This window comes from Scyliorhinus torazame, unplaced genomic scaffold, assembly GCF_047496885.1.
Source record: "Scyliorhinus torazame isolate Kashiwa2021f unplaced genomic scaffold, sScyTor2.1 scaffold_514, whole genome shotgun sequence".
Taxonomy (NCBI): Eukaryota; Metazoa; Chordata; class Chondrichthyes; order Carcharhiniformes; family Scyliorhinidae; genus Scyliorhinus; species Scyliorhinus torazame.
In genome coordinates, this window is record NW_027308241.1 from 3,921 (window position 1) to 76,009 (window position 72,089).

Genomic DNA, 72,089 nt, shown 5'->3' on the forward strand with positions numbered 1-72,089 from the left:
AGCAGCTGGTTAGTCAGTTTCAGCGGGAGCATTGCGGAAGGAGGGTGCTGGGAGGTAAGTCAACCTTTAAAAGCACTTCTCTTTGCAGGGGCAGGCCAGTCGATTTCGGCGGCGTGAGAGCAGCTGGTTAGTCAGTTTCAGCGGGAGCATTGCGGAAGGAGGGTGCTGGGAGGTAAGTCAACCTTTAAAAGCACTTCTCTTTGCAGGGGCAGGCCAGTCGATTTCGGCGGCGTGAGAGCAGCTGGTTAGTCAGTTTCAGCGGGAGGGTGCTGGGAGGTAAGTCAACCTTTAAAAGCACTTCTCTTTGCAGGGGCAGGCCAGTCGATTTCGGCGGCGTGAGAGCAGCTGGTTAGTCAGTTTCAGCGGGAGCATTGCGGAAGGAGGGTGCTGGGAGGTAAGTCAACCTTTAAAAGCACTTCTCTTTGCAGGGGCAGGCCAGTTGATTTCGGCGGCGTGAGAGCAGCTGGTTAGTCAGTTTCAGCGGGAGCATTGCGGAAGGAGGGTGCTGGGAGGTAAGTCAACCTTTAAAAGCACTTCTCTTTGCAGGGGCAGGCCAGTCGATTTCGGCGGCGTGAGAGCAGCTGGTTAGTCAGTTTCAGCGGGAGCATTGCGGAAGGAGTGTGCTGGGAGGTAAGTCAACCTTTAAAAGCACTTCTCTTTGCAGGGGCAGGCCAGTCGATTTCGGCGGCGTGAGAGCAGCTGGTTAGTCAGTTTCAGCGGGAGGGTGCTGGGAGGTAAGTCAACCTTTAAAAGCACTTCTCTTTGCAGGGGCAGGCCAGTCGATTTCGGCGGCGTGAGAGCAGCTGGTTAGTCAGTTTCAGCGGGAGCATTGCGGAAGGAGGGTGCTGGGAGGTAAGTCAACCTTTAAAAGCACTTCTCTTTGCAGGGGCAGGCCAGTCGATTTCGGCGGCGTGAGAGCAGCTGGTTAGTCAGTTTCAGCGGGAGGGTGCTGGGAGGTAAGTCAACCTTTAAAAGCACTTCTCTTTGCAGGGGCAGGCCAGTCGATTTCGGCGGCGTGAGAGCAGCTGGTTAGTCAGTTTCAGCGGGAGCATTGCGGAAGGAGGGTGCTGGGAGGTAAGTCAACCTTTAAAAGCACTTCTCTTTGCAGGGGCAGGCCAGTCGATTTCGGCGGCGCGAGAGCAGCTGGTTAGTCAGTTTCAGCGGGAGCATTGCGGAAGGAGGGTGCTGGGAGGTAAGTCAACCTTTAAAAGCACTTCTCTTTGCAGGGGCAGGCCAGTCGATTTCGGCGGCGTGAGAGCAGCTGGTTAGTCAGTTTCAGCGGGAGGGTGCTGGGAGGTAAGTCAACCTTTAAAAGCACTTCTCTTTGCAGGGGCAGGCCAGTCGATTTCGGCGGCGTGAGAGCAGCTGGTTAGTCAGTTTCAGCGGGAGTATTGCGGAAGGAGGGTGCTGGGAGGTAAGTCAACCTTTAAAAGCACTTCTCTTTGCAGGGGCAGGCCAGTCGATTTCGGCGGCGTGAGAGCAGCTGGTTAGTCAGTTTCAGCGGGAGGGTGCTGGGAGGTAAGTCAACCTTTAAAAGCACTTCTCTTTGCAGGGGCAGGCCAGTCGATTTCGGCGGCGTGAGAGCAGCTGGTTAGTCAGTTTCAGCGGGAGGGTGCTGGGAGGTAAGTCAACCTTTAAAAGCACTTCTCTTTGCAGGGGCAGGCCAGTCGATTTCGGCGGCGTGAGAGCAGCTGGTTAGTCAGTTTCAGCGGGAGCATTGCGGAAGGAGGGTGCTGGGAGGTAAGTCAACCTTTAAAAGCACTTCTCTTTGCAGGGGCAGGCCAGTCGATTTCGGCGGCGTGAGAGCAGCTGGTTAGTCAGTTTCAGCGGGAGCATTGCGGAAGGAGGGTGCTGGGAGGTAAGTCAACCTTTAAAAGCACTTCTCTTTGCAGGGGCAGGCCAGTCGATTTCGGCGGCGCGAGAGCAGCTGGTTAGTCAGTTTCAGCGGGAGGGTGCTGGGAGGTAAGTCAACCTTTAAAAGCACTTCTCTTTGCAGGGGCAGGCCAGTCGATTTCGGCGGCGTGAGAGCAGCTGGTTAGTCAGTTTCAGCGGGAGCATTGCGGAAGGAGGGTGCTGGGAGGTAAGTCAACCTTTAAAAGCACTTCTCTTTGCAGGGGCAGGCCAGTCGATTTCGGCGGCGTGAGAGCAGCTGGTTAGTCAGTTTCAGCGGGAGGGTGCTGGGAGGTAAGTCAACCTTTAAAAGCACTTCTCTTTGCAGGGGCAGGCCAGTCGATTTCGGTGGCGTGAGAGCAGCTGGTTAGTCAGTTTCAGCGGGAGGGTGCTGGGAGGTAAGTCAACCTTTAAAAGCACTTCTCTTTGCAGGGGCAGGCCAGTCGATTTCGGCGGCATGAGAGCAGCTGGTTAGTCAGTTTCAGCGGGAGCATTGCGGAAGGAGGGTGCTGGGAGGTAAGTCAACCTTTAAAAGCACTTCTCTTTGCAGGGGCAGGCCAGTCGATTTCGGTGGCGTGAGAGCAGCTGGTTAGTCAGTTTCAGCGGGAGGGTGCTGGGAGGTAAGTCAACCTTTAAAAGCACTTCTCTTTGCAGGGGCAGGCCAGTCGATTTCGGCGGCATGAGAGCAGCTGGTTAGTCAGTTTCAGCGGGAGCATTGCGGAAGGAGGGTGCTGGGAGGTAAGTCAACCTTTAAAAGCACTTCTCTTTGCAGGGGCAGGCCAGTCGATTTCGGCGGCGTGAGAGCAGCTGGTTAGTCAGTTTCAGCGGGAGCATTGCGGAAGGAGGGTGCTGGGAGGTAAGTCAACCTTTAAAAGCACTTCTCTTTGCAGGGGCAGGCCAGTCGATTTTGGCGGCATGAGAGCAGCTGGTTAGTCAGTTTCAGCGGGAGCATTGCGGAAGGAGGGTGCTGGGAGGTAAGTCAACCTTTAAAAGCACTTCTCTTTGCAGGGGCAGGCCAGTCGATTTCGGCGGCGTGAGAGCAGCTGGTTAGTCAGTTTCAGCGGGAGCATTGCGGAAGGAGGGTGCTGGGAGGTAAGTCAACCTTTAAAAGCACTTCTCTTTGCAGGGGCAGGCCAGTCGATTTCGGCGGCGTGAGAGCAGCTGGTTAGTCAGTTTCAGCGGGAGGGTGCTGGGAGGTAAGTCAACCTTTAAAAGCACTTCTCTTTGCAGGGGCAGGCCAGTCGATTTCGGCGGCGTGAGAGCAGCTGGTTAGTCAGTTTCAGCGGGAGCATTGCGGAAGGAGGGTGCTGGGAGGTAAGTCAACCTTTAAAAGCACTTCTCTTTGCAGGGGCAGGCCAGTCGATTTCGGCGGCGTGAGAGCAGCTGGTTAGTCAGTTTCAGCGGGAGCATTGCGGAAGGAGGGTGCTGGGAGGTAAGTCAACCTTTAAAAGCACTTCTCTTTGCAGGGGCAGGCCAGTCGATTTCGGCGGCGTGAGAGCAGCTGGTTAGTCAGTTTCAGCGGGAGGGTGCTGGGAGGTAAGTCAACCTTTAAAAGCACTTCTCTTTGCAGGGGCAGGCCAGTCGATTTCGGCGGCGTGAGAGCAGCTGGTTAGTCAGTTTCAGCGGGAGCATTGCGGAAGGAGGGTGCTGGGAGGTAAGTCAACCTTTAAAAGCACTTCTCTTTGCAGGGGCAGGCCAGTTGATTTCGGCGGCGTGAGAGCAGCTGGTTAGTCAGTTTCAGCGGGAGCATTGCGGAAGGAGGGTGCTGGGAGGTAAGTCAACCTTTAAAAGCACTTCTCTTTGCAGGGGCAGGCCAGTCGATTTCGGCGGCGTGAGAGCAGCTGGTTAGTCAGTTTCAGCGGGAGGGTGCTGGGAGGTAAGTCAACCTTTAAAAGCACTTCTCTTTGCAGGGGCAGGCCAGTCGATTTCGGCGGCGTGAGAGCAGCTGGTTAGTCAGTTTCAGCGGGAGCATTGCGGAAGGAGGGTGCTGGGAGGTAAGTCAACCTTTAAAAGCACTTCTCTTTGCAGGGGCAGGCCAGTCGATTTCGGCGGCGTGAGAGCAGCTGGTTAGTCAGTTTCAGCGGGAGGGTGCTGGGAGGTAAGTCAACCTTTAAAAGCACTTCTCTTTGCAGGGGCAGGCCAGTCGATTTCGGCGGCGTGAGAGCAGCTGGTTAGTCAGTTTCAGCGGGAGCATTGCGGAAGGAGGGTGCTGGGAGGTAAGTCAACCTTTAAAAGCACTTCTCTTTGCAGGGGCAGGCCAGTCGATTTCGGCGGCGTGAGAGCAGCTGGTGAGTGGTGAGTCAGTTTCAGCAGGAGCTGAGACTTTTTCTCTTTTCTTTAAATTAGTTTTTTAGGCGGGATCAGGAAGTCGACCCGCGGACGTCTGGGAAGACCCTCACCAATAAATTCTGGTGGAGAGGAAACCCGAGACACTACACGTGTAGTGTCTCCCACCCGCCCTCCTCCTCTAACCTAATAATAAAACCCATTGGTCTGAGGTAAGTACCATATTTTTATTATATTATTATTATTTTTTATAAAAATTTAATTTAGTTGTTAGCTAGATCTTGGTAGAAAGTTAGAGGAATGGCAGGGAAGGGAGTACAATGTTCCTCCTGCAGGATGTTTGAGGTGAGGGATGCAGTTAGTGTCCCTGCTGATTTTACCTGCACGAAGTGCTGCCATCTCCAGCTCCTCCAAGACCGAGTTAGGGAACTGGAGCTGGAGTTGGAAGAACTTCGGATCATTCGGGAGGCAGAAGGGGTCATAGATAGCAGCTTCAGGGAATTAGTTACACCAAAGATTGGAGATAGGTGGGTAACTGTAAGAGGGACTGGGAAAAAACAGTCAGTGCAGGGATCCCCTGCGGTCGTTCCCCTGAGAAACAAGTATACCGCTTTGGATACTTGTGGGGGGGGGGACTTACCAGGGGTAAGCCATGGGGTACGGGCCTCTGGCACGGAGTCTGTCCCTGTTGCTCAGAAGCGAAGGGGGGAGAGGAGCAGAGCATTAGTAATTGGGGACTCTATAGTCAGGGGCACAGATAGGAGATTTTGTGGGAGCGTGAGAGACTCACGTTTGGTATGTTGCCTCCCAGGTGCAAGGGTACGTGATGTCTCGGATCGTGTTTTCCGGGTCCTTAGGGGGGAGGGGGAGCAGCCCCAAGTCGTGGTCCACATTGGCACCAACGACATAGGTAGGAAAGGGGACAAGGTTGTCAGGCAGGCTTTCAGGGAGCTAGGATGGAAGCTCAGAACTAGAACAAACAGAGTTGTTATCTCTGGGTTGTTGCCCGTGCCACGTGATAGTGAGATGAGGAATAGGGAGAGAGAGCATTTAAACACGTGGCTACAGGGATGGTGCAGGCGGGAGGGTTTCAGATTTTTGTATAACTGGGGCTCTTTCTGGGGAAGGTGGGACCTCTACAGACAGGATGGTCTACATCTGAACCTGAGGGGCACAAATATCCTGGGGGGGAGATTTGTTAGTGCTCTTTGGGGGGGTTTAAACTAATGCAGCAGGGGCATGGGAACCTGGATTGTAGTTTTAGGGTAAGGGAGAATGAGAGTATAGAGGTCAGGAGCACAGATTTGACGTCGCAGGAGGGGGCCAGCGTTCAGGTAGGTGGTTTGAAGTGTGTCTACTTCAATGCCAGGAGTATACGAAACAAGGTAGGGGAACTGGCAGCGTGGGTTGGTACCTGGGACTTCGATGTTGTGGCCATTTCGGAGACATGGATAGAGCAGGGACAGGAATGGATGTTGCAGGTTCCGGGGTTTAGGTGTTTTAGTAAGCTCAGAGAAGGAGGCAAAAGAGGGGGAGGTGTGGCGCTGCTAGTCAAGAGCAGTATTACGGTGGCGGAGAGGATGCTAGATGGGGACTCTTCTTCCGAGGTAGTATTGGCTGAAGTTAGAAACAGGAAAGGAGAGGTCACCCTGTTGGGAGTTTTTTATAGGCCTCCTAATAGTTCTAGGGATGTAGAGGAAAGGATGGCGAAGATGATTCTGGATATGAGCGAAAGTAACAGGGTAGTTATTATGGGAGACTTTAGCTTTCCAAATATTGACTGGAAAAGATATAGTTCGAGTACAATAGATGGGTCGTTTTTTATACAGTGTGTGCAGGAGGGTTTCCTGAAACAATATGTTGACAGGCCAACAAGAGGCGAGGCCACGTTGGATTTGGTTTTGGGTAATGAACCAGGCCAGGTGTTGGATTTGGAGGTAGGAGAGCACTTTGGGGACAGTGACCACAATTCGGTGACGTTTACGTTAATGATGGAAAGGGATAAGTATACACCGCAGGGCAAGAGTTATAGCTGGGGGAAGGGCAATTATGATGCCATTAGACGTGACTTGGGGGGGATAAGGTGGAGAAGTAGGCTGCAAGTGTTGGGCACACTGGATAAGTGGGGCTTGTTCAAGGATCAGCTACTGCGTGTTCTTGATAAGTATGTACCGGTCAGACAGGGAGGAAGGCGTCGAGCGAGGGAACCGTGGTTTACCAGGGAAGTGGAATCTCTTGTTAAGAGGAAGAAGGAGGCCTATGTGAAGATGAAGTGTGAAGTTTCGGTTGGGGCGATGGATAGTTACAAGGTAGCGAGGAAGGATCTAAAGAGAGAGCTAAGACGAGCAAGGAGGGGACATGAGAAGTATTTGGCAGGAAGGATCAAGGAAAACCCAAAAGCTTTCGATAGGTATGTCAGGAATAAGCGAATGACTAGGGAAAGAGTAGGACCAGTCAAGGACAGGGATGGGAAATTGTGTGTGGAGTCTGAAGAGATAGGCGAGATACTAAATGAATATTTTTCGTCAGTATTCACTCAGGAAAAAGATAATGTTGTGGAGGAGAATGCTGAGCCCCAGGCTAAGAGAATAGATGGCATTGAGGTACGTAGGGAAGAGGTGTTGGCAATTCTGGACAGGCTGAAAATAGATAAGTCCCCGGGACCTGATGGGATTTATCCTAGGATTCTATGGGAGGCCAGGGAAGAGATTGCTGGACCTTTGGCTTTGATTTTTATGTCATCATTGGCTACAGGAATAGTGCCAGAGGACTGGAGGACAGCAAATGTGGTCCCTTTGTTCAAAAAGGGGAGCAGAGACAACCCCGGCAACTATAGACCGGTGAGCCTCACGTCTGTAGTGGGTAAAGTCTTGGAGGGGATTATAAGGGACAAGATTTATAATCATCTAGATAGGAATGATATGATCAGGGATAGTCAGCATGGCTTTGTGAAGGGTAGGTCATGCCTCACAAACCTTATTGAGTTCTTTGAGAAGGTGACTGAACAGGTAGACGAGGGTAGAGCAGTTGATGTGGTGTATATGGATTTCAGCAAAGCGTTTGATAAGGTTCCCCACGGTAGGCTATTGCAAAAAATACGGAGGCTGGGGATTAAGGGTGATTTAGAGATGTGGATCAGAAATTGGCTAGCTGAAAGAAGACAGAGGGTGGTGGTTGATGGGAAATGTTCAGAATGGAGTACAGTCACAAGTGGAGTACCACAAGGATCTGTTCTGGGGCCGTTGCTGTTTGTCATTTTTATCAATGACCTAGAGGAAGGCACAGAAGGGTGGATGAGTAAATTTGCAGATGATACTAAAGTCGGTGGTGTTGTCGATAGTGTGGAAGGATGTAGCAGGTTACAGAGGGATATAGATAAGCTGCAGAGCTGGGCTGAGAGGTGGCAAATGGAGTTTAATGTAGAGAAGTGTGAGGTGATTCACTTTCGAAGGAATAACAGGAATGCGGAATATTTGGCTAATGGTAAAGTTCTTGAAAGTGTGGCTGAGCAGAGGGATCTAGGTGTCCATGTACATAGATCCCTGAAAGTTGCCACCCAGGTTGATAGGGTTGTGAAGAAGGCCTATGGAGTGTTGGCCTTTATTGGTAGAGGGATTGAGTTCCGGAGTCGGGAGGTCATGTTGCAGCTGTACAGAACTCTGGTGCGGCCGCATTTGGAGTATTGCGTACAGTTCTGGTCACCGCATTATAGGAAGGACGTGGAGGCTTTGGAGCGGGTGCAGAGGAGATTTTCCAGGATGTTGCCTGGTATGGAGGGAAAATCTTATGAGGAAAGGCTGACGGACTTGAGGTTGTTTTCGTTGGAGAGAAGAAGGTTAAGAGGAGACTTAATAGAGGCATACAAAATGATCAGGGGGTTGGATAGGGTGGACAGTGAGAGCCTTCTCCCGCGGATGGATATGGCTGGCACGAGGGGACATAACTTTAAACTGAGGGGTAATAGATATAGGACAGAGGTCAGAGGTAGGTTCTTTACGCAAAGAGTAGTGAGGCCGTGGAATGCCCTACCTGCTACAGTAGTGAACTCGCCAACATTGAGGGCATTTAAAAGTTTATTGGATAAACATATGGATGATAATGGCATAGTGTAAGTTAGATGGCATTTGTTTCGGTGCAACATCGTGGGCCGAAGGGCCTGTACTGCGCTGTATTGTTCTATGTTCTATTCACTCCCCAATGAGAAACATTCTCTCCTCTGTGAGAAACATTCACTCCCCAATGATAAACATTCACTACCCAGTGAGAAACATTCACTCCAAAGTGACAATCATTCACTCCAAAGTGAGAATCATTCACTCCCCAATGAGAAACATTCACTCCCCAATGAGAAACTTTGACTCCCCAATGAGAAACATTCACTCCCCAATGAGAAACATTCACTCCCCAGTGGGAAACATTCAATCTCCAATGAGAAACTTTCCCTCCCCAGTAAGAAACATTCTCTCCACAATGAGATACATTCACTCCCCAGCGAGAAACATTCACTCCCCAGTGCGAAACATTCCCTCCCCAGCGAGAAACATTCACTCCTCTGTGAGAAACATTCACTCCTCTGTGAGAAACATTCACTCCTCTGTGAGAAACATTCACTCCTCTGTGAGAAACATTCACTCCTCTGTGAGAAACATTCACTCCTCTGTGAGAAACATTCACTCCCGATTGAGAACTATTCAGTCCCCAGCGTTTAACATTCACTCCCCAGCGAGAAACATTCACTCCCCAGCGAGAAACATTCACTCCTCTGTGAGAAATATTCACTCCCCAATGAGAACCATTCACTCCCCAATGAGAAACAATCACTCCCCAATGAGAAACATTCACTCCCCAGTGGGAAACATTCAATCTCCAATGAGAAACTTTCCCTCCCCAGTAAGAAACATTCCCTCCACAATGAGATACATTCACTCCCCAGTGAGAAACATTCACTCCCCAATGAGAATCATTCACTCCCCAATGAGAAACATTCACTGCCCAATGAGAAACATTCACTCCCCAATGAGAAACATTCACTCCCAAATGAGAAACTTTGACTCCCCAATGATAAACATTCACTCCCCAATGAGAAACATTCACTCCCCAGTGGGAAACATTCAATCTCCAATGAGAAAATTTCCCTCCCCAGTAAGAAACAATCCCTCCACAATGAGATACCTTCACTCCCCAGTGAGAAACTTTCACCCCCCAATGAGAAATATCCACTCCCCAATGAGAAACATGCACTCACCAATGAGAAACGTGCACTCACCAATGAGAAACATTCACTCCCCAGTGAGAAACAGTCAGTCCCCAGTGAGAAATATTCACTCCCCAGTGTGAAACATTCAGTCCCCAGTGAGAAACATTAACTCCCCCGTGAGAAATATTGACCCCCCCAGTGAGAAACATTCACTCCCCAGCGAGAAACATTCACTCCTCTGTGAGAAACATTCACTCCTCTGTGAGAAACATTCACTCCTCTGTGAGAAACATTCACTCCCGATTGAGAACCATTCAGTCCCCAGCGTTTAACATTCACTCCCCAGCGAGAAACATTCACTCCCCAGCGAGAAACATTCAGTCCCAGGTGAGAAACATTCACTCCCCAGTGAGAAACATTCAGTCCCAGGTGAGAAACATTGACTCCCCAGTGAGAAACATTGACTCCCCAGTGAGTAATATTCAGTCCCAGGTGAGAAGCATTCACTCCTCAGTGAGAAACATTCAGTCCCAGGTGAGAAACATTCACTCCCCAGTGAGAAACATTCAGTCCCCAGTGAGAAACATTCATTCCCCAGTGAGAAACATTCACTCCAAAGTGAGAATCATTCACTCCAAAGTGAGAATCATTCACTCCCCAATGAGAAACATTCACTCCCCAATGAGAAACTTTGACTCCCCAATGAGAAACATTCACTCCCCAATGAGAAACATTCACTCCCCAGTGGGAAACATTCAATCTCCAATGAGAAACCTTCCCTCCCCAGTAAGAAACATTCCCTCCACAATGAGATACATTCACTCCCCAATGAGAAACATTCACTCCCCAATGAGAAACATTCACTCCCCAATGAGAATCATTCACTCCCCAATGAGAAACATTCACTGCCCAATGAGAAACATTCACTCCCCAATGAGAAACATTCACTCCCAAATGAGAAACTTTGACTCCCCAATGATAAACATTCACTCCCCAATGATAAACATTCACTCCCCAATGAGAAACATTCGCTCCCCAGTGGGAAACATTCAATCTCCAATGAGAAAATGCCCTCCCCAGTAAGAAACAATCCCTCCACAATGAGATACCTTCACTCCCCAGTGAGAAACTTTCACCCCCCAATGAGAAATATCCACTCCTCTGTGAGAAACATTCACTCCCCAGTGAGAAATATTCACTCCCCAGTGAGAAACATTCAGTCCCCAGTGAGAAACATTCACTCCCCCGTGAGAAATATTGAGCCCCCCAATGAGAAACATTCACTCCCCAGCGAGAAACATTCACTCCCCAGTGCGAAACATTCCCTCCCCAGCGAGAAACATTCACTCCTCTGTGAGAAACATTCACTCCTCTGTGAGAAACATTCACTCCTCAGCGTTTAACATTCACTCCCCAGCGAGAAACATTCACTCCCCAGTGCGAAACATTCCCTCCCCAGCGAGAAACATTCACTCCTCTGTGAGAAACATTCACTCCTCTGTGAGAAACATTCAATCCCCAATGAGAAACATTCACTCCCGAGTGAGAAACATTCACTCCCGAATGAGAAACATTCACTCCCGAGTGAGAAACATTCACTCCCCAGTGAGAAACATTCACTCCCAGTGAGAAACATTCACTACTTAATGAGAAATATTCACTCCCCAATGAGAAACATTCCCTCCCCAATGAGAAACTTTCCCTCCCCAATGAGAAACATTCACTCCCCAGTGAGAAACATTCCCTCCACAATGAGAAACATTCACACCCCAATAAGAAACATGCACTCCCCAGGGAGAAACATTCACTCCTCTGTGAGAAACATTCACTCCTCTGTGAGAATCATTCACTCCCCAATGAGAAACATTCATTCCCCAATGAGAAACATTCACTCCTCTGTGAGAAACATTCACTCCCCAGTGTGAAACATTCACACCCCAACGAGAAACATTCACTCCCCAATGAGAAACATTCTCTCCTCTGTGAGAAACATTCACTCCCCAATGATAAACATTCACTCCCCAGTGAGAAACATTCACTCCAAAGTGAGAATCATTCACTCCAAAGTGAGAATCATTCACTCCCCAATGAGAAACATTCACTCCCCAATGAGAAACTTTGACTCCCCAATGCGAAACATTCTCTCCACAATGAGATACATTCACTCCCCAGTGAGAAACATTCACCCCCCAATGAGAAACATCCACTCCCCAATGAGAAACATTCACTCCCCAATGAGAAACATTCACTGCCCAATGAGAAACTTTCACTCTCCAGTGAGAAACATTCAGTCCCAGGTGAGAAACATTGACTCCCCAGTGAGAAACATTGACTCCCCAGTGAGAAACATTGACTCCCCAGTGAGAAACATTGACTCCCCAGTGAGAAACATTCAGTCCCAGGTGAGAAACATTCACTCCCCAGTGAGAAACATTCAGTCCCAGGTGAGAAACATTCACTCCCCAGTGAGAAACATTCACTCCCCAGTGAGAAACATTCAGTCCCCAGTGAGAAACATTCACTCCTCTGTGAGAAACATTCGCTCCTCTGTGAGAAACATTCAGTCCCCAGTGAGAAACATTCACTCCGCAGTGAGAAACATTCAGTCGCCAGTTAGAAACATTCACTCCCCCGTGAGAAATATTGACCCCCCCAGTCAGAAACATTCACTCCCCAGTGAGAAACATTCCCTCCCCAGCGAGAAACATTCACTCTGTGAGAAACATTCACTCCTCTGTGAGAAACATTCACTCCTCTGTGAGAAACATTCACTCCACTGAGAAACATTCACTACTGTGAGAAACATTCACTCCCGATTGAGAACTATTCAGTCCCCAGCGTTAAACATTCACTCCCCAGCGAGAAACATTCACTCCCCAGCGAGAAACATTCACTCCTCTGTGAGAAACATTCACTCCCCAATGAGAACCATTCACTCCCCAATGAGAAACATTCACTCCCCAATGAGAAACATTCACTCCCCAGTGGGAAACATTCAATCTCCAATGAGAAACTTTCCCTCCCCAGTAAGAAACATTCCCTCCACAGTGAGATACATTCACTCCCCAGTGAGAAACATTCACTCCCCAATGAGAAACATTCACTCCCCAATGAGAATCATTCACTCCCCAATGAGAAACATTCACTCCCCAATGAGAAACATTCACTCCCCAATGAGAAACATTCACTCCCCAATGAGAAACTTTGACTCCCCAATGAGAAACATTCACTCCCCAATGAGAAACATTCACTCCCCAGTGGGAAACATTCAATCTCCAATGAGAAAATTTACCTCCCAGTAAGAAACATTCCCTCCACAATGAGATATCTTCACTCCCCAGTGAGAAACCTTCACCCCCAATGAGAAATATCCACTCCCCAATGAGAAACATGCACTCACCAATGAGAAACATGCACTCACCAATGAGAAACATTCACTCCCCAGTGAGCAACATTCAGTCCTCAGTGAGAAACATTCACTCCCCAGTGAGAAACATTCACTCCCCAGTGAGAAACAGTCAGTCCCCAGTGAGAAACATTCACTCATCTGTGAGAAACATTCACTCCTCTGTGAGAAACATTCACTCCTCTGTGAGAAACATTCACTCCCCAGTGAGAAACATTCAGTCCCCAGTGAGAAACATTCACTCCCCAGCGAGAAACATTCACTCCCCAGTGAGAAACATTCACTCCTCTGTGAGAAACATTCACTCCTCTGTGAGAAACATTCACTCCTCTGTGAGAAACATTCACTCCCCAATGAGAAACATTCACTCCCGAGTGAGAAACATTCACTCCCGAATGAGAAACATTCACTCCCGAGTGAGAAACATTCACTCCCCAGTGAGAAACATTCACTCCCAGTGAGAAACATTCACTCCTCTGTGAGAATCATTCACTCCGCAATGAGAAACATTCATTCCCCAATGAGAAATATCCACTCCCCAATGAGAAACATGCACTCACCAATGAGAAACATTCACTCCCCAGTGAGAAACATTCAGTCCTCAATGAGAAACATTCACTCCCCAATGAGAAACATTCACTCCCCAGTGAGAAACAGTCAGTCCCCAGTGAGAAACAGTCAGTCCCCAGTGAAAAACATTCACTCCTCTGTGAGAAACATTCACTCCCCAGTGAGAAATATTCACTCCCCAGTGAGAAATATTCACTCCCCAGTGAGAAACATTCAGTCCCCAGTGAGAAATATTGAGCCCCCCAATGAGAAACATTCACTCCCCAGCGAGAAACATTCACTCCCCAGTGCGAAACATTCCCTCCCCAGCGAGAAACATTCACTCCTCTGTGAGAAACATTCACCCCTCTGTGAGAAACATTCACTCCTCAGCGTTTAACATTCACTCCCCAGCGAGAAACATTCACTCCCCAGCGAGAAACATTCACTCCTCTGTGAGAAACATTCACTCCTCTGTGAGAAACATTCAATCCCCAATGAGAAACATTCACTCCCGAGTGAGAAACATTCACTCCCGAATGAGAAACATTCACTCCCGAGTGAGAAACATTCACTCCCCAGTGAGAAACATTCACTCCCAGTGAGAAACATTCACTACTTAATGAGAAACATTCACTCCCCAATGAGAAACATTCCCTCCCCAATGAGAAACTTTCCCTCCCCAATGAGAAACATTCACTCCCCAATGAGAAACATTCACTCCCCAATGAGAAAGATTCACTCCCCAATGAGACACATTCACTCCCCAGTGAGAAACATTCCCTCCACAATGAGAAACATTCACACCCCAATAAGAAACATGCACTCCCCAGGGAGAAACATTCACTCCTCTGTGAGAAACATTCACTCCTCTGTGAGAATCATTCACTCCCCAATGAGAAACATTCATTCCCCAATGAGAAACATTCACTCCTCTGTGAGAAACATTCACTCCCCAGTGTGAAACATTCACACCCCAACGAGAAACATTCACTCCCCAATGAGAAACATTCTCTCCTCTGTGAGAAACATTCACTCCCCAATGATAAACATTCACTCCCCAATGAGAAACATTCTCTCCACAATGAGATACATTCACTCCCCAGTGAGAAACATTCACCCCCCAATGAGAAACATCCACTCCCCAATGAGAAACATTCACTCCCCAATGAGAAACATTCACTGCCCAATGAGAAACTTTCACTCTCCAGTGAGAAACATTCAGTCCCAGGTGAGAAACATTGACTCCCCAGTGAGAAACATTCAGTCCCAGGTGAGAAACATTGACTCCCCAGTGAGAAACATTGACTCCCCAGTGAGAAACATTCAGTCCCAGGTGAGAAACATTCACTCCCCAGTGAGAAACATTCAGTCCCAGGTGAGAAACATTCACTCCCCAGTGAGAAACATTCACTCCCCAGTGAGAAACATTCAGTCCCCAGTGAGAAACATTCACTCCTCTGTGAGAAACATTCGCTCCTCTGTGAGAAACATTCGCTCCTCTGTGAGAAACATTCACTCCGCAGTGAGAAACATTCAGTCGCCAGTTAGAAACATTCACTCCCCCGTGAGAAATATTGACCCCCCCAGTCAGAAACATTCACTCCCCAGCGAGAAACATTCCCTCCCCAGCGAGAAACATTCCCTCCCCAGCGAGAAACATTCACTCCTCTGTGAGAAACATTCACTCCTCTGTGAGAAACATTCACTCCTCTGTGAGAAACATTCACTCCTCTGTGAGAAACATTCACTACTGTGAGAAACATTCACTCCCGATTGAGAACTATTCAGTCCCCAGCGTTTAACATTCACTCCCCAGTGAGAAACATTCACTCCCCAGCGAGAAACATTCACTCCTCTGTGAGAAACATTCACTCCCCAATGAGAACCATTCACTCCCCAGTGGGAAACATTCAATCTCCAATGAGAAACTTTCCCTCCCCAGTAAGAAACATTCCCTCCACAGTGAGATACATTCACTCCCCAGTGAGAAACATTCACTCCCCAATGAGAAACATTCACTCCCCAATGAGAATCATTCACTCCCCAATGAGAAACATTCACTCCCCAATGAGAAACATTCACTCCCCAATGAGAAACATTCACTCCCAAATGAGAAACTTTGACTCCCCAATGAGAAACATTCACTCCCCAATGAGAAACATTCACTCCCCAGTGGGAAACATTCAATCTCCAATGAGAAAATTTACCTCCCAGTAAGAAACATTCCCTCCACAATGAGATATCTTCACTCCCCAGTGAGAAACCTTCACCCCCAATGAGAAATATCCACTCCCCAATGAGAAACATGCACTCACCAATGAGAAACATGCACTCACCAATGAGAAACATTCACTCCCCAGTGAGCAACATTCACTCCCCAGTGAGAAACATTCACTCCCCAGTGAGAAACATTCACTCCCCAGTGAGAAACAGTCAGTCCCCAGTGAGAAACATTCACTCATCTGTGAGAAACATTCACTCCTCTGTGAGAAACATTCACTCCTCTGTGAGAAACATTCACTCCCCAGTGAGAAACATTCAGTCCCCAGTGAGAAACATTCACTCCCCCGTGAGAAATATTGACCCCCCCCAGTGAGAAACATTCACTCCCCAGTGCGAAACAATCCCTCCCCAGTGCGAAACAATCCCTCCCCAGCGAGAAACATTCACTCCTCTGTGAGAAACATTCACTCCTCTGTGAGAAACATTCACTCCTCTGTGAGAAACATTCACTCCTCTGTGAGAAACATTCACTCCCAATTGAGAACCATTCAGTCCCCAGCGTTTAACATTCACTCCCCAGCGAGAAACATTCACTCCCCAGCGAGAAACATTCACTCCTCTGTGAGAAACATTCACTCCTCTGTGAGAAACATTCACTCCCCAATGAGAAACATTCACTCCCGAGTGAGAAACATTCACTCCCGAATGAGAAACATTCACTCCCGAGTGAGAAACATTCACTCCCCAGTGAGAAACATTCACTCCCAGTGAGAAACATTCACTCCCAGTGAGAAACATTCACTCCTCTGTGAGAAACATTCACTCCCCAGTGTGAAACATTCACACCCCAACGAGAAACATTCTCTCCCCAATGAGAAACATTCTCTCCTCTGTGAGAATCATTCACTCCCCAATGAGAAACATTCACTCCCCAATGAGAAACTTTGACTCCCCAATGAGAAACATTCTCTCCACAATGAGATACATTCACTCCCCAGTGAGAAACATCCACCCCCCAATGAGAAACATCCACTCCCCAATGAGAAACATTCACTCCCCAATGAGAAACATTCATTGCCCAATGAGAAACTTTCACTCTCCAGTGAGAAACATTCAGTCCCAGGTGAGAAACATTCACTCCCCAGTGAGAAACATTCAGTCCCAGGTGAGAAACATTGACTCCCCAGTGAGAAACATTGACTCCCCAGTGAGAAACATTCAGTCCCAGGTGAGAAACATTCACTCCCCAGTGAGAAACATTCAGTCCCAGGTGAGAAACATTCACTCCCCAGTGAGAAACATTCACTCCCCAGTGAGAAACATTCAGTCCCCAGTGAGAAACATTCACTCCTCTGTGAGAAACATTCAGTCCCCAGCGAGAAACATTCCCTCCCCAGCGAGAAACATTCACTCTGTGAGAAACATTCACTCCTCTGTGAGAAACATTCACTCCTCTGTGAGAAACATTCACTCCTCTGTGAGAAACATTCACTACTGTGAGAAACATTCACTCCCGATTCAGAACTATTCAGTCCCCAGCGTTTAACATTCACTCCCCAGCGAGAAACATTCACTCCCCAGCGAGAAACATTCACTCCTCTGTGAGAAACATTCACTCCCCAATGAGAACCATTCACTCCCCAATGAGAAACATTCACTCCCCAATGAGAAACATTCACTCCCCAGTGGGAAACATTCAATCTCCAATGAGAAACTTTCCCTCCCCAGTAAGAAACATTCCCTCCACAGTGAGATACATTCACTCCCCAGTGAGAAACATTCACTCCCCAATGAGAAACATTCACTCCCCAATGAGAATCATTCACTCCCCAATGAGAAACATTCACTGCCCAATGAGAAACATTCTCTCCCCAATGAGAAACATTCACTCCCAAATGAGAAACTTTGACTCCCCAATGATAAACATTCACTCCCCAATGAGAAACATTCACTCCCCAGTGGGAAACATTCAATCTCCAATGAGAAAATTTACCTCCCCAGTAAGAAACATTCCCTCCACAATGAGATATCTTCACTCCCCAGTGAGAAACCTTCACCCCCCAATGAGAAATATCCACTCCCCAATGAGAAACATGCACTCACCAATGAGAAACATGCACTCACCAATGAGAAACATTCACTCCCCAGTGAGCAACATTCAGTCCTCAGTGAGCAACATTCAGTCCTCAGTGAGAAACATTCACTCCCCAGTGAGAAACATTCACTCCCCAGTGAGAAACAGTCAGTCCCCAGTGAGAAACATTCACTCATCTGTGAGAAACATTCACTCCTCTGTGAGAAACATTCACTCCTCTGTGAGAAACATTCACTCCCCAGTGAGAAACATTCAGTCCCCAGTGAGAAACATTCACTCCCCCGTTAGAAATATTGACCCCCCCAGTGAGAAACATTCACTCCCCAGCGTTTAACATTCACTCCCCAGTGAGAAACATTCACTCCCCAGCGAGAAACATTCACTCCTCTGTGAGAAACATTCACTCCTCTGTGAGAAACATTCACTCCTCTGTGGGAAACATTCACTCCCCAATGAGAAACATTCACTCCCGAGTGAGAAACATTCACTCCCGAATGAGAAACATTCACTCCCCAGTGAGAAACATTCACTCCCCAGTGAGAAACATTCACTCCCCAGTGAGAAACATTCACTAATTTATGAGAAACATTCACTCCCCAATGAGAAACATTCCCTCCCCAATGAGAAACTTTCCCACCCTAATGAGAAAGATTCACTCCCAAATGAGAAACTTTGACTCCCCAATGAGAAACATTCTCTCCACAATGAGATACATTCACTCCCCAGTGCGAAACATTCACTCCCCAATGAGAAACTTTCACTCTCCAGTGAGAAACATTCAGTCCCAGGTGAGAAACATTCACTCCCCAGTGAGAAACATTCAGTCCCAGGTGAGAAACATTGACTCCCCAGTGAGAAACATTGACTCCCCAGTGAGAAACATTCAGTCCCAGGTGAGAAGCATTCACTCCCCAGTGAGAAACATTCAGTCCCAGGTGAGAAACATTCACTCCCCAGTGAGAAACATTCACTCCCCAGTGAGAAACATTCACTCCCCAGTGAGAAACATTCAGTCCCCAGTGAGAAACATTCACTCCTCTGTGAGAAACATTCACTCCTCTGTGAGAAACATTCAGTCCCCAGTGAGAAACATTCACTCCCCAGTGAGAAACATTCAGTCGCCAGTTAGAAACATTCACTCCCCCGTGAGAAATATTGACCCCCCCAGTCAGAAAAATTCACTCCCCAGTGCGAAACATTCCCTCCCCAGTGCGAAACATTCCCTCCCCAGCGAGAAACATTCACTCTGTGAGAAACATTCACTCCTCTGTGAGAAACATTCACTCCTCTGTGAGAAACATTCACTCCTCTGTGAGAAACATTCACTACTGTGAGAAACATTCACTCCCGATTGAGAACTATTCAGTCCCCAGCGTTTAACATTCACTCCCCAGCGAGAAACATTCACTCCTCTGTGAGAAACATTCACTCCCCAATGAGAAACATTCCCTCCCCAATGAGAAACTTTCCCACCCTAATGAGAAAGATTCACTCCCAAATGAGAAACTTTGACTCCCCAATGAGAAACATTCTCTCCACAATGAGATACATTCACCCCCCAATGAGAAACATCCACTCCCCAATGTGAAACATTCACTCCCCAATGAGAAACATTCACTCCCCAATGAGAAACTTTCACTCTCCAGTGAGAAACATTCAGTCCCAGGTGAGAAACATTCACTCCCCAGTGAGAAACATTCAGTCCCAGGTGAGAAACATTGACTCCCCAGTGAGAAACATTGACTCCCCAGTGAGAAACATTGACTCCCCAGTGAGAAACATTCAGTCCCAGGTGAGAAGCATTCACTCCCCAGTGAGAAACATTCAGTCCCAGGTGAGAAACATTCACTCCCCAGTGAGAAACGTTCACTCCCCAGTGAGAAACATTCACTCCCCAGTGAGAAACATTCACTCCCCAGTGAGAAACATTCACTCCCCAGTGAGAAACATTCAGTCCCCAGTGAGAAACATTCACTCCTCTGTGAGAAACATTCACTCCTCTGTGAGAAACATTCAGTCCCCAGTGAGAAACATTCACTCCCCAGTGAGAAACATTCAGTCGCCAGTTAGAAACATTCACTCCCCCGTGAGAAATATTGACCCCCCCAGTCAGAAAAATTCACTCCCCAGTGCGAAACATTCCCTCCCCAGCGAGAAACATTCACTCTGTGAGAAACATTCACTCCTCTGTGAGAAACATTCACTCCTCTGTGAGAAAAATTCACTACTGTGAGAAACATTCACTCCCGATTGAGAACTATTCAGTCCCCAGCGTTTAACATTCACTCCCCAGCGAGAAACATTCACTCCTCTGTGAGAAACATTCACTCCCCAATGAGAACCATTCACTCCCCAGTGGGAAACATTCAATCTCCAATGAGAAACTTTCCCTCCCCAGTAAGAAACATTCCCTCCACAATGAGATACATTCACTCCCCAGTGAGAAACATTCACTCCCCAATGAGAAACATTCACTCCCCAATGAGAAACATTCACTCCCCAATGAGAATCATTCACTGCCCAATGAGAAACATTCACTGCCCAATGAGAAACATTCACTCCCCAATGAGAAACATTCACTCGCAAAAGAGAAACTTTGATTCCCCAATGATAAACATTCACTCCCCAATGAGAAACATTCACTCCCCAGTGGGAAACATTCAATCTCCAATGAGAAAATTTCCCTCCCCAGTAAGAAACATTCCCTCCACAATGAGATATCTTCACTCCCCAGTGAGAAACTTTCACCCCCCAATGAGAAATATCCACTCCCCAAAGAGAAACATGCACTCACCAATGAGAAACATGCACTCACCAATGAGAAACATTCACTCCCCAGTGAGAAACATTCAGTCCTCAGTGAGAAACATTCACTCCCCAGTGAGAAACATTCACTCCACAGTGAGAAACAGTCAGTCCCCAGTGAGAAACATTCACTCATCTGTGAGAAACATTCCCTCCTCTGTGAGAAACATTCACTCCCCTGTGAGAAACATTCACTCCCCAGTGAGAAACATTCACTCCCCAGTGAGAAACATTCACTCCCCCGTGAGAAATATTGACCCCCCCAGTGAGAAACATTCACTCCCCAGCGAGAAACATTCCCTCCCCAGTGCGAAACATTCCCTCCCCAGCGAGAAACATTCACTCCTCTGTGAGAAACATTCACTCCTCTGTGAGAAACATTCACTCCTCTGTGAGAAACATTCACTCCTCTGTGAGAAACATTCACTCCCGATTGAGAACCATTCAGTCCCCAGCGTTTAACATTCACTCCCCAGTGAGAAACATTCACTCCCCAGTGAGAAACATTCACTCCCCAGCGAGAAACATTCACTCCTCTGTGAGAAACATTCAGTCCTCTGTGAGAAACATTCACTCCCCAATGAGAAACATTCACTCCCGAGTGAGAAACATTCACTCCCGAATGAGAAACATTCACTCCCGAGTGAGAAACATTCACTCCCCAGTGAGAAACATTCACTCCCAGTGAGAAACATTCACTCATTTATGAGAAACATTCACTCCCAATGAGAAACATTCCCTCCCCAATGAGAAACTTTCCCACCCTAATGAGAAAGATTCACTCCCAAATGAGAAAGATTCACTCCCCAATGAGACACATTCACTCCCCAGTGAGAAACATTCCCTCCACAATGAGAAACATTCACACCCCAATAAGAAACATGCACTCCCCAGGGAGAAACATTCGCTCCCCAGTGAGAAACATTCACTCCACTGTGAGAAACATTCACTCCTCTGTGAGAATCATTCACTCCCCAATGAGAAACATTCATTCCCCAATGAGAAACATTCACTCCTCTGTGAGAAACATTCATTTCCCAGTGTGAAACATTCACACCCCAACGAGAAACATTCACTCCCCAATGAGAAACATTCTATCCTCTGTGAGAAACATTCACTCCCCAGTGAGAAACATTCACTCCCCAGTGAGAAACATTCACTCCAAAGTGAGAATCATTCACTCCAAAGTGAGAATCATTCACTCCCCAATGAAAAACATTCACTCCCCAATGAGAAACCTTGACTCCCCAATGAGAAACATTCACTCCCAAATGAGAAACATTCACTCCCCAGTGGGAAACATTCAATCTCCAATGAGAAACTTTCCCTCCCCAGTAAGAAACATTCTCTCCACAATGAGATACATTCACTCCCCAGTGAGAAACATTCACTCCCCAATGAGAAACATCCACTCCCCAATGAGAAACATTCACTCCCCAATGAGAAACATTCACTCCCCAATGAGAAACATTCACTCCCCAATGAGAAACTTTCACTCTCCAGTGAGAAACATTCAGTCCCAGGTGAGAAACATTCACTCCCCAGTGAGAAACATTCAGTCCCAGGTGAGAAACATTGGCTCCCCAGTGAGAAACATTCAGTCCCCAATGAGAAACATTCACTCCCCAATGAGAAACATTCACTCCCCAATGAGAAACTTTCACTCTCCAGTGAGAAACATTCAGTCCCAGGTGAGAAACATTCACTCCCCAGTGAGAAACATTCAGTCCCAGGTGGGAAACATTCACTCCCCAGTGAGAAACATTCACTCCCCAGTGAGAAACATTCAGTCCTCAGTGAGAAACATTCACTCCTCTGTGAGAAACATTCACTCCTCTGTGAGAAACATTCAGTCCCCAGTGAGAAACATTCAGTCCCCAGTGAGAAACATTCACTCCCCAGTGAGAAACATTCACTCCCCAGTGAGAAACATTCAGTCGCCAGTTAGAAACATTCACTCCCCCGTGAGAAATATTGACCCCCCAGTCAGAAACATTCACTCCCCAGCGAGAAACATTCACTCCCCAGCGAGAAACATTCACTCTGTGAGAAACATTCACTCCTCTGTGAGAAACATTCACTCCTCTGTGAGAAACATTCACTACTGTGAGAAACATTCACTCCCGATTGAGAACTATTCAGTCCCCAGCGTTTAACATTCACTCCCCAGCGAGAAACATCCACTCCACAGCGAGAAACATTTACTCCTCTGTGAGAAACATTCACTCCCCAATGAGAACCATTCATTCCCCAATGAGAAACATTCCCTCCCCAATGAGAAACATTCCCTCCCCAATGAGAAAGATTCACTCCCCAATGAGAGACATTCACTCCCCAGAGAGAAACATTCCCTCCACAATGAGAAACATTCACACCCCAATGAGAAACATGCACTCCCCAGGGAGAAACATTCGCTCCCCAGGGAGAAACATTCGCTCCCCAGTAAGAAACATTCACTCCTCTGTGAGAAACATTCACTCCTCTGTGAGAATCATTCACTCCAAAGTGAGAATCATTCACACCAAAGTGAGAATCATTTACTCCAAAGTGAGAATCATTCACTCACCAGTGAGAAACATTCACTCCCCAGTGAGAAACATTCACTCTCCAGTGAGAAACATTCCCTCCCCAGTGAGAAACATTCCCTCCCCAGTGAGAAACATTCCCTCCCAAATGAGAAGCATTCACTCCCCAATGAGAAGCATTCACTCCCCAATGAGAAGCATTCACTCCGCAATGAGAATTATTCAATCCCCTGTGAGAAACATTCGCTACCCACTGAGAAACATTCGCTCCCCACTGAGAAACATTCGCTCCCCACTGAGAAACGTCGTTCCCCACTGAGAAACAATCACTCCCCAATGAGAAACATTCACTCCCGAATGAGAAACATTCTCTCCTGTGAGAAACATTCATTCCCCAGTGAGAAACATTTACTCCCCAGTTAGAAACATTCCATCCCCTGTGAAACATTCCCTCACCTGTGAGAAACATTCACTCCTCTCTGAGAAACATTCACTCCACTGTGATAAACATTCACTCCCCAGTGAGATACATTCACTCTTAGTGAGAAACATTCTCTCCTCTGAGAAACATTCACTCCCGAATGAGAAACATTCGCTCCCCAATGAAAAGACTCCCTCCAAGTGAGAAGCCTTCACTCCCCAGTGAGAAACATTCACTCCCCAGTGAGAAACATTCACTCCCCAGTGAGAAACATTCACTCCTTAATGAGAAACATTCCCTCCCCAATGAGAAACATTCCCTCCCCAATGAGAAACATTCCCTCCCCAATGAGAAAGATTCACTCCCCAATGAGACAAATTCACTCCCCAGTGAGAAACATTCCCTCCACAATGAGAAACATTCACACCCCAATGAGAAACATGCACTCCCCAGTAAGAAACATTCACTCCCCAATGAGAAACATTCACTCCCCAGTGTGAAACATTCACTCCCCAATGAGAAACATTCTCTCCTCTGTGAGAATCATTCACTCCCTGATGATAAACATTCACTCCCCAATGATAAACATTCACTCCCCAGTGAGAAACATTCACTCCCCAGTGAGAAACATTCACTCCCCAGTGAGAAACATTCACTCCCCAGTGAGAAACATTCACTCCCCAGTGAGAAACATTCACTCCCCAGTGAGAAACATTCACTCCCCAGTGAGAATCATTCACTCCCCAGTGAGAATCATTCACTCCCCAGTGAGAATCATTCACTCCAAAGTGAGAATCATTTACTCCAAAGTGAGAATCATTCACTCCCCAGTGAGAAACATTCACTCCCCAATGAGAAACGTTCACTCCCCAGTGAGAAGCATTCACTCCCCAGTGAGAAACATTCACTCCCCAGTGAGAAACATTCACTCCCCAGTGAGAAACATTCACTCCCCAGTGAGAAACATTCACTCCCCAGTGAGAAACATTCTATCCCCAATGAGAAACATTCCCTCCCCAATGAGAAACATTCCCTCCCAAATGAGAAGCATTCACTCCCCAATGAGAGGCATTCACTACGCCATGAGAATTATTCAATCCCCAGTGAGAAACATCCGCAATCCACTGAAAAGCATTCGCTCCCCACTGAGAAACATTCACTCCCCAGTGCGAAACAGTCACTCCCCAGTGAGAAACATTCACTCCACAGTGGGAAACATTCACTCCACAGTGAGAAACATTCACTCCACAGTGGGAAACATTCACTCCACAGTGAGAAACATTCCCTCCCGTGAGAAACATTCACTCCCCACTGAGAAACATTCGCTCCCCAGCGAGAAACATTCACTCCCCAGTGAGAAACATTCACTTCCCAGTGAGAAACATTCACTCCCCAGTGAGAAACATTCACTCCGCAGTGAGAAACCTTCACTCCCCAGTGAGAAACCTTCACTCCGCAGTGAGAAACCTTCACTCCCCAGTGAGAAACCTTCACTCCCCAGTGAGAAACCTTCACTCCCCAGTGAGAAACATTCACTCCCCAGTGAGAAACATTCCCTCCGCAGTGAGAAACAATCGCTTCCCACTGAGAAACATTCGCTCCCCACTGAGAAACATTCACTCCTCTGTTAGGAACATTCACTCCTCTGTGAGAAACATTCACTCCTTTGTGAGAAACATTCACTCCTCTGTGATAAACATTCACTCCTCTGTGAGTAACATTCACTCCTCTGTGAGAAACATTCACTCCTCTGTGAGAAACATTCACTCCTCTGTGAGAAACATTCACTCCTCTGTGAGAACCATTCACTCCCCAATGAGAAACATTCACTCCCCAATGAGAAACATTCACTCCCCAATGAGAAACATTCGATCCCAACTGAGAAACATCCACTCCTCTGAGAAACTTTCACTCCCCAGCGAGAAACTTTCACTCCCCAGCGAGAAACTTTCACTCCCGAGCGAGAAACATTCACTCCCGAGTGAGAAACATTCACTCCAGAGTGAGAAACATTCACTCCAGAGTGAGAAACAATCCCTCCCCAGTGAGAAACATTCCCTCCCAGTGAGAAACATTCACTCCCCAGTGAGAAACATTGACTCCCCAGTGAGAAACATTCACTCCTCTGTGAGAAACATTCACTCCTCTGTGAGAATCATTCACTCCCCAATGAGAAACATTCACTCCCCAGTGTGAAACATTCACACCCCAATGAGAAACATTCACTCCCCAATGAGAAACATTCTCTCCTCTGTGAGAATCATTCACTCCCTAATGATAAACATTCACTCCCCAATGATAAACATTCACTCCCCAGTGAGAAACATTCACTCCCCAGTGAGAAACATTCACTCCCCAGTGAGAAACATTCACTCCCCAGTGAGAAACATTCACTCCCCAGTGAGAATCATTCACACCAAAGTGAGAATCATTTACTCCAAAGTGAGAATCATTCACTCCCCAGTGAGAAACATTCACTCCCCAGTGAGAAACATTCACTCCCCAGTGAGAAACATTCCATCCCCAAAGAGAAACATTCCCTCCCTAGTGAGAAACATTCCCTCCCAAATGAGAAGCATTCACTCCCCAATGAGAAGCATTCACTCCCCAATGAGAAGCATTCACTCCCCAATGAGAAGCATTCACTCCGCAATGAGAATTATTCAATCCCCTGTGAGAAACATTCGCTACCCACTGAGAAACATTCGCTCCCCACTGAGAAACATTCGCTCCCCACTGAGAAACGTCGTTCCCCACTGAGAAACAATCACTCCCCAATGAGAAACATTCACTCCCGAATGAGAAACATTCTCTCCTGTGAGAAACATTCATTCCCCAGTGAGAAACATTTACTCCCCAGTGAGAAACATTCCATCCCCTGTGAAACATTCCCTCACCTGTGAGAAACATTCACTCCTCTCTGAGAAACATTCACTCCACTGTGATAAACATTCACTCCCCAGTGAGATACATTCACTCTTAGTGAGAAACATTCTCTCCTCTGAGAAACATTCACTCCCGAATGAGAAACATTCGCTCCCCAATGAAAAGACTCCCTCCAAGTGAGAAGCCTTCACTCCCCAGTGAGAAACATTCACTCCCCAGTGAGAAACATTCACTCCCAGTGAGAAACATTCACTCCTTAATGAGAAACATTCACTCCCCAATGAGAAACATTCCCTCCCCAATGAGAAACATTCCCTCCCCAATGAGAAACATTCACTCCCCAATGAGAAAGATTCACTCCCCAATGAGACACATTCACTCCCCCCAATGAGACACATTCACTCCCCAGTGAGAAACATTCCCTCCACAATCAGAAACATTCACACCCCAATGAGAAACATGCACTCCCCAGGGACAAACATTCGCTCCCCAGTAAGAAACATTCACTCCCCAATGAGAAACATTCACTCCCCAGTGTGAAACATTCACTCCCCAATGAGAAACATTCTCTCCTCTGTGAGAATCATTCACTCCCTGATGATAAACATTCACTCCCCAATGATAAACATTCACTCCCCAGTGAGAAACATTCACTCCCCAGTGAGAAACATTCACTCCCCAGTGAGAAACATTCACTCCCCAGTGAGAATCATTCACTCCCCAGTGAGAATCATTCACTCCAAAGTGAGAATCATTTACTCCAAAGTGAGAATCATTCACTCCCCAGTGAGAAACATTCACTCCCCAATGAGAAACGTTCACTCCCCAGTGAGAAGCATTCACTCCCCAGTGAGAAGCATTCACTCCCCAGTGAGAAACATTCACTCCCCAGTGAGAAACATTCACTCCCCAGTGAGAAACATTCACTTCCCCAGTGAGAAACATTCACTCCCCAAAGAGAAACATTCCCTCCCCAATGAGAAACATTCCCTCCCAAATGAGAAGCATTCACTCCCCAATGAGGAGCATTCACTCCCCAATGAGAAGCATTCACTCCGCAATGAGAATTATTCAATCCCCAGTGAGAAACATCCGCAATCCACTGAAAAGCATTCGCTCCCCACTGAGAAACAGTCACTCCCCAGTGAGAAACAGTCACTCCCCAGTGAGAAACATTCACTCCACAGTGGGAAACATTCACTCCACAGTGAGAAACATTCACTCCACAGTGGGAAACATTCACTCCACAGTGAGAAACATTCCCTCCCGTGAGAAACATTCACTCCCCACTGAGAAACATTCGCTCCCCAGCGAGAAACATTCACTGCCCAATGAGAAACATTCACTCCCCAGTGAGAAACATTCAGAACTCAATGAGAAACATTCACTCCCCAGTGAGAAACATTCACTCTCCAGTGAGAAATATTCACTTCCCAGTGAGAAACATTCACTCCCCAGTGAGAAACATTCACTCCGCAGTGAGAAACCTTCACTCCGCAGTGAGAAACCTTCACTCCGCAGTGAGAAACCTTCACTCCCCAGTGAGAAACCTTCACTCCCCAGTGAGAAACCTTCACTCCCCAGTGAGAAACCTTCACTCCCCAGTGAGAAACCTTCACTCCCCAGTGAGAAACATTCACTCCCCAGTGAGAAACATTCACTCCCCAGTGAGAAACATTCACTCCCCAGTGAGAAACATTCCCTCCGCAGTGAGAAACAATCGCTTCCCACTGAGAAACATTCGCTCCCCACTGAGAAACATTCACTCCTCTGTTAGGAACATTCACTCCCCAGCGAGAAACATTCACTCCTTTGTGAGAAACATTCACTCCTCTGTGAGAAACATTCACTCCCCAGTGAGAAACATTCAGTCGCCAGTTAGAAACATTCACTCCCCCGTGAGAAATATTGACCCCCCAGTCAGAAACATTCACTCCCCAGCGAGAAACATTCACTCCCCAGCGAGAAACATTCACTCCCCAGCGAGAAACATTCACTCTGTGAGAAACATTCACTCCTCTGTGAGAAACATTCACTCCTCTGTGAGAAACATTCACTACTGTGAGAAACATTCACTCCCGATTGAGAACTATTCAGTCCCCAGCGTTTAACATTCACTCCCCAGCGAGAAACATCCACTCCACAGCGAGAAACATTTACTCCTCTGTGAGAAACATTCACTCCCCAATGAGAACCATTCCCTCCCCAATGAGAAACATTCCCTCCCCAATGAGAAAGATTCACTCCCCAATGAGAGACATTCACTCCCCAGAGAGAAACATTCCCTCCACAATGAGAAACATTCACACCCCAATGAGAAACATGCACTCCCCAGGGAGAAACATTCGCTCCCCAGGGAGAAACATTCGCTCCCCAGTAAGAAACATTCACTCCTCTGTGAGAAACATTCACTCCTCTGTGAGAATCATTCACTCCAAAGTGAGAATCATTCACACCAAAGTGAGAATCATTTACTCCAAAGTGAGAATCATTCACTCACCAGTGAGAAACATTCACTCCCCAGTGAGAAACATTCACTCCCCAGTGAGAAACATTCCATCCCCAAAGAGAAACATTCCCTCCCCAGTGAGAAACATTCCCTCCCAAATGAGAAGCATTCACTCCCCAATGAGAAGCATTCACTCCCCAATGAGAAGCATTCACTCCGCAATGAGAATTATTCAATCCCCTGTGAGAAACATTCGCTACCCACTGAGAAACATTCGCTCCCCACTGAGAAACATTCGCTCCCCACTGAGAAACATTCGCTCCCCACTGAGAAACATTCACTCCCGAATGAGAAACATTCTCTCCTGTGAGAAACATTCATTCCCCAGTGAGAAACATTTACTCCCCAGTTAGAAACATTCCATCCCCTGTGAAACATTCCCTCACCTGTGAGAAACATTCACTCCTCTCTGAGAAACATTCACTCCACTGTGATAAACATTCACTCCCCAGTGAGATACATTCACTCTTAGTGAGAAACATTCTCTCCTCTGAGAAACATTCACTCCCGAATGAGAAACATTCGCTCCCCAATGAAAAGACTCCCTCCAAGTGAGAAGCCTTCACTCCCCAGTGAGAAACATTCACTCCCCAGTGAGAAACATTCACTCCCAGTGAGAAACATTCACTCCTTAATGAGAAACATTCACTCCCCAATGAGAAACATTCCCTCCCCAATGAGAAACATTCCCTCCCCAATGAGAAACATTCACTCCCCAATGAGAAAGATTCACTCCCCAATGAGACAAATTCACTCCCCAGTGAGAAACATTCCCTCCACAATGAGAAACATTCACACCCCAATGAGAAACATGCACTCCCCAGGGACAAACATTCGCTCCCCAGTAAGAAACATTCACTCCCCAATGAGAAACATTCACTCCCCAGTGTGAAACATTCACTCCCCAATGAGAAACATTCTCTCCTCTGTGAGAATCATTCACTCCCTGATGATAAACATTCACTCCCCAATGATAAACATTCACTCCCCAGTGAGAAACATTCACTCCCCAGTGAGAAACATTCACTCCCCAGTGAGAAACATTCACTCCCCAGTGAGAAACATTCACTCCCCAGTGAGAAACATTCACTCCCCAGTGAGAAACATTCACTCCCCAGTGAGAAACATTCACTCCCCAGTGAGAATCATTCACTCCCCAGTGAGAATCATTCACTCCAAAGTGAGAATCATTTACTCCAAAGTGAGAATCATTCACTCCCCAGTGAGAAACATTCACTCCCCAATGAGAAACGTTCACTCCCCAGTGAGAAGCATTCACTCCCCAGTGAGAAGCATTCACTCCCCAGTGAGAAACATTCACTCCCCAGTGAGAAACATTCACTCCCCAGTGAGAAACATTCACTCCCCAGTGAGAAACATTCCATCCCCAAAGAGAAACATTCCCTCCCCAATGAGAAACATTCCCTCCCAAATGAGAAGCATTCACTCCCCAATGAGGAGCATTCACTCCCCAATGAGAGGCATTCACTACGCCATGAGAATTATTCAATCCCCAGTGAGAAACATCCGCAATCCACTGAAAAGCATTCGCTCCCCACTGAGAAACATTCACTCCCCAGTGAGAAACAGTCACTCCCCAGTGAGAAACATTCACTCCACAGTGGGAAACATTCACTCCACAGTGAGAAACATTCACTCCACAGTGGGAAACATTCACTCCACAGTGAGAAACATTCCCTCCCGTGAGAAACATTCACTCCCCACTGAGAAACATTCGCTCCCCAGCGAGAAACATTCACTCCCCAGTGAGAAACATTCACTTCCCAGTGAGAAACATTCACTCCCCAGTGAGAAACATTCACTCCGCAGTGAGAAACCTTCACTCCCCAGTGAGAAACCTTCACTCCCCAGTGAGAAACCTTCACTCCGCAGTGAGAAACCTTCACTCCCCAGTGAGAAACCTTCACTCCCCAGTGAGAAACCTTCACTCCCCAGTGAGAAACATTCCCTCCGCAGTGAGAAACAATCGCTTCCCACTGAGAAACATTCGCTCCCCACTGAGAAACATTCACTCCTCTGTTAGGAACATTCACTCCTCTGTGAGAAACATTCACTCCTTTGTGAGAAACATTCACTCCTCTGTGATAAACATTCACTCCTCTGTGAGTAACATTCACTCCTCTGTGAGAAACATTCACTCCTCTGTGAGAAACATTCACTCCTCTGTGAGAAACATTCACTCCTCTGTGAGAACCATTCACTCCCCAATGAGAAACATTCACTCCCCAATGAGAAACATTCACTCCCCAATGAGAAACATTCGATCCCAACTGAGAAACATCCACTCCTCTGAGAAACTTTCACTCCCCAGCGAGAAACTTTCACTCCCGAGCGAGAAACATTCACTCCCGAGTGAGAAACATTCACTCCAGAGTGAGAAACATTCACTCCAGAGTGAGAAACAATCCCTCCCCAGTGAGAAACATTCCCTCCCAGTGAGAAACATTCACTCCCCAGTGAGAAACATTGACTCCCCAGTGAGAAACATTCACTCCTCTGTGAGAAACATTCACTCCTCTGTGAGAATCATTCACTCCCCAATGAGAAAGATTCACTCCCCAGTGTGAAACATTCACACCCCAATGAGAAACATTCACTCCCCAATGAGAAACATTCTCTCCTCTGTGAGAATCATTCACTCCCTAATGATAAACATTCACTCCCCAATGATAAACATTCACTCCCCAGTGAGAAACATTCACTCCCCAGTGAGAAACATTCACTCCCCAGTGAGAAACATTCACTCCCCAGTGTGAATCATTCACACCAAAGTGAGAATCATTTACTCCAAAGTGAGAATCATTCACTCCCCAGTGAGAAACATTCACTCCCCAGTGAGAAACATTCACTCCCCAGTGAGAAACATTCCATCCCCAAAGAGAAACATTCCCTCCCCAGTGAGAAACATTCCCTCCCAAATGAGAAGCATTCACTCCCCAATGAGAAGCATTCACTCCCCAATGAGAAGCATTCACTCCCCAATGAGAAGCATTCACTCCGCAATGAGAATTATTCAATCCCCTGTGAGAAACATTCGCTACCCACTGAGAAACATTCGCTCCCCACTGAGAAACATTCGCTCCCCACTGAGAAACGTCGTTCCCCACTGAGAAACAATCACTCCCCAATGAGAAACATTCACTCCCGAATGAGAAACATTCTCTCCTGTGAGAAACATTCATTCCCCAGTGAGAAACATTTACTCCCCAGTGAGAAACATTCCATCCCCTGTGAAACATTCCCTCACCTGTGAGAAACATTCACTCCTCTCTGAGATACATTCACTCTTAGTGAGAAACATTCTCTCCTCTGAGAAACATTCACTCCCGAATGAGAAACATTCGCTCCCCAATGAAAAGACTCCCTCCAAGTGAGAAGCCTTCACTCCCCAGTGAGAAACATTCACTCCCCAGTGAGAAACATTCACTCCCAGTGAGAAACATTCACTCCTTAATGAGAAACATTCACTCCCCAATGAGAAACATTCCCTCCCCAATGAGAAACATTCCCTCCCCAATGAGAAACATTCACTCCCCAATGAGACACATTCACTCCCCCCAATGAGACACATTCACTCCCCAGTGAGAAACATTCCCTCCACAATCAGAAACATTCACACCCCAATGAGAAACATGCACTCCCCAGGGACAAACATTCGCTCCCCAGTAAGAAACATTCACTCCCCAATGAGAAACATTCACTCCCCAGTGTGAAACATTCACTCCCCAATGAGAAACATTCTCTCCTCTGTGAGAATCATTCACTCCCTGATGATAAACATTCACTCCCCAATGATAAACATTCACTCCCCAGTGAGAAACATTCACTCCCCAGTGAGAAACATTCACTCCCCAGTGAGAAACATTCACTCCCCAGTGAGAATCATTCACTCCCCAGTGAGAATCATTCACTCCAAAGTGAGAATCATTTACTCCAAAGTGAGAATCATTCACTCCCCAGTGAGAAACATTCACTCCCCAATGAGAAACGTTCACTCCCCAGTGAGAAGCATTCACTCCCCAGTGAGAAACATTCACTCCCCAGTGAGAAACATTCACTCCCCAGTGAGAAACATTCACTCCCCAGTGAGAAACATTCACTCCCCAGTGAGAAACATTCACTCCCCAGTGAGAAACATTCACTCCCCAAAGAGAAACATTCCCTCCCCAATGAGAAACATTCCCTCCCAAATGAGAAGCATTCACTCCCCAATGAGGAGCATTCACTCCCCAATGAGAAGCATTCACTCCGCAATGAGAATTATTCAATCCCCAGTGAGAAACATCCGCAATCCACTGAAAAGCATTCGCTCCCCACTGAGAAACATTCACTCCCCAGTGAGAAACAGTCACTCCCCAGTGAGAAACATTCACTCCACAGTGGGAAACATTCACTCCACAGTGAGAAACATTCACTCCACAGTGGGAAACATTCACTCCACAGTGAGAAACATTCCCTCCCGTGAGAAACATTCACTCCCCACTGAGAAACATTCGCTCCCCAGCGAGAAACATTCACTGCCCAATGAGAAACATTCACTCCCCAGTGAGAAACATTCAGAACTCAATGAGAAACATTCACTCCCCAGTGAGAAACATTCACTCTCCAGTGAGTAATATTCACTTCCCAGTGAGAAACATTCACTCCCCAGTGAGAAACATTCACTCCGCAGTGAGAAACCTTCACTCCGCAGTGAGAAACCTTCACTCCCCAGTGAGAAACCTTCACTCCCCAGTGAGAAACATTCACTCCCCAGTGAGAAACATTCACTCCCCAGTGAGAAACATTCACTCCCCAGTGAGAAACATTCACTCCCCAGTGAGAAACATTCACTCCCCAGTGAGAAACATTCCCTCCGCAGTGAGAAACAATCGCTTCCCACTGAGAAACATTCGCTCCCCACTGAGAAACATTCACTCCTCTGTTAGGAACATTCACTCCCCAGCGAGAAACATTCACTCCTTTGTGAGAAACATTCACTCCTCTGTGAGAAACATTCACTCCTCTGTGAGAAACATTCACTCCTCTGTGAGAAACATTCACTCCTCTGTGAGAAACATTCACTCCTCTGTGAGAAACATTCACTCCTCTGTGAGTAACATTCACTCCTCTGTGAGAAACATTCACTCCTCTGTGAGAAACATTCACTCCTCTGTGAGAAACATTCACTCCTCTGTGAGAAACATTCACTCCTCTGTGAGAACCATTCACTCCCCAATGAGAAACATTCACTCCCCAATGAGAAACATTCACTCCCCAATGAGAAACATTCACTCCCCAATGAGAAACATTCGATCCCAACTGAGAAACATCCACTCCTCTGAGAAACTTTCACACCCCAGCGAGAAACTTTCACTCCCGAGCGAGAAACATTCACTCCCGAGTGAGAAACATTCACTCCAGAGTGAGAAACATTCACTCCAGAGTGAGAAACAATCCCTCCCCAGTGAGAAACATTCACTCCCAGTGAGAAACATTCACTCCCCAGTGAGAAACATTGACTCCCCAGTGAGAAACATTCATTCCTCTGTGAGAAACATTCACTCCTCTGTGAGAAACATTCACTCCTCTGTGAGAAACATTCACTCCACAGAGACACATTCACTCCCCAACGAGAAACATTCACTCCCCAACGAGAAACATTCACTCCCCAACGTGAAACATTCACTCCCCAATGAGAAACATTCACTCCCCAATGAGAAACATTCACTCCCCAATGAGAAACATTCACTCCCCAAAGAAAACATTCACTCCCCAGTGAGATCCTTTCACTCCCCAATGAGAAACATTCACTCCCCAGTGAGAAACATTCACTCCCCAGTGAGAAACATTCATTCCCCAATGAGAAACATTCGCTCCCCAGTGAGAATCATTCAATCCTCTGCAGAAACATTCACTCCCCAATGAGAAATATTCACGCCTCAATGAGAAACATTCACTCCCCAGTCAGAAACATTCTCTCCCCATGAGAAACTTAACTCCCCAGTGAGAAACATTCACTCCTCAGGTGAGAAACATTCACTCCCCAATGATAAAGATTCACTCCCCAATGATAAACATTCACTCCCCAGTGAGAACCATTCGCTCCACAGTGAGAAACATTCACTCCACAGTGAGAAACATTCACTCCGCCGTGAGAAACATTCGCTGCGCAGTGAGAAACATTGCCTCCCCAGTGAGAAACATTCGCTCCCCAGTGAGAAACATTCGCTCCCCAGTGTGAAACATTCACTCCCCAGTGTGAAACATTCACTCCCCAATGAGAAACATTCACTCCCCAGTGAGAACCACTCACTCCCCAGTGAGAAACATTCACTACTAAATGAGAAACTTTCAATCCCCAGTGAGAAAGATTCACTCCCCAGAGAGAAACATTCCCTCCCCAGTGATAAACATTCTCTTCACAGTGAGAAACATTCACTCCTCTGTGAGAAACATTCACTCCTCTGTGAGAAACATTCACTCCTCTGTGAGAAACATTCACTCCTCTGTGATAAACATTCACTCCACAGTGAGAAACATTCACTCCCCAATCAGAATCATTCACTCCCCGATGAAAAACATTCGCCCACCAGTGAGAAACATTCCCTCCCGTGAGAAACATTCACTCCCCTGTGAGAAACATTCACACCCCAGTGAGAAACATTCACTCCCCAGCGAGAAACAGTCACTTCCCAGCGAGAAACACTCACTCCCCAGTGAGAAATATTCACTCCTCTGTGAGAAACATACACTCCTCTGTGAGAATCTTTCACTCCTCTGTGAGAAACATTCACTCCCCAGTGAGATCCTTTCACTCCCCAATGAGAAACATTCACTCCCCAATGAGAAACATTCGATCCCCACTGAGAAACATCCACTCCTCTGTGAGAAACATTCACCCCCAGCGAGAAACTTTCACTCCCGAGTGGGAAATGATCACTCCCGAGTGAGAAACATTCACTCCCGAGTGAGAAACATTCACTCCCGAGTGAGGAACATTCACTCCACAATGAGAAACATTCAGTCCTCTGTGGGAAACATTCACTCCCCAGCGAGAAACATTCACTCCATGGCGAGAAACATTCACTCCCCGGTGAGAATCATTCACTCCCCAGCTTGTCACATTCACTCCCCAGCGAGAAACATTCACTCCCCAGCAAGAAACATTCACTCCTCTGTGAGAAACATTCACTCCCGAGTGAGAAACTTTCACTCCCGAGTGAGAAACAATCCCTCCCAGTGAGAAACAATCCGTCCCCAGTGAGAAACATTCACTCCCCAGTGAGAAACATTCACTCCCCAGTGAGAAACATTCACTCCCCAGTGAGAAACATTGACTCCCGAGTGAGAAACTTTCACTCCCGAGTGAGAAACAATCCCTCCCAGTGAGAAACAATCCGTCCCCAGTGAGAAACATTCACTCCTCTGTGAGAAACATTCACTCCTCTGTGAGAAACATTCACTCCTCTGTGAGAAACATTCACTCCTCTGTGAGAAACATTCACTCCTCTGTGAGAAACATTCACTCCCCAATGAGAACCATTCACTCCCCAATGAGAAACATTAACTCCCCAATGAGAAACATTCGATCCCCAGTGAGAAACATCCACTCCTCTGAGAAACTTTCACTCCCCAGCGAGAAACTTTCACTCCCGAGCGAGAACCATTCACTCCCCAATGAGAAACATTCACTACCCAATGAGAAACATTCACCCCCCAATGAGAAACATTCACTCCCCAATGAAAACATTCACTCCCCAATGAGAAACATTCACTCTCCAGTGACAAACATTTACTCCCCTGAGAGAAACATTCCCTCCCCAGTGAGAAACATTCCCTCCCCTATGAGAAACATTCTCTCCCCAGTGAGAAACATTCGCTCCCCAATGAGAAACATTCACTCCTTTGTGAGAAACATTCATTCTCCAGTGAGAAACATTCACTCCCAAATGAGAATAATTCCCTCCCCAGTGAGAAACATCCGCAATCCACTGAAAAGCATTCGCTCCCCACTGAGAAACATTCACTCCCCAGTGAGAAACAGTCCCTCCCCAGTGAGAAACATTCACTCCACAGTGGGAAACATTCACTCCACAGTGAGAAACATTCCCTCCCGTGAGAAACATTCACTCCCCACTGAGAAACATTCGCTCCCCAGCGAGAAACATTCACTGCCCAATGAGAAACATTCACTCCCCAGTGAGAAACATTCAGAACTCAATGAGAAACATTCAATCCCCAGTGAGAAACATTCACTCCCCAGTGAGAAACATTCACTTCCCAGTGAGAAACATTCACTCCCCAGTGACAAACATTCACTCCGCAGTGAGAAACCTTCACTCCCCAGTGAGAAACCTTCACTCCGCAGTGAGAAACCTTCACTCCCCAGTGAGAAACCTTCACTCCCCAGTGAGAAACATTCACTCCCCAGTGAGAAGCATTCACTCCCCAGTGAGAAACATTCCCTCCGCAGTGAGAAACAATCACTTCCCTCTGAGAAACTTTCACTCCCCAGCGAGAAACCTTCACTCCCCAGTGAGAAACATTCACTCCCCAAAGAGAAACATTCTCTCCCCAGTGAGAAACATTCGCTCCCCAATTAGAAACATTCACTCCTTTGTGAGAAACATTCATTCTCCAGTGAGAAACATTCACTCCCAAATGAGAAAAATTCCCTCCCCAGTGAGAAACATCCGCAATCCACTGAAAAGCATTCGCTCCCCACTGAGAAACATTCACTCCCCAGTGAGAAACAGTCACTCCCCAGTGAGAAACATTCACTCCACAGTGGGAAACATTCACTCCACAGTGAGAAACATTCCCTCCCGTGAGAAACATTCACTCCCCACTGAGAAACATTCGCTCCCCAGCGAGAAACATTCACTGCCCAATGAGAAACATTCACTCCCCAGTGAGAAACATTCAGAACTCAATGAGAAACATTCACTCCCCAGTGAGAAACATTCACTCCCCAGTGAGAAACATTCACTTCCCAGTGAGAAACATTCACTCCCCAGTGAGAAACATTCACTCCGCAGTGAGAAACCTTCACTCCCCAGTGAGAAACCTTCACTCCGCAGTGAGAAACCTTCACTCCCCAGTGAGAAACCTTCACTCCCCAGTGAGAAACATTCACTCTCCAGTGAGAAGCATTCACTCCCCAGTGAGAAACATTCCCTCCGCAGTGAGAAACAATCACTTCCCACTGAGAAACATTCGCTCCCCACTGAGAAACATTCACTCCTCTGTTAGGAACATTCACTCCCCAGCGAGAAACATTCACTCCTTTGTGAGAAACATTCACTCCTCTGTGAGAAACATTGACTCCTCTGTGAGAAACATTCACTCCTCTGTGAGAAACATTCACTCCTCTGTGATAAACATTCACTCCTCTGTGAGAAACATTCACTCCTGTGAGAAACATTCACTCCTCTGTGAGAAACATTCACTCCTCTGTGAGAACCATTCACTCCCCAATGAGAAACATTCACTCCCCACTGAGAAACATTCGATCCCAACTGAGAAACATCCACTCCTCTGAGAAACTTTCACTCCCCAGCGAGAAACCTTCACTCCCCAGTGAGAAACATTCACTCCCCAAAGAGAAACATTCACTCCCCAGTGGGAAACATTCACTCCCCAGTGAGAAACATTCACTCCCCAGTGAGAAACATTCACTCCCCAGTGAGAAACATTCACTCCCCAGTGAGAAACATTCATTCCCCAATGAGAAACATTCGCTCCCCAGTGAGAATCATTCAATCCTCTGTAGAAACATTCACTCCCCAATGAGAAATATTCACGCCTCAATGAGAAACATTCACTCCCCAGTCAGAAACATTCTCTCCCCATGAGAAACTTAACTCCCCAGTGAGAAACATTCACTCCTCAGGTGAGAAACATTCACTCCCCAATGATAAAGATTCACTCCCCAATGATAAACATTCACTCCCCAGTGAGAAACATTCGCTCCACAGTGAGAAACATTCACTCCACAGTGAGAAACATTCACTCCGCCGTGAGAAACATTCGCTGCGCAGTGAGAAACATTCACTACGCAGTGAGAAACATTGCCTCCCCACTAGGAAACATTCGCTCCCCAGTGATAAACATTCGCTCCCCAGTGAGAAACATTCACTCCCCAGTGGGAAATATTCACTCCCCAGTGAGAAATATTCACTCCCCAGTGAGAAACATTCACTTCCCAGTGAGAAACATTCATTCCCCAATGAGAAACATTCGCTCCCCAGTGAGAATCATTCAATCCTCTGTAGAAACATTCACTCCCCAATGAGAAATATTCACGCCTCAATGAGAAACATTCACTCCCCAGTCAGAAACATTCTCTCCCCATGAGAAACTTAACTCCCCAGTGAGAAACATTCACTCCTCAGGTGAGAAACATTCACTCCCCAATGATAAAGATTCACTCCCCAATGATAAACATTCACTCCCCAGTGAGAAACATTCGCTCCACAGTGAGAAACATTCACTCCACAGTGAGAAACATTCACTCCGCCGTGAGAAACATTCACTCCGCCGTGAGAAACATTCGCTGCGCAGTGAGAAACATTCACTCCGCAGTGAGAAACATTCACTCCCCAGTGAGAAACATTCACTCCCCAGTGAGAAACATTCATTCCCCAATGAGAAACATTCGCTCCCCAGTGAGAATCATTCAATCCTCTGTAGAAACATTCACTCCCCAATGAGAAATATTCACGCCTCAATGAGAAACATTCACTCCCCAGTCAGAAACATTCTCTCCCCATGAGAAACTTAACTCCCCAGTGAGAAACATTCACTCCCCAACGTTTAACATTCACTCCCCAGCGAGAAACATTCACTCCCCAGCGAGAAACATTCACTCCTCTGTGAGAAACATTCACTCCTCTGAGAGAAACATTCAATCCCCAATGAGAAACATTCACTCCCGAGTGAGAAACATTCACTCCCGAATGAGAAACATTCACTCCCGAGTGAGAAACATTCACTCCCCAGTGAGAAACATTCACTCCCAGTGAGAAACATTCACTACTTAATGAGAAACATTCACTCCCCAATGAGAAACATTCCCTCCCCAATGAGAAACTTTCCCTCCCCAATGAGAAACATTCACTCCCCAATGAGAAACATTCACTCCCCAATGAGAAAGATTCACTCCCCAATGAGACACATTCACTCCCCAGTGAGAAACATTCCCTCCACAATGAGAAACATTCACACCCCAATAAGAAACATGCACTCCCCAGGGAGAAACATTCACTCCTCTGTGAGAAACATTCACTCCTCTGTGAGAATCATTCACTCCCCAATGAGAAACATTCATTCCCCAATGAGAAACATTCACTCCCCAGTGTGAAACATTCACACCCCAACGAGAAACATTCACTCCCCAATGAGAAACATTCTCTCCTCTGTGAGAAACATTCACTCCCCAATGATAAACATTCACTCCCCAGTGAGAAACATTCACTCCAAAGTGAGAATCATTCACTCCCCAATGAGAAACATTCACTCCCCAATGAGAAACATTCACTCCCCAATGAGAAACTTTGACTCCCCAATGAGAAACATTCTCTCCACAATGAGATACATTCACTCCCCAGTGAGAAACATTCACCCCCCAATGAGAAACATCCACTCCCCAATGAGAAACATCCACTCCCCAATGAGAAACATTCACTCCCCAATGAGAAACATTCACTGCCCAATGAGAAACTTTCACTCTCCAGTGAGAAACATTCAGTCCCAGGTGAGAAACATTCACTCCCCAGTGAGAAACATTCAGTCCCAGGTGAGAAACATTGACTCCCCAGTGAGAAACATTGACTCCCCAGTGAGAAACATTCAGTCCCAGGTGAGAAACATTCACTCCCCAGTGAGAAACATTCAGTCCCAGGTGAGAAACATTCACTCCCCAGTGAGAAACATTCACTCCCCAGTGAGAAACATTCACTCCCCAGTGAGAAACATTCAGTCCCCAGTGAGAAACATTCACTCCTCTGTGAGAAACATTCGCTCCTCTGTGAGAAACATTCAGTCCCCAGTGAGAAACATTCACTCCCCAGTGAGAAACATTCAGTCGCCAGTTAGAAACATTCACTCCCCCGTGAGAAATATTGACCCCCACAGTCAGAAACATTCACTCCCCAGCGAGAAACATTCCCTCCCCAGTGAGAAACATTCACTCTGTGAGAAACATTCACTCCTCTGTGAGAAACATTCACTCCTCTGTGAGAAACATTCACTCCTCTGTGAGAAACATTCACTACTGTGAGAAACATTCACTCCCGATTGAGAACTATTCAGTCCCCAGCGTTTAACATTCACTCCCCAGCGAGAAACATTCACTCCCCAGCGAGAAACATTCACTCCTCTGTGAGAAACATTCACTCCCCAATGAGAATCATTCACTCCCCAATGAGAAACATTCACTCCCCAATGACAAACATTCACTCCCCAGTGGGAAACATTCAATCTCCAATGAGAAACTTTCCCTCCCCAGTAAGAAACATTCCCTCCACAGTGAGATACATTCACTCCCCAGTGAGAAACATTCGCTCCCCAATGAGAAACATTCACTCCTTTGTGAGAAACATTCATTCTCCAGTGAGAAACATTCACTCCCAAATGAGAAAAATTCCCTCCCCAGTGAGAAACATCCGCAATCCACTGAAAAGCATTCGCTCCCCACTGAGAAACATTCACTCCCCAGTGAGAAACAGTCACTCCCCAGTGAGAAACATTCACTCCACAGTGGGAAACATTCACTCCACAGTGAGAAACATTCCCTCCCGTGAGAAACATTCACTCCCCACTGAGAAACATTCGCTCCCCAGCGAGAAACATTCACTCCCCAGTGAGAAACATTCAGAACTCAATGAGAAACATTCACTCCCCAGTGAGAAACATTCACTCCCCAGTGAGAAACATTCACTCCCCAGTGAGAAACATTCACTTCCCAGTGAGAAACATTCACTCCCCAGTGAGAAACATTCACTCCGCAGTGAGAAACATTCACTCCGCAGTGAGAAACCTTCACTCCCCAGTGAGAAACCTTCACTCCGCAGTGAGAAACCTTCACTCCCCAGTGAGAAACCTTCACTCCCCAGTGAGAAACCTTCACTCCCCAGTGAGAAACATTCACTCCCCAGTGAGAAGCATTCACTCCCCAGTGAGAAACATTCCCTCCGCAGTGAGAAACAATCACTTCCCTCTGAGAAACTTTCACTCCCCAGCGAGAAACCTTCACTCCCCAGTGAGAAATATTCACTCCCCAAAGAGAAACATTCTCTCCCCAGTGAGAAACATTCGCTCCCCAATTAGAAACATTCACTCCTTTGTGAGAAACATTCATTCTCCAGTGAGAAACATTCACTCCCAAATGAGAAAAATTCCCTCCCCAGTGAGAAACATCCGCAATCCACTGAAAAGCATTCGCTCCCCACTGAGAAACATTCACTCCCCAGTGAGAAACATTCACTCCACAGTAGGAAACATTCACTCCACAGTGAGAAACATTCCCTCCCGTGAGAAATATTCACTCCCCACGGAGAAACATTCGCTCCCCAGCGAGAAACATTCACTGCCCAATGAGAAACATTCACTCCCCAGTGAGAAACATTCAGAACTCAATGAGAAACATTCACTCCCCAGTGAGAAACATTCACTCCCCAGTGAGAAACATTCACTTCCCAGTGAGAAACATTCACTCCCCAGTGAGAAACATTCACTCCGCAGTGAGAAACCTTCACTCCCCAGTGAGAAACCTTCACTCCCCAGTGAGAAACCTTCACTCCGCAGTGAGAAACCTTCACTCCGCAGTGAGAAACCTTCACTCCCCAGTGAGAAACCTTCACTCCCCAGTGAGAAACATTCACTCCCCAGTGAGAAGCATTCACTCCCCAGTGAGAAACATTCCCTCCGCAGTGAGAAACAATCACTTCCCACTGAGAAACATTCGCTCCCCACTGAGAAACATTCACTCCTCTGTTAGGAACATTCACTCCCCAGCGAGAAACATTCACTCCTTTGTGAGAAACATTCACTCCTCTGTGAGAAACATTGACTCCTCTGTGAGAAACATTCACTCCTCTGTGAGAAACATTCACTCCTCTGTGATAAACATTCACTCCTCTGTGAGTAACATTCACTCCTGTGATAAACATTCACTCCTCTGTGAGAAACATTCACTCCTCTGTGAGAACCATTCACTCCCCAAAGAGAAACATTCACTCCCCAGTGGGAAACATTCACTCCCCAGTGAGAAACATTCACTCCCCAGTGAGAAACATTCACTCCCCAGTGAGAAACATTCACTCCCCAGTGAGAAACATTCACTCCCCAGTGAGAAACATTCACTCCCCAGTGAGAAACATTCATTCCCCAATGAGAAACATTCGCTCCCCAGTGAGAATCATTCAATCCTCTGTAGAAACATTCACTCCCCAATGAGAAATATTCACGCCTCAATGAGAAACATTCACTCCCCAGTCAGAAACATTCTCTCCCCATGAGAAACTTAACTCCCCAGTGAGAAACATTCACTCCTCAGGTGAGAAACATTCACTCCCCAATGATAAAGATTCACTCCCCAATGATAAACATTCACTCCCCAGTGAGAAACATTCGCTCCACAGTGAGAAACATTCACTCCGCCGTGAGAAACATTCGCTGCGCAGTGAGAAACATTCACTCCGCAGTGAGAAACATTGCCTCCCCACTAGGAAACATTCGCTCCCCAGTGATAAACATTCGCTCCCCAGTGAGAAACATTCACTCCCCAGTGGGAAACATTCACTCCCCAGTGAGAAACATTCACTCCCCAGTGAGAAACATTCACTCCCCAGTGAGAAACATTCATTCCCCAATGAGAAACATTCGCTCCCCAGTGAGAATCATTCAATCCTCTGTAGAAACATTCACTCCCCAATGAGAAATATTCACGCCTCAATGAGAAACATTCACTCCCCAGTCAGAAACATTCTCTCCCCATGAGAAACTTAACTCCCCAGTGAGAAACATTCACTCCTCAGGTGAGAAACATTCACTCCCCAATGATAAAGATTCACTCCCCAATGATAAACATTCACTCACCAGTGAGAAACATTCGCTCCACAGTGAGAAACATTCACTCCACAGTGAGAAACATTCACTCCGCCGTGAGAAACATTCGCTGCGCAGTGAGAAACATTCACTCCGCAGTGAGAAACATTCACTCCCCAGTGAGAAACATTCACTCCCCAGTGAGAAACATTCATTCCCCAATGAGAAACATTCGCTCCCCAGTGAGAATCATTCAATCCTCTGTAGAAACATTCACTCCCCAATGAGAAATATTCACGCCTCAATGAGAAACATTCACTCCCCAGTCAGAAACATTCTCTCCCCATGAGAAACTTAACTCCCCAGTGAGAAACATTCACTCCTCAGGTGAGAAACATTCACTCCCCAATGATAAAGATTCACTCCCCAATGATAAACATTCACTCCCCAGTGAGAAACATTCGCTCCCCAGTGAGAAACATTCGCTCCACAGTGAGAAACATTCACTCCACAGTGAGAAACATTCACTCCGCCGTGAGAAACATTCGCTGCGCAGTGAGAAACATTCACTCCGCAGTGAGAAACATTGCCTCCCCACTAGGAAACATTCGCTCCCCAGTGAGAAACATTCGCTCCCCAGTGAGAAACATTCACTCCCCAGTGGGAAACATTCACTCCCCAGTGAGAAACATTCACTCCCCAGTGAGAAACATTCACTCCCCAGTGAGAAACATTCATTCCCCAATGAGAAACATTCGCTCCCCAGTGAGAATCATTCAATCCTCTGTAGAAACATTCACTCCCCAATGAGAAATATTCACGCCTCAATGAGAAACATTCACTCCCCAGTCAGAAACATTCTCTCCCCATGAGAAACTTAACTCCCCAGTGAGAAACATTCACCCCCCAATGAGAAACATCCACTCCCCAATGATAAAGATTCACTCCCCAATGATAAACATTCACTCCCCAGTGAGAAACATTCGCTCCACAGTGAGAAACATTCACTCCACAGTGAGAAACATTCACTCCGCCGTGAGAAACATTCGCTGCGCAGTGAGAAACATTCACTCCGCAGTGAGAAACATTCACTCCCCAGTGAGAAACATTCAATCCCCAATGAGAAACATTCACTCCCGAGTGAGAAACATTCACTCCCGAATTAGAAACATTCACTCCCGAGTGAGAAACATTCACTCCCCAGTGAGAAACATTCACTCCCAGTGAGAAACATTCACTACTTAATGAGAAACATTCACTCCCCATTGAGAAACATTCCCTCCCCAATGAGAAACTTTCCCTCCCCAATGAGAAACATTCACTCCCCAATGAGAAACATTCACTCCCCAATGAGAAAGATTCACTCCCCAATGAGACACATTCACTCCCCAGTGAGAAACATTCCCTCCAGAATGAGAAACATTCACACCCCAATAAGAAACATGCACTCCCCAGGGAGAAACATTCACTCCTCTGTGAGAAACATTCACTCCTCTGTGAGAATCATTCACTCCCCAATGAGAAACATTCATTCCCCAATGAGAAACATTCACTCCTCTGTGAGAAACATTCACTCCCCAGTGTGAAACATTCACACCCCAACGAGAAACATTCACTCCCCAATGAGAAACATTCTCTCCTCTGTGAGAAACATTCACTCCCCAATGATAAACATTCACTCCCCAGTGAGAAACATTCACTCCAAAGTGAGAATCATTCACTCCAAAGTGAGAATCATTCACTCCCCAATGAGAAACATTCACTCCCCAATGAGAAACTTTGACTCCCCAATGAGAAACTTTGACTCCCCAATGAGAAACATTCTCTCCACAATGAGAAACATTCACCCCCCAATGAGAAACATCCACTCCCCAATGAGAAACATTCACTCCCCAATGAGAAACATTCACTGCCCAATGAGAAACTTTCACTCTCCAGTGAGAAACATTCAGTCCCAGGTGAGAAACATTCACTCCCCAGTGAGAAACATTCAGTCCCAGGTGAGAAACATTGACTCCCCAGTGAGAAACATTGACTCCCCAGTGAGAAACATTCAGTCCCAGGTGAGAAACATTCACTCCCCAGTGAGAAACATTCAGTCCCAGGTGAGAAACATTCACTCCCCAGTGAGAAACATTCACTCCCCAGTGAGAAACATTCACTCTGTGAGAAACATTCACTCCTCTGTGAGAAACATTCACTCCTCTGTGAGAAACATTCACTCCTCTGTGAGAAACATTCACTACTGTGAGAAACATTCACTCCCGATTGAGAACTATTCAGTCCCCAGCGTTTAACATTCACTCCCCAGCGAGAAACATTCACTCCCCAGCGAGAAACATTCACTCCTCTGTGAGAAACATTCACTCCCCAATGAGAACCATTCACTCCCCAATGAGAAACATTCACTCCCCAATGAGAAACATTCACTCCCCAGTGGGAAACATTCAATCTCCAATGAGAAACTTTCCCTCCCCAGTAAGAAACATTCCCTCCACAGTGAGATACATTCACTCCCCAGTGAGAAACATTCACTCCCCAATGAGAAACATTCACTCCCCAATGAGAATCATTCACTCCCCAATGAGAAACATTCACTCCCCAATGAGAAACATTCACTCCCCAGTGGGAAACATTCAATCTCCAATGAGAAAATTTACCTCCCCAGTAAGAAACATTCCCTCCACAATGAGATATCTTCACTCCCCAGTGAGAAACCTTCACCCCCCAATGAGAAATATCCACTCCCCAATGAGAAACATGCACTCACCAATGAGAAACATGCACTCACCAATGAGAAACATTCACTCCCCAGTGAGCAACATTCAGTCCTCAGTGAGAAACATTCACTCCCCAGTGAGAAACATTCACTCCCCAGTGAGAAACAGTCAGTCCCCAGTGAGAAACATTCACTCCTCTGTGAGAAACATTCACTCCTCTGTGAGAAACATTCACTCCTCTGTGAGAAACATTCACTCCCCAGTGAGAAACATTCAGACCCCAGTGAGAAACATTCACTCCCCCGTGAGACATATTGACCCCCCCAGTGAGAAACATTCACTCCCCAGCGAGAAACATTCACTCCCCAGTGCGAAACAATCCCTCCCCAGCGAGAAACATTCAATCCTCTGTCAGAAACATTCACTCCTCTGTGAGAAACCTTCACTCCTCTGTGAGAAACATTCACTCCTCTGTGAGAAACATTCACTCCCCAATGAGAAACATTCACTCCCGAGTGAGAAACATTCACTCCCGAATGAGAAACATTCACGCCCGAGTGAGAAACATTCACTCCCCAGTGAGAAACATTCACTCCCCAGTGAGAAACATTCACTAATTTATGAGAAACATTCACTCCCCAATGAGAAACATTCCCTCCCCAATGAGAAACTTTCCCAGCCTAATGAGAAAGATTCACTCCCAAATGAGAAACTTTGACTCCCCAATGAGAAACATTCTCTCCACAATGAGATACATTCACTCCCCAGTGCGAAACATTCACCCCCCAATGAGAAACATCCACTCCCCAATGTGAAACATTCACTCCCCAATGAGAAACATTCACTCCCCAATGAGAAACTTTCACTCTCCAGTGAGAAACATTCAGTCCCAGGTGAGAAACATTCACTCCCCAGTGAGAAACATTCAGTCCCAGGTGAGAAACATTCAGTCCCAGGTGAGAAACATTGACTCCCCAGTGAGAAACATTCAGTCCCAGGTGAGAAGCATTCACTCCCCAGTGAGAAGCATTCACTCCCCAGTGAGAAACATTCAGTCCCAGGTGAGAAACATTCACTCCCCAGTGAGAAACATTCACTCCCCAGTGAGAAACATTCACTCCCCAGTGAGAAACATTCACTCCCCAGTGAGAAACATTCACTCCCCAGTGAGAAACATTCACTCCCCAGTGAGAAACATTCAGTCCCCAGTGAGAAACATTCACTCCTCTGTGAGAAACATTCACTCCTCTGTGAGAAACATTCAGTCCCCAGTGAGAAACATTCACTCCCCAGTGAGAAACATTCAGTCGCCAGTTAGAAACATTCACTCCCCCGTGAGAAATATTGACCCCCCCAGTCAGAAACATTCACTCCCCAGTGCGAAACATTCCCTCCCCAGCAAGAAACATTCACTCTGTGAGAAACATTCACTCCTCTGTGAGAAACATTCACTCCACAGTGAGAAACATTCACTCCCCAATCAGAATCATTCACTCCCCAATGAGAAACATTCACTCCCCAATGAGAAACATTCACTGCCCAATGAGAAACTTTCACTCTCCAGTGAGAAACATTCAGTCCCAGGTGAGAAACATTCACTCCCCAGTGAGAAACATTCAGTCCCAGGTGAGAAACATTGACTCCCCAGTGAGAAACATTGACTCCCCAGTGAGAAACATTCAGTCCCAGGTGAGAAACATTCACTCCCCAGTGAGAAACATTCAGTCCCAGGTGAGAAACATTCACTCCCCAGTGAGAAACATTCACTCCCCAGTGAGAAACATTCACTCTGTGAGAAACATTCACTCCTCTGTGAGAAACATTCACTCCTCTGTGAGAAACATTCACTCCTCTGTGAGAAACATTCAGTCCCCAGTGAGAAACATTCACTCCCCAGTGAGAAACATTCAGTCGCCAGTTAGAAACATTCACTCCCCCGTGAGAAATATTGACCCCCCCAGTCAGAAACATTCACTCCCCAGTGCGAAACATTCCCTCCCCAGCAAGAAACATTCACTCTGTGAGAAACATTCACTCCTCTGTGAGAAACATTCACTCCTCTGTGAGAAACATTCACTACTGTGAGAAACATTCACTCCCGATTGAGAACTATTCAGTCCCCAGCGTTTAACATTCACTCCCCTGTGAGAAACATTCACTCCCCAATGAGAACCATTCACTCCCCAATGAGAAACATTCACTCCCCAGTGGGAAACATTCAATCTCCAATGAGAAACTTTCCCTCCCCAGTAAGAAACATTCCCTCCACAATGAGATACATTCACTCCCCAGTGAGAAACATTCACTCCCCAGTGAGAAACATTCACTCCCCAGTGAGAAACATTCACTCCCCAATGAGAAACATTCACTCCCCAATGAGAAACATTCACTCCCCAATGAGAATCATTCACTCCCCAATGAGAAACATTCACTGCCCAATGAGAAACATTCACTCCCCAGTGGGAAACATTCAATCTCCAATGAGAAACTTTCCCTCCCCAGTAAGAAACATTCCCTCCACAATGAGATACATTCACTCCCCAGTGAGAAACTTTCACCCCCCAATGAGAAATATCCACTCCCCAAAGAGAAACATGCACTCACCAATGAGAAACATTCACTCCCCAGTGAGAAACATTCAGTCCTCAGTGAGAAACATTCACTCCCCAGTGAGAAACATTCACTCCACAGTGAGAAACAGTCAGTCCCCAGTGAGAAACATTCACTCATCTGTGAGAAACATTCCCTCCTCTGTGAGAAACATTCACTCCCCTGTGAGAAACATTCACTCCCCAGTGAGAAACATTCACTCCCCAGTGAGAAACATTCACTCCCCCGTGAGAAATATTGACCCCCCCAGTGAGAAACATTCACTCCCCTGTGAGAAACATTCACTCCCCTGTGAGAAACATTCACTCCCCTGTGAGAAACATTCACTCCCCAGTGAGAAACATTCACTCCCCCGTGAGAAATATTGACCCCCCCAGTGAGAAACATTCACTCCCCAGCGAGAAACATTCACTCCCCAGTGCGAAACATTCCCTCCCCAGCGAGAAACATTCACTCCTCTGTGAGAAACATTCACTCCTCTGTGAGAAACATTCACTCCTCTGTGAGAAACATTCACTCCTCTGTGAGAAACATTCACTCCTCTGTGAGAAACATTCACTCCTCTGTGAGAAACATTCACTCCCGATTGAGAACCATTCAGTCCCCAGCGTTGAACATTCACTCCCCAGTGAGAAACATTCACTCCCCAGCGAGAAACATTCACTCCTCTGTGAGAAACATTCAGTCCTCTGTGAGAAACATTCACTCCCGAATGAGAAACATTCACTCCCGAGTGAGAAACATTCACTCCCGAGTGAGAAACATTCACTCCCCAGTGAGAAACATTCACTCCCCAATGAGAAACATTCCCTCCCCAATGAGAAACTTTCCCACCCTAATGAGAAAGATTCACTCCCAAATGAGAAAGATTCACTCCCCAATGAGACACATTCACTCCCCAGTGAGAAACATTCCCTCCACAATGAGAAACATTCACACCCCAATAAGAAACATGCACTCCCCAGGGAGAAACATTCGCTCCCCAGTGAGAAACATTCACTCCACTGTGAGAAACATTCACTCCTCTGTGAGAATCATTCACTCCCCAATGAGAAACATTCATTCCCCAATGAGAAACATTCACTCCTCTGTGAGAAACATTCATTTCCCAGTGTGAAACATTCACACCCCAACGAGAAACATTCACTCCCCAATGAGAAACATTCACTCCTCTGTGAGAAACATTCACTCCCCAGTGTGAAACATTCACACCCCAACGAGAAACATTCACTCCCCAATGAGAAACATTCTCTCCTCTGTGAGAAACATTCACTCCCCAATGATAAACATTCACTCCCCAGTGAGAAACATTCACTCCAAAGTGAGAATCATTCACTCCAAAGTGAGAATCATTCACTCCCCAATGAGAAACATTCACTCCACAATGAGATACATTCACTCCCCAGTGAGAAACATTGACCCCCCAATGAGAAACATCCACTCCCCAATGAGAAACATTCACTCCCCAATGAGAAACATTCACTGCCCAATGAGAAACTTTCACTCTCCAGTGAGAAACATTCAGTCCCAGGTGAGAAACATTCACTCCCCAGTGAGAAACATTCAGTCCCAGGTGAGAAACATTGACTCCCCAGTGAGAAACATTGACTCCCCAGTGAGAAACATTCAGTCCCAGGTGAGAAACATTCACTCCCCAGTGAGAAACATTCAGTCCCAGGTGAGAAACATTCACTCCCCAGTGAGAAACATTCACTCCCAGGTGAGAAACATTGACTCCCCAGGTGAGAAACATTCACTCCCCAGTGAGAAACATTCAGTCCCCAGTGAGAAACATTCACTCCTCTGTGAGAAACATTCGCTCCTCTGTGAGTAAACATTCAGTCCCCAGTGAGAAACATTCACTCCCCAGTGAGAAACATTCAGTCGCCAGTTAGAAACATTCACTCCCCCGTGAGAAATATTGACCCCCACAGTCAGAAACATTCACTCCCCAGCGAGAAACATTCCCTCCCCAGTGAGAAACATTCACTCTGTGAGAAACATTCACTTCTCTGTGAGAAACATTCACTCCCGATTGAGAACTATTCAGTCCCCAGCGTTTAACATTCACTCCCCAGCGAGAAACATTCACTCCCCAGCGAGAAACATTCACTCCTCTGTGAGAAACATTCACTCCCCAATGAGAACCATTCACTCCCCAATGAGAAACATTCACTCCCCAATGAGAAACATTCACTCCCCAGTGGGAAACATTCAATCTCCAATGAGAAACTTTCCCTCCCCAGTAAGAAACATTCCCTCCACAGTGAGATACATTCACTCCCCAGTGAGAAACATTCACTCCCCAATGAGAAACATTCACTCCCCAATGAGAATCATTCACTCCCCAATGAGAAACATTCACTGCCCAATGAGAAACATTCACTCCCCAATGAGAAACATTCACTCCCAAATGAGAAACTTTGACTCCCCAATGATAAACATTCACTCCCCAATGAGAAACATTCACTCCCCAGTGGGAAACATTCAATCTCCAATGAGAAAATTTACCTCCCCAGTAAGAAACATTCCCTCCACAATGAGATATCTTCACTCCCCAGTGAGAAACCTTCACCCCCCAATGAGAAATATCCACTCCTCAATGAGAAACATGCACTCACCAATGAGAAACATGCACTCACCAATGAGAAACATTCACTCCCCAGTGAGCAACATTCAGTCCTCAGTGAGAAACATTCACTCCCCAGTGAGAAACATTCACTCCCCAGTGAGAAACAGTCAGTCCCCAGTGAGAAACATTCACTCATCTGTGAGAAACATTCACTCCTCTGTGAGAAACATTCACTCCTCTGTGAGAAACATTCACTCCCCAGTGAGAAACATTCAGTCCCCAGTGAGAAACATTCACTCCCCCGTGAGAAATATTGACCCCCCCAGTGAGAAACATTCACTCCCCAGCGAGAAACATTCACTCCCCAGTGCGAAACAATCCCTCCCCAGCGAGAAACATTCACTCCTCTGTGAGAAACATTCACTCCTCTGTGAGAAACCTTCACTCCTCTATGAGAAACATTCACTCCTCTGTGAGAAACATTCACTCCCGATTGAGAACCATTCAGTCCCCAGCGTTTAACATTCACTCCCCAGTGAGAAACATTCACTCCCCAGCGAGAAACATTCACTCCTCTGTGAGAAACATTCACTCCTCTGAGAAACATTCACTCCTCTGTGAGAAACATTCACTCCCCAATGAGAAACATTCACTCCCGAGTGAGAAACATTCACTCCCGAATGAGAAACATTCACGCCCGAGTGAGAAACATTCACTCCCCAGTGAGAAACATTCACTCCCCAGTGAGAAACATTCACTAATTTATGAGAAACATTCACTCCCCAATGAGAAACATTCCCTCCCCAATGAGAAACTTTCCCACCCTAATGAGAAAGATTCACTCCCAAATGAGAAACTTTAACTCCCCAATGAGAAACATTCTCTCCACAATGAGATACATTCACTCCCCAGTGCGAAACATTCACCCCCCAATGAGAAACATCCACCCCCCAATGAGAAACATCCACTCCCCAATGTGAAACATTCACTCCCCAATGAGAAACATTCACTCCCCAATGAGAAACTTTCACTCTCCAGTGAGAAACATTCAGTCCCAGGTGAGAAACACTCACTCCCCAGTGAGAAACATTCAGTCCCAGGTGAGAAACATTGACTCCCCAGTGAGAAACATTGACTCCCCAGTGAGAAACATTCAGTCCCAGGTGAGAAGCATTCACTCCCCAGTGAGAAACATTCAGTCCCAGGTGAGAAACATTCACTCCCCAGTGAGAAACATTCACTCCCCAGTGAGAAACATTCACTCCCCAGTGAGAAACATTCAGTCCCCAGTGAGAAACATTCACTGCTCTGTGAGAAACATTCACTCCTCTGTGAGAAACATTCAGTCCCCAGTGAGAAACATTCACTCCCCAGTGAGAAACATTCAGTCGCCAGTTAGAAACATTCACTCCCCCGTGAGAAATATTGACCCCCCCAGTCAGAAACATTCACTCCCCAATGATAAACATTCACTCCCCAATGAGAAACATTCGTTCCACAGTGAGAAACATTCACTCCGCCGTGAGAAACATTCGCTGCGCAGTGAGAAACATTCACTCCGCAGTGAGAAACATTGCGTCCCCACTAGGAAACATTCGCTCCCCAGTGATAAACATTCGCTCCCCAGTGAGAAACATTCACTCCCCAGTGGGAAACATTCACTCCCCAGTGGGAAACATTCACTCCCCAGTGAGAAACATTCACTCCCCAGTGAGAAACATTCACTCCCCAGTGAGAAACATTCACTCCCCAGTGAGAAACATTCATTCCCCAATGAGAAACATTCGCTCCCCAGTGAGAATCATTCAATCCTCTGTAGAAACATTCACTCCCCAATGAGAAATATTCACGCCTCAATGAGAAACATTCACTCCCCAGTCAGAAACATTCTCTCCCCAGTGAGAAACATTCACTCCTCAGGTGAGAAACATTCACTCCCCAATGATAAAGATTCACTCCCCAATGATAAACATTCACTCCCCAGTGAGAAACATTCACTCCACAGTGAGAAACATTCACTCCGCCGTGAGAAACATTGCCTCCCCAGTGAGAAACATTCACTCCGCCGTGAGAAACATTCGCTCCCCAGTGAGAAACATTCGCTCCCCAGTGTGATACATTCACTCCCCAGTGTGAAACATTCACTCCCCAATGAGAAACATTCACTCCCCAGTGAGAAACAGTCACTTCCCAGCGAGAAACACTCACTCCCCAGTGAGAAATATTCACTCCTCTGTGTGAAACATTCACTCCCCAGTGTGAAACATTCACACCCCAGTGAGAAACATTCACTCCCCAGCGAGAAACAGTCACTTCCCAGCGAGAAACACTCACTCCCCAGTGAGAAATATTCACTCCTCTGTGAGAAACATACACTCCTCTGTGAGAATCTTTCACTCCTCTGTGAGAAACATTCACTCCCCAGTGAGATCCTTTCACTCCCCAATGAGAAACATTCACTCCCCAATGAGAAACATTCACTCCCCAGTGAGAAACATTCACTCCCCAGTGAGAAACATTCATTCCCCAATGAGAAACATTCGCTCCCCAGTGAGAATCATTCAATCCTCTGCAGAAACATTCACTCCCCAATGAGAAATATTCACGCCTCAATGAGAAACATTCTCTCCCCATGAGAAACTTAACTCCCCAGTGAGAAACATTCACTCCTCAGGTGAGAAACATTCACTCCCCAATGACAAAGATTCACTCCCCAATGATAAACATTCACTCCCCAGTGAGAAACATTCGCTCCACAGTGAGAAACATTCACTCCACAGTGAGAAACATTCACTCCGCCGTGAGAAACATTCGCTGCGCAGTGAGAAACATTCACTCCGCAGTGAGAAACATTGCCTCCCCACTAGGAAACATTCGCTCCCCAGTGATAAACATTCGCTCCCATGTGAGAAACATTCACTCCCCAGTGGGAAACATTCACTCCCCAGTGAGAAACATTCGCTCCACAGTGAGAAACATTCACTCCACAGTGAGAAACATTCACTCCGCCGTGAGAAACATTCGCTGCGCAGTGAGAAACATTCACTCCGCTGTGAGAAACATTCGCTGCGCAGTGAGAAACATTCACTCCGCAGTGAGAAACATTCGCTCCCCACTGAGAAACATTCGCTCCCCAGTGAGAAACATTCGCTCCCCAGTGAGAAACATTCGCTCCCCAGTGTGAAACATTCACTCCCAAGTGTGAAACATTCACTCCCCAATGAGAAACATTCACTCCCCAGTGAGAACCACTCACTCACCAGTGAGAAACATTCACTACTAAATGAGAAACTTTCAATCCCCAGTGAGAAAGATTCACTCCCCAGAGAGAAACATTCCCTCCCCAGTGATAAACATTCTCTTCACAGTGAGAAACATTCACTCCTCTGTGAGAAACATTCACTCCTCTGTGAGAAACATTCACTCCTCTGTGAGAAACATTCACTCCTCTGTGAGAAACATTCACTCCTCTGTGATAAACATTCACTCCACAGTGAGAAACATTCACTCCCCAGTGGGAAACATTCACTTCCCAGTGAGAAACATTCACTCCCCAGTGAGAAACATTCACTCCCCAGTGAGAAACATTCATTCCCCAAAGAGAAACATTCGCTCCCCAGTGAGAATCATTCAATCCTCTGTAGAAACATTCACTCCCCAATGAGAAATATTCACGCCTCAATGAGAAACATTCACTCCCCAGTCAGAAACATTCTCTCCCCATGAGAAACTTAACTCCCCAGTGAGAAACATTCACTCCTCAGGTGAGAAACATTCACTCCCCAATGATAAAGATTCACTCCCCAATGATAAACATTCACTCCACAGTGAGAAACATTCACTCCGCCGTGAGAAACATTCGCTCCGCAGTGAGAAACATTCACTCCGCAGTGAGAAACATTCACTCCCCAGTGAGAAACATTCACTCCCCAGTGAGAAACATTCATACCCCAATGAGAAACATTCGCTCCCCAGTGAGAAACATTCAATCCTCTGTAGAAACATTCACTCCCCAATGAGAAATATTCACGCCTCAATGAGAAACATTCACTCCCCAGTCAGAAACATTCTCTCCCCATTAGAAACTTAACTCCCCAGTGAGAAACATTCACTCCTCTGTGAGAAACATTCACTCCCCAATGAGAACCATTCACTCGCCAATGAGAAACATTAACTCCCCAATGAGAAACATTCGATCCCCACTGAGAAACATCCACTCCTCTGAGAAACTTTCACTCCCCAGCGAGAAACTTTCACTCCCGAGCGAGAACCATTCACTCCCCAATGAGAAACATTCACTCCCCAATGAGAAACATTCACTCCCCAATGAGAAACATTCACTCCCCAATGAAAACATTCACTCCCCAATGAGAAACATTCACTCTCCAATGAGAAACATTTACTCTCCAGTGACAAACATTTACTCCCCTGAGAGAAACATTCCCTCCCCAGTGAGAAACATTCCCTCCCCTATGAGAAACATTCTCTCCCCAGTGAGAAACATTCGCTCCCCAATGAGAAACATTCACTCCTTTGTGAGAAACATTCATTCTCCAGTGCGAAACATTCACTCCCCAATGAGAAAAATTCCCTCCCCAGTGAGAAACATCCGCAATCCACTGAAAAGCATTCGCTCCCCACTGAGAAACATTCACTCCCCAGTGAGAAACATTCACTCCCCAGTGAGAAACATTCACTTCCCAGTGAGAAACATTCACTCCCCAGTGAGAAACATTCACTCCGCAGTGAGAAACCTTCACTCCCCAGTGAGAAACCTTCACTCCGCAGTGAGAAACCTTCACTCCGCAGTGAGAAACCTTCACTCCCCAGTGAGAAACATTCACTCCCCAGTGAGAAACATTCACTCCCCAGTGAAAAACATTCCCTCCGCAGTGAGAAACAATCGCTTCCCACTGAGAAACATTCGCTCCCCACTGAGAAACATTCACTCCTCTGTTAGGAACATTCACTCCCCAGCGAGAAACATTCACTCCTTTGTGAGAAACATTCACTCCTCTGTGAGAAACATTCACTCCTCTGTGAGAAACATTCACTCCCCAGTGAGAAACATTCCCTCCGCAGTGAGAAACAATCGCTTCCCACTGAGAAACATTCGCTCCCCACTGAGAAACATTCACTCCTCTGTTAGGAACATTCACTCCTTTGTGAGAAACATTCACTCCTTTGTGATAAACATTCACTCCTCTGTGAGAAACATTCACTCCTCTGTGATAAACATTCACTCCTCTGTGAGTAACATTCACTCCCCAATGAGAAACATTCGATCCCAACTGAGAAACATCTACTCCTCTGAGAAACTTTCACTCCCCAGCGAGAAACCTTCACTCCCCAGTGAGAAACATTCACTCCCCAAAGAGAAACATTCACTCCCCAGTGGGAAACATTCACTCCCCAGTGAGAAACATTCACTCCCCAGTGAGAATCATTCACTCCGCCGTGAGAAACATTCGCTGCGCAGTGAGAAACAATCGCTTCCCACTGAGAAACATTCGCTCCCCACTGAGAAACATTCACTCCTCTGTTAGGAACATTCACTCCTTTGTGAGAAACATTCATTCCTTTGTGAGAAACATTCACTCCTCTGTGAGAAACATTCACTCCTCTGTGAGAAACATTCACTCCTCTGTGAGAAACATTCACTCCTCTGTGATAAACATTCACTCCTCTGTGAGTAACATTCACTCCTGTGAGAAACATTCACTCCTCTGTGAGAAACATTCACTCCTCTGTGAGAACCATTCACTCCCCAATGAGAAACATTCACTCCCCAATGAGAAACATTCGATCCCAACTGAGAAACATCCACTCCTCTGAGAAACTTTCACTCCCCAGCGAGAAACCTTCACTCCCCAGTGAGAAACATTCACACCCCAAAGAGAAACATTCACTCCCCAGTGGGAAACATTCACTCCCCAGTGAGAAACATTCACTCCCCAGTGAGAAACATTCACTCCCCAGTGAGAAACATTCATTCCCCAATGAGAAACATTCGCTCCCCAGTGAGAATCATTCAATCCTCTGTAGAAACATTCACTCCCCAATGAGAAATATTCACGCCTCAATGAGAAACATTCACTCCCCAGTCAGAAACATTCTCTCCCCATGAGAAACTTAACTCCCCAGTGAGAAACATTCACTCCTCAGGTGAGAAACATTCACTCCCCAATGATAAAGATTCACTCCCCAATGATAAACATTCATTCCCCAGTGAGAAACATTCGCTCCACAGTGAGAAACATTCACTCCACAGTGAGAAACAGTCACTTCCCAGCGAGAAACACTCACTCCCCAGTGAGAAATATTCACTCCTCTGTGTGAAACATTCACTCCCCAGTGTGAAACATTCACACCCCAGTGAGAAACATTCACTCCCCGGTGAGAAACAGTCACTTCCCAGCGAGAAACACTCACTCCCCAGTGAGAAATATTACTCCTCTGTGAGAAACATACACTCCTCTGTGAGAATCTTTCACTCCTCTGTGAGAAACATTCACTCCCCAGTGAGATCCTTTCACTCCCCAATGAGAAACATTCACTCCCCAATGAGAAACATTCACTCCCCAGTGAGAAACATTCACTCCCCAGTGAGAAACATTCATTCCCCAATGAGAAACATTCGCTCCCCAGTGAGAATCATTCAATCCTCTGTAGAAACATTCACTCCCCAATGAGAAATCTTCACGCCTCAATGAGAAACATTCACTCCCCAGTCAGAAACATTCTCTCCCCATGAGAAACTTAACTCCCCAGTGAGAAACATTCACTCCTCAGGTGAGAAACATTCACTCCCCAATGATAAAGATTCACTCCCCAATGATAAACATTCACTCCCCAGTGAGAAACATTCGCTCCACAGTGAGAAACATTCACTCCACAGTGAGAAACATTCACTCCGCCGTGAGAAACATTCGCTGCGCAGTGAGAAACATTCACTCCGCAGTGAGAAACATTGCCTCCCCACTAGGAAACATTCGCTCCCCAGTGATAAACATTCGCTCCCCAGTGAGAAACATTCACTCCCCAGTGGGAAACATTCACTCCCCAGTGAGAAACATTCACTCCCCAGTGAGAAACATTCATTCCCCAATGAGAAACATTCGCTCCCCAGTGAGAATCATTCAATCCTCTGTAGAAACATTCACTCCCCAATGAGAAATATTCACGCCTCAATGAGAAACATTCACTCCCCAGTCAGAAACATTCTCTCCCCATGAGAAACTTAACTCCCCAGTGAGAAACATTCACTCCTCAGGTGAGAAACATTCACTCCCCAATGATAAACATTCACTCCCCAATGATAAACATTCACTCCCCAGTGGGAAACATTCGCTCCACAGTGAGAAACATTCACTCCGCAGTGAGAAACATTCACTCCCCAGTGAGAAACATTCACTCCCCAGTGAGAAACATTCATACCCCAATGAGAAACATTCGCTCCCCAGTGAGAAACATTCAATCCTCTGTAGAAACATTCATTCCCCAATGAGAAATATTCACGCCTCAATGAGAAACATTCACTCCCCAGTCAGAAACATTCTCTCCCCATGAGAAACTTAACTCCCCAGTGAGAAACATTCACTCCTCTGTGAGAAACATTCACTCGCCAATGAGAACCATTCACTCGCCAATGAGAAACATTAACTCCCCAATGAGAAACATTCGATCCCCACTGAGAAACATCCACTCCTCTGAGAAACTTTCACTCCCCAGCGAGAAACTTTCACTCCCGAGCGAGAACCATTCACTCCCCAATGAGAAACATTCACTCCCCAATGAGAAACATTCACTCCCCAATGAGAAACATTCACTCCCCAATGAAAACATTCACTCCCCAATGAGAAACATTCACTCTCCAATGAGAAACATTTACTCTCCAGTGACAAACATTTACTCCCCTGAGAGAAACATTCCCTCCCCAGTGAGAAACATTCCCTCCCCTATGAGAAACATTCTCTCCCCAGTGAGAAACATTCGCTCCCCAATGAGAAACATTCACTCCTTTGTGAGAAACATTCATTCTCCAGTGAGAAACATTCACTCCCCAATGAGAAAAATTCCCTCCCCAGTGAGAAACATCCGCAATCCACTGAAAAGCATTCGCTCCCCACTGAGAAACAGTCACTCCCCAGTGAGAAACAGTCACTCCCCAGTGAGAAACATTCACTCCACAGTGGGAAACATTCACTCCACAGTGAGAAACATTCCCTCCCGTGAGAAACATTCACTCCCCACTGAGAAACATTCGCTCCCCAGCGAGAAACATTCACTGCCCATGAGAAACATTCACTCCCCAGTGAGAAACATTCAGAACTCAATGAGAAACATTCACTCCCCAGTGAGAAACATTCACTCCCCAGTGAGAAACATTCACTTCCCAGTGAGAAACATTCACTCCCCAGTGAGAAACATTCACTCCGCAGTGAGAAACCTTCACTCCCCAGTGAGAAACCTTCACTCCACAGTGAGAAACCTTCACTCCCCAGTGAGAAACCTTCACTCCCCAGTGAGAAACCTTCACTCCCCAGTGAGAAACCTTCACTCCCCAGTGAGAAACATTCACTCCCCAGTGAGAAACATTCCCTCCGCAGTGAGAAACAATCGCTTCCCACTGAGAAACATTCGCTCCCCACTGAGAAACATTCACTCCTCTGTTAGGAACATTCACTCCCCAGCGAGAAACATTCACTCCTCTGTGAGAAACATTCACTCCTCTGTGAGAAACATTCACTCCTCTGTGAGAAACATTCACTCCCCAGTGAGAAACATTCCCTCCGCAGTGAGAAACAATCGCTTCCCACTGAGAAACATTCGCTCCCCACTGAGAAACATTCACTCCTCTGTTAGGAACATTCACTCCTTTGTGAGAAACATTCACTCCTTTGTGAGAAACATTCACTCCTCTGTGAGAAAGATTCACTCCTCTGTGAGAAACATTCACTCCTCTGTGAGAAACATTCACTCCTCTGTGATAAACATTCACTCCTCTGTGAGTAACATTCACTCCTGTGAGAAACATTCACTCCTCTGTGAGAAACATTCACTCCTCTGTGAGAACCATTCACTCCCCAATGAGAAACATTCACTCCCCAATGAGAAACATTCGATCCCAACTGAGAAACATCTACTCCTCTGAGAAACTTTCACTCCCCAGCGAGAAACCTTCACTCCCCAGTGAGAAACATTCACTCCCCAAAGAGAAACATTCACTCCCCAGTGAGAAACATTCACTCCCCAGTGAGAAACATTCACTCCCCAGTGAGAAACATTCATTCCCCAATGAGAAACATTCGCTCCCCAGTGAGAATCATTCAATCCTCTGTAGAAACATTCACTCCCCAATGAGAAATATTCACGCCTCAATGAGAAACATTCACTCCCCAGTCAGAAACATTCTCTCCCCATGAGAAACTTAACTCCCCAGTGAGAAACATTCACTCCTCAGGTGAGAAACATTCACTCCCCAATGATAAAGATTCACTCCCCAATGATAAACATTCACTCCCCAGTGAGAAACATTCGCTCCACAGTGAGAAACATTCACTCCACAGTGAGAAACAGTCACTTCCCAGCGGAAAACACTCACTCCCCAGTGAGAAATATTCACTCCTCTGTGTGAAACATTCACTCCCCAGTGTGAAACATTCACACCCCAGTGAGAAACATTCACTCCCCAGCGAGAAACAGTCACTTCCCAGCGAGCAACACTCACTCCCCAGTGAGAAATATTCACTCCTCTGTGAGAAACATACACTCCTCTGTGAGAATCTTTCACTCCTCTGTGAGAATCTTTCACTCCTCTGTGAGAAACATTCACTCCCCAGTGAGATCCTTTCACTCCCCAATGAGAAACATTCACTCCCCAATGAGAAACATTCACTCCCCAGTGAGAAACATTCACTCCCCAGTGAGAAACATTCATTCCCCAATGAGAAACATTCGCTCCCCAGTGAGAATCATTCAATCCTCTGTAGAAACATTCACTCCCCAATGAGAAATATTCACGCCTCAATGAGAAACATTCACTCCCCAGTCAGAAACATTCTCTCCACATGAGAAACTTAACTCCCCAGTGAGAAACATTAACTCCTCAGGTGAGAAACATTCACTCCCCAATGATAAAGATTCACTCCCCAATGATAAAGATTCACTCCCCAATGATAAACATTCACTCCCCAGTGAGAAACATTCGCTCCACAGTGAGAAACATTGACTCCACAGTGAGAAACATTCACTCCGCCGTGAGAAACATTCGCTGCGCAGTGAGAAACAATCGCTTCCCACTGAGAAACATTCGCTCCCCACTGAGAAACATTCACTCCTCTGTTAGGAACATTCACTCCTTTGTGAGAAACATTCACTCCTTTGTGAGAAACATTCACTCCTCTGTGAGAAACATTCACTCCTCTGTGAGAAACATTCACTCCTCTGTGATAAACATTCACTCCTCTGTGAGTAACATTCACTCCTGTGAGAAACATTCACTCCCCAATGAGAAACATTCACTCCCCAATGAGAAACATTCACTCCCCAATGAGAAACATTCACTCCCCAATGAAAACATTCACTCCCCAATGAGAAACATTCACTCTCCAATGAGAAACATTTACTCTCCAGTGACAAACATTTACTCCCCTGAGAGAAACATTCCCTCCCCAGTGAGAAACATTCCCTCCCCTATGAGAAACATTCTCTCCCCAGTGAGAAACATTCGCTCCCCAATGAGAAACATTCACTCCTTTGTGAGAAACATTCATTCTCCAGTGAGAAACATTCACTCCCCAATGAGAAAAATTCCCTCCCCAGTGAGAAACATCCGCAATCCACTGAAAAGCATTCGCTCCCCACTGAGAAACATTCACTCCCCAGTGAGAAACATTCACTCCACAGTGGGAAACATTCACTCCACAGTGAGAAACATTCCCTCCCGTGAGAAACATTCACTCCCCACTGAGAAACATTCGCTCCCCAGCGAGAAACATTCACTGCCCATGAGAAACATTCACTCCCCAGTGAGAAACATTCAGAACTCAATGAGAAACATTCAATCCCCAGTGAGAAACATTCACTCCCCAGTGAGAAACATTCACTTCCCAGTGAGAAACATTCACTCCCCAGTGAGAAACATTCACTCCGCAGTGAGAAACCTTCACTCCCCAGTGAGAAACCTTCACTCCGCAGTGAGAAACCTTCACTCCCCAGTGAGAGACCTTCACTCCCCAGTGAGATACATTCACTCCCCAGTGAGAAACATTCACTCCCCAGTGAGAAACATTCCCTCCGCAGTGAGAAACAATCGCTTCCCACTGAGAAACATTCGCTCCCCACTGAGAAACATTCACTCCTCTGTTAGGAACATTCACTCCCCAGCGAGAAACATTCACTCCTCTGTGAGAAACATTCACTCCTCTGTGAGAAACATTCACTCCTCTGTGAGAAACATTCACTCCCCAGTGAGAAACATTCCCTCCGCAGTGAGAAACAATCGCTTCCCACTGAGAAACATTCGCTCCCCACTGAGAAACATTCACTCCTCTGTTAGGAACATTCACTCCTTTGTGAGAAACATTCACTCCTTTGTGAGAAACATTCACTCCTCTGTGAGAAAGATTCACTCCTCTGTGAGAAACATTCACTCCTCTGTGAGAAACATTCACTCCTCTGTGATAAACATTCACTCCTCTGTGAGTAACATTCACTCCTGTGAGAAACATTCACTCCTCTGTGAGAAACATTCACTCCTCTGTGAGAACCATTCACTCCCCAATGAGAAACATTCACTCCCCAATGAGAAACATTCGATCCCAACTGAGAAACATCCACTCCTCTGAGAAACTTTCACTCCCCAGCGAGAAACCTTCACTCCCCAGTGAGAAACATTCACTCCCCAAAGAGAAACATTCACTCCCCAGTGGGAAACATTCACTCCCCAGTGAGAAACATTCACTCCCCAGTGAGAAACATTCACTCCCCAGTGAGAAACATTCATTCCCCAATGAGAAACATTCGCTCCCCAGTGAGAATCATTCAATCCTCTGTAGAAACATTCACTCCCCAATGAGAAATATTCACGCCTCAATGAGAAACATTCACTCCCCAGTCAGAAACATTCTCTCCCCATGAGAAACTTAACTCCCCAGTGAGAAACATTCACTCCTCAGGTGAGAAACATTCACTCCCCAATGATAAAGATTCACTCCCCAATGATAAACATTCACTCCCCAGTGAGAAACATTCGCTCCACAGTGAGAAACATTCACTCCACAGTGAGAAACATTCACTCCGCCGTGAGAAACATTCGCTGCGCAGTGAGAAACATTCACTCCGCAGTGAGAAACATTGCCTCCCCACTAGGAAACATTCGCTCCCCAGTGATAAACATTCACTCCCCAGTGGGAAACATTCACTCCCCAGTGGGAAACATTCACTCCCCAGTGAGAAACATTCGCTCCCCAGTGATAAACATTCGCTCCCCAGTGAGAAACATTCACTCCCCAGTGGGAAACATTCACTCCCCAGTGGGAAACATTCACTCCCCAGTGGGAAACATTCACTCCCCAGTGAGAAACATTCACTCCCCAGTGAGAAACATTCATTCCCCAATGAGAAACATTCGCTCCCCAGTGAGAATCATTCAATCCTCTGTAGAAACATTCACTCCCCAATGAGAAATATTCACGCCTCAATGAGAAACATTCACTCCCCAGTCAGAAACATTCTCTCCCCATGAGAAACTTAACTGCCCAGTGAGAAACATTCACTCCTCAGGTGAGAAACATTCACTCCCCAATGATAAACATTCACTCCCCAGTGAGAAACATTCGCTCCACAGTGAGAAACATTCGCTCCACAGTGAGAAACATTCACTCCGCCGTGAGAAATATTCGCTGCGCAGTGAGAAACATTCACTCCGCAGTGAGAAACATTCACTCCCCAGTGAGAAACATTCACTCCCCAGTGAGAAACATTCATTCCCCAATGAGAAACATTCGCTCCCCAGTGAGAAACATTCAATCCTCTGTAGAAACATTCACTCCCCAATGAGAAATATTCACGCCTCAATGAGAAACATTCACTCCCCAGTCAGAAACATTCTCTCCCCATGAGAAACTTAACTCCCCAGTGAGAAACTTTCACTCCCCAGCGAGAAACTTTCACTCCCGAGCGAGAACCATTCACTCCCCAATGAGAAACATTCACTCCCCAATGAGAAACATTCACTCCCCAATGAGAAACATTCACTCCCCAATGAGAAACATTCACTCCCCAATGAAAACATTCACTCCCCAATGAGAAACATTCACTCTCCAATGAGAAACATTTACTCTCCAGTGACAAACATTTACTCCCCTGAGAGAAACATTCCCTCCCCAGTGAGAAACATTCCCTCCCCTATGAGAAACATTCTCTCCCCAGTGAGAAACATTCGCTACCCAATGAGAAACATTCACTCCTTTGAGAAACATTCATTCTCCAGTGAGAAACATTCACTCCCCAATGAGAAAAATTCCCTCCCCAGTGAGAAACATCCGCAATCCACTGAAAAGCATTCGCTCCCCACTGAGAAACATTCACTCCCCAGTGAGAAACAGTCACTCCCCAGTGAGAAACATTCACTCCACAGTGGGAAACATTCACTCCACAGTGAGAAACATTCCCTCCCGTGAGAAACATTCACTCCCCACTGAGAAACATTCGCTCCCCAGCGCGAAACATTCACTGCCCATGAGAAACATTCACTCCCCAGTGAGAAACATTCAGAACTCAATGAGAAACATTCACTCCCCAGTGAGAAACATTCACTCCCCAGTGAGAAACATTCACTTCCCAGTGAGAAACATTCACTCCCCAGTGAGAAACATTCACTCCGCAGTGAGAAACCTTCACTCCCCAGTGAGAAACCTTCACTCCGCAGTGAGAAACCTTCACTCCCCAGTGAGAAACCTTCACTCCCCAGTGAGAAACATTCACTCCCCAGTGAGAAACATTCACTCCCCAGTGAGAAACATTCCCTCCGCAGTGAGAAACAATCGCTTCCCACTGAGAAACATTTGCTCCCCACTGAGAAACATTCACTCCTCTGTTAGGAACATTCACTCCCCAGCGAGAAACATTCACTCCTTTGTGAGAAACATTCACTCCTCTGTGAGAAACATTCACTCCTCTGTGAGAAACATTCACTCCTCTGTGAGAAACATTCACTCCCCAGTGAGAAACATTCCCTCCGCAGTGAGAAACAATCGCTTCCCACTGAGAAACATTCGCTCCCCACTGAGAAACATTCACTCCTCTGTTAGGAACATTCACTCCTTTGTGAGAAACATTCACTCCTTTGTGAGAAACATTCACTCCTCTGTGAGAAACATTCACTTCTCTGTGAGAAACATTCACTCCTCTGTGAGAAACATTCACTCCTCTGTGATAAACATTCACTCCTCTGTGAGTAACATTCACTCCTGTGAGAAACATTCACTCCTCTGTGAGAAACATTCACTCCTCTGTGAGAACCATTCACTCCCCAATGAGAAACATTCACTCCCCAATGAGAAACATTCGATCCCAACTGAGAAACATCCACTCCTCTGAGAAACTTTCACTCCCCAGCGAGAAACCTTCACTCCCCAGTGAGAAACATTCACTCCCCAAAGAGAAACATTCACTCTCCAGTGGGAAACATTCACTCCCCAGTGAGAAACATTCACTCCCCAGTGAGAAACATTCACTCCCCAGTGAGAAACATTCATTCCCCAATGAGAAACATTCGCTCCCCAGTGAGAATCATTCAATCCTCTGTAGAAACATTCACTCCCCAATGAGAAATATTCACGCCTCAATGAGAAACATTCACTCCCCAGTCAGAAACATTCTCTCCCCATGAGAAACTTAACTCCCCAGTGAGAAACATTCACTCCTCAGGTGAGAAACATTCACTCCCCAATGATAAAGATTCACTCCCCAATGATAAACATTCACTCCCCAGTGAGAAACATTCGCTCCACAGTGAGAAACATTCACTCCACAGTGAGAAACAGTCACTTGCCAGCGAGAAACACTCACTCCCCAGTGAGAAATATTCACTCCTCTGTGTGAAACATTCACTCCCCAGTGTGAAACATTCACACCCCAGTGAGAAACATTCACTCCCCAGCGAGAAACAGTCACTTCCCAGCGAGAAACACTCACTCCCCAGTGAGAAATATTCACTCCTCTGTGAGAAACATACACTCCTCTGTGAGAATCTTTCACTCCTCTGTGAGAAACATTCACTCCCCAGTGAGATCCTTTCACTCCCCAATGAGAAACATTCACTCCCCAATGAGAAACATTCACTCCCCAGTGAGAAACATTCACTCCCCAGTGAGAAACATTCATTCCCCAATGAGAAACATTCGCTCCCCAGTGAGAATCATTCAATCCTCTGTAGAAACATTCACTCCCCAATGAGAAATATTCACGCCTCAATGAGAAACATTCACTCCCCAGTCAGAAACATTCTCTCCCCATGAGAAACTTAACTCCCCAGTGAGAAACATTCACTCCTCAGGTGAGAAACATTCACTCCCCAATGATAAAGATTCACTCCCCAATGATAAACATTCACTCCCCAGTGAGAAACATTCGCTCCACAGTGAGAAACATTCACTCCACAGTGAGAAACATTCACTCCGCCGTGAGAAACATTCGCTGCGCAGTGAGAAACATTCACTCCGCAGTGAGAAACATTGCCTCCCCACTAGAAAACATTCGCTCCCCAGTGATAAACATTCGCTCCCCAGTGAGAAACATTCACTCCCCAGTGGGAAACATTCACTCCCCAGTGAGAAACATTCACTCCCCAGTGAGAAACATTCATTCCCCAATGAGAAACATTCGCTCCCCAGTGAGAATCATTCAATCCTCTGTAGAAACATTCACTCCCCAATGAGAAATATTCACGCCTCAATGAGAAACATTCACTCCCCAGTCAGAAACATTCTCTCCCCATGAGAAACTTAACTCCCCAGTGAGAAACATTCACTCCTCAGGTGAGAAACATTCACTCCCCAATGATAAAGATTCACTCCCCAATGATAAACATTCACTCCCCAGTGAGAAACATTCGCTCCACAGTGAGAAACATTCACTCCACAGTGAGAAACATTCACTCCGTCGTGAGAAACATTCGCTGCGCAGTGAGAAACATTCACTCCGCAGTGAGAAACATTCACTCCGCAGTGAGAAACATTGCCTCCCCACTGAGAAACATTCGCTCCCCAGTGAGAAACATTCGCTCCCCAGTGTGAAACATTCACTCCCCAGTGTGAAACATTCACTCCCCAATGAGAAACATTCACTCCCCAGTGAGAACCACTCACTCACCAGTGAGAAACATTCACTACTAAATGAGAAACTTTCAATCCCCAGTGAGAAAGATTCACTCCCCAGAGAGAAACATTCCCTCCCCAGTGATAAACATTCTCTTCACAGTGAGAAACATTCACTCCTCTGTGAGAAACATTCACTCCTCTGTGAGAAACATTCACTCCTCTGTGAGAAACATTCACTCCTCTGTGAGAAACATTCACTCCTCTGTGAGAAACATTCACTCCTCTGTGAGAAACATTCACTCCTCTGTGATAAACATTCACTCCACAGTGAGAAACATTCACTCCCCAGTGGGAAACATTCACTCCCCAGTGAGAAACATTCACTCCCCAGTGAGAAACATTCACTCCCCAGTGAGAAACATTCATTCCCCAATGAGAAACATTCGCTCCCCAGTGAGAATCATTCAATCCTCTGTAGAAACATTCACTCCCCAATGAGAAATATTCACGCCTCAATGAGAAACATTCACTCCCCAGTCAGAAACATTCTCTCCCCATGAGAAACTTAACTCCCCAGTGAGAAACATTCACTCCTCAGGTGAGAAACATTCACTCCCCAATGATAAAGATTCACTCCCCAATGATAAACATTCACTCCCCAGTGACAAACATTCGCTCCACAGTGAGAAACATTCACTCCACAGTGAGAAACATTCACTCCGCCGTGAGAAACATTCACTCCCCAGTCAGAAACATTCTCTCCCCATGAGAAACTTAACTCCCCAGTGAGAAACATTCACTCCTCTGTGAGAAACATTCACTCCCCAATGAGAACCATTCACTCCCCAATGAGAAACATTAACTCCCCAATGAGAAACATTCGATCCCCACTGAGAAACATCCACTCCTCTGAGAAACTTTCACTCCCCAGCGAGAAACTTTCACTCCCGAGCGAGAACCATTCACTCCCCAATGAGAAACATTCACTCCCCAATGAGAAACATTCACTCCCCAATGAAAACATTCACTCCCCAATGAGAAACATTCACTCTCCAATGAGAAACATTTACTCTCCAGTGACAAACATTTACTCCCCTGAGAGAAACATTCCCTCCCCAGTGAGAAACATTCCCTCCCCTATGAGAAACATTCTCTCCCCAGTGAGAAACATTCGCTCCCCAATGAGAAACATTCACTCCTTTGTGAGAAACATTCATTCTCCAGTGAGAAACATTCACTCCCCAATGAGAAAAATTCCCTCCCCAGTGAGAAACATCCGCAATCCACTGAAAAGCATTCGCTCCCCACTGAGAAACATTCACTCCCCAGTGAGAAACATTCACTCCACAGTGGGAAACATTCACTCCACAGTGAGAAACATTCCCTCCCGTGAGAAACATTCACTCCCCACTGAGAAACATTCGCTCCCCAGCGAGAAACATTCACTGCCCATGAGAAACATTCACTCCCCAGTGAGAAACATTCAGAACTCAATGAGAAACATTCAATCCCCAGTGAGAAACATTCACTCCCCAGTGAGAAACATTCACTTCCCAGTGAGAAACATTCACTCCCCAGTGAGAAACATTCACTCCGCAGTGAGAAACCTTCACTCCCCAGTGAGAAACCTTCACTCCGCAGTGAGAAACCTTCACTCCCCAGTGAGAAACCTTCACTCCCCAGTGAGATACATTCACTCCCCAGTGAGAAACATTCACTCCCCAGTGAGAAACATTCCCTCCGCAGTGAGAAACAATCGCTTCCCACTGAGAAACATTCGCTCCCCACTGAGAAACATTCACTCCTCTGTTAGGAACATTCACTCCCCAGCGAGAAACATTCACTCCTTTGTGAGAAACATTCACTCCTCTGTGAGAAACATTCACTCCTCTGTGAGAAACATTCACTCCCCAGTGAGAAACATTCCCTCCGCAGTGAGAAACAATCGCTTCCCACTGAGAAACATTCGCTCCCCACTGAGAAACATTCACTCCTCTGTTAGGAACATTCAGTCCTTTGTGAGAAACATTCACTCCTTTGTGAGAAACATTCACTCCTCTGTGAGAAACATTCACTCCTCTGTGAGAAACATTCACTCCTCTGTGAGAAACATTCACTCCTCTGTGAGAAACATTCACTCCTCTGTGAGTAACATTCACTCCTGTGAGAAACATTCACTCCTCTGTGAGAAACATTCACTCCTCTGTGAGAACCATTCACTCCCCAATGAGAAACATTCACTCCCCAATGAGAAACATTCGATCCCAACTGAGAAACATCCACTCCTCTGAGAATCTTTCACTCCCCAGCGAGAAACCTTCACTCCCCAGTGAGAAACATTCACTCCCCAAAGAGAAACATTCACTCCCCAGTGGGAAACATTCACTCCCCAGTGAGAAACATTCACTTCCCAGTGAGAAACATTCACTCCCCAGTGAGAAACATTCATTCCCCAATGAGAAACATTCGCTCCCCAGTGAGAATCATTCAATCCTCAGTAGAAACATTCACTCCCCAATGAGAAATATTCACGCCTCAATGAGAAACATTCACTCCCCAGTCAGAAACATTCTCTCCCCATGAGAAACATTCACTCCTCAGGTGAGAAACATTCACTCCCCAATGATAAAGATTCACTCCCCAATGATATAGATTCACTCCCCAGTGAGAAACATTCGCTCCACAGTGAGAAACATTCACTCCACAGTGAGAAACATTCACTCCGCCATGAGAAACATTCGCTGCGCAGTGAGAAACATTCACTCCGCAGTGAGAAACATTGCCTCCCCACTGAGAAACATTCGCTCCCCAGTGTGAAACATTCACTCCCCAGTGTGAAACATTCACTCCCCAATGAGAAACATTCACTCCCCAGTGAGAAACAGTCACTTCCCAGCGAGAAACACTCACTCCCCAGTGAGAAATATTCACTCCTCTGTGTGAAACATTCACTCCCCAGTGTGAAACATTAACACCCCAGTGAGAAACATTCACTCCCCAGCGAGAAACAGTCACTTCCCAGCGAGAAACACTCACTCCCCAGTGAGAAATATTCACTCCTCTGTGAGAAACATACACTCCTCTGTGAGAAACATACACTCCTCTGTGAGAATCTTTCACTCCTCTGTTGGAAACATTCACTCCCCAGTGAGATCCTTTCACTCCCCAATGAGAAACATTCACTCCCCAGTGAGAAACATTCACTCCCCAATGAGAAACATTCACTCCCCAGTGAGAAACATTCACTCCCCAATGAGAAACATTCACTCCCCAGTCAGAAACATTCTCTCGCCATGAGAAACTTAACTCCCCAGTGAGAAACATTCACTCCTCTGTGAGAAACATTCACTCCCCAATGATAAAGATTCACTCCCCAATGATAAACATTCACTCCCCAGTGAGAAACATTCGCTCCACAGTGAGAAACATTCTCTCCTCAGGTGAGAAACATTCACTCCCCAATGATAAACATTCACTCCACAGTGAGAAACATTCCCTCCCGTGAGAAACATTCACTCCCCACTGAGAAACATTCGCTCCCCAGCGAGAAACATTCACTGCCCATGAAAAACATTCACTCCCCAGTGAGAAACATTCAGAACTCAATGAGAAACATTCACTCCCCAGTGAGAAACATTCACTCCCCAGTGAGAAACATTCACTTCCCAGTGAGAAACATTCACTCCCCAGTGAGAAACATTCACTCCGCAGTGAGAAACCTTCACTCCCCAGTGAGAAACCTTCACTCCGCAGTGAGAAACCTTCACTCCCCAGTGAGAAACCTTCACTCCCCAGTGAGATACATTCACTCCCCAGTGAGAAACATTCACTCCCCAGTGAGAAACATTCCCTCCGCAGTGAGAAACAATCGCTTCCCACTGAGAAACATTCGCTCCCCACTGAGAAACATTCACTCCTCTGTTAGGAACATTCACTCCTTTGTGAGAAACATTCACTCCTTTGTGAGAAACATTCACTCCTCTGTGAGAAACATTCACTCCTCTGTGAGAAACATT